We start from the raw sequence: 55,228 nt of genomic DNA, 5'->3' as shown, positions 1-55,228 counted from the left end.
AAGAGAGATGCACTAGGAGCATTGTTATGCAAATAACATAGAAGGGTATTGCCGATTTGACAGGGAGCCTCATTGCATTTACGAACCTTCATGAAGCAAGTCTACCTCAAGTCACGAATTGTTCCTCCTAGTGAGGACGGGCACAACGCTTTTGAGTAAACAGAATTTATCGTAGAAGCTTATACATACATAATTCAACAACGCTGTAGCTCAGACTATCAGACATGAATACCAAGTAATTTCAATCTCAGGCGCTCGGCATAAGACGAGCCATCTCTGTCGTCTTTTCACCGCTGACCAATAACCGGACGTCATCCCCAATCCAAAGCTAGAAGTAGCTTCTCATAGCATCTTCATAACCAGGTCCTCCTTTCAAATCCCGCCCAAATTTGGCATGGACGTCGAGAACCTGTTTGATGTGGCGCATGCTAAGGGCCTCACCCTTGTTAACGGCGAGATCCTGAGCCGAGCCCACCACGTTCTTGATTTCACGTCCATTCAGAGCTTGCTTCGATAGCAAGTCCAGATCATCCTCAGTCAATGGTTCTACCTTGAGCTTGCCCAGCTTATGAACACGGTCGAGGAACATCTTAAAGATGGCCCGCTTTGCAGGAGACTTGAGGTTGTCATATCGCAAGGCGATGTGAATTCGGGACTGGAAGGCTTCGTCGAAGGTCTGAATCACCCCTATGTTAGTAATCATTCGAAGCCAACGGGTTCTAGATACTCACTTCTACTCGGTTCGTCGTGAGAAATAAAATCCCCTGGAAATACTCCAGCTGACGAAGGAAGATGCTCACAAGGGCATTGCGATGGATGTCGTGCATGTTACGCTTTTCCAGGAATACATCTGCCTCATCCAGAAGAAGGATAGCACCCCAAGCATGGCAAATGTCCAGTATCTTTTGCAACTCTGCCTCCAGAAACCTCGAGTCTGTTCCTAACTCGCCAGCCGATACCATATAAAGTGGACATTGGAGCAATTCTCCGATTCCTTCGGCCGTGAGTGTCTTGCCAGTTCCGGGAGGTCCGTGTAGGACGGCTTTCAAATGTTATTTTCTGCACCTCGGATGTTTGTGTATGTTGAACTTACTGACGAGCCCCTTCCCCTTCCCCTGGATAACATCATCGATAGTGTTAGCTGCGTGATACTTGCGTGACTTCACAAGGGCCTTGATCAGGTCCTTGGTGCCATCTTCCAGAACCAGGGAGTCCCACGCCTTCTCATTCCATTTGATTTCATTGACACAGGAAACCGCGAACTCCAACCATTGCTTTTCTGAAAATGAGAAACCAAGAACCACGGGAGAAGCAATTAGATAATCCTCATCTGTGAAGTCGACGATGTCCATGTCCTCGTCATTATCGCCTTCCACATTTTTGGAGGGGAGTTCATCCAGTTCGGCGTTTCCGGGCTCATCCTGAACCAAACTTTTAGGAAAGCTGACCATATGCACGTCGCCATTCTCGTCCTTATAGACTTTCTTGACGAACTTCACCGCCTCTGCGCCCTCCGAATCTGAGCCACACGCACAGTTCCCGCAATCCGATTCCGAAGTCTCATCCTCGATGATATCGGGGTCCTTTGGCTTAACAGTCGACACGCTGTAGTTGGGGTTGGTCCTCCTAAAGATAGTCGGGTCGATCATGGCTCTGCTGGACTGAATGTTGAACTTCATTACCGAGCCGTTCCTACGCTTCATGAAGGCGATGCCCTTATAGCTCTTGTAATGAACACCACTCAATGACGCAAACTTCTTGCCTCTTTCAATCAAATCAAGCCGGAGTTTCTGCTCGTTATGGTGGTATTGAAGCGGATAACAAGGAAGACTCTTGATCTTCTTGGCGCCCTGGAACCCATCTATCTCGACTGATGTATTGCCATAGCCAAAGCGCTTGCCATCGAATTCCATGTATTTCCCTTCAACGTGGTAATAACTGCCTCTCATAACGCTGTGGTGCAAGTGCGCTGATTCGACTTTGAAAACTCGTGGCTCGCTTGGGTTTCCGTACGTTGTGGCATAGACAAGTGTATCCGGTTTCCACAAAGCCCAAAGCAACTCAAATGTGATGAGGCCATTCTTGAGCATGGGATAGAGACTTTCTTTTGTGCTTTCAAAGTCATGGTCAAGATACTTGATAAGTATCTTGAGATGCTGCTTCTTTTCCTTAAGTAGATTCTTATTTTTCTTCTGACTCTTCTTAGACTTGCCAGCAGGTTTGGCTTTGCGCAGTGCCTTCAAATGATCACGGAGAGCTTCCAGGTACCTGACGAAATATCAGCAAAAGATCACGACATCATCACCAACCCGTTCATGTCTATCCAAATCCGACCACAAACCTCCTGGCAGATAGTAATGTCAGACTACTCACAGGAAAAGGACCTCAGGGTTTATTTTTGGTGTTTCGTCTACCAGGCTGATGCCATCCGCGTTACCGATAACGTCCTGTAGACACTCCCGAAGCAATTTGCTCTTGATGTCGACAACAGTCGCTACGTGCTTGCCCTCCCAGTCGAACTTCCGCCTAACATGAAAGATGTATTCGTCGTACTGGGAATCGGTGTCTGTATCGGCTGTGTCTTGAAGTTTGAAATTGTGTATGCTGTTGTCCCACACCTGATCCACGCGCATAAAGGCAGGGCCCTTAGGCTTTTTACCCTTGACCCTCGACTCGCCACGCAAATGATCATTAGTGATGCTATCTCGGTCACTACCTTCGAGAGTTGGCACTGTTGAAAGCCGCATGGGTCGGCGACGTCTGTTGGGATTATGGTAAACAGGGATTGATCGACGACCAGCGAACAGTGGATCGAGATCAGCTGCGTGTGAAGCCAGAGCATTTTGGAGAGAATACTGCGGAGCCGACGAACCAAAAGAAGCAAAGGCGCTTGGGGTTGGATTGGGTGGTTGAGCAAAAGCGCTTAGGTTAGGCGATGGAGCCAGTCCATGAGAGTTACCCAGCTGATGCTGCAGTTGGGCATACCGGAGTTCGAGCGCCCTCAGTTGGCCCTCGAAGCCCGAAGAGGACTTTGTTCGGTCATTTTTCTCAGCAGGGTCCTCGTTATCAGAAGATTCGGGATCGGAGGAATCTGCATCGCTGTCCGAATCGGACGCGGTGTCAGAGCAATTGCCCGTCTTGTTCTTTTTCTTCTTAGGTTTCTTCTGCTTCTTAATGGAAGCCTTGGAAGTCTTCTTTTTAGAACTGTCACCGTTTGCTCGTTCCTTCTTATTCTTGCTTGTGCCATTAACTCCCGAATAATGCTTGGGAGCCAGGGTTGTGGTTTTTGAGACTTGATTATCATCTGAAGCAGATTCGTCTTCACTGGAAATGCTAGAAGTCTCAGCTTCGCCTTTCGCCGAGGCCGGCTTGGTTTCTTGACTCTTTTCCTTCTTCTGCTGCCTGCTCTTCCTCGAACAAGAACCACTCTTAGAAGTTCTTTCCACCGAATCTGGAGGGGCTGCAGCAGGGGCTGATGGGTCAACGTCATTAGCCATTGTGGTATCTGCCTCTTGTTGACCAGACTTTTTGTTGTGTTTTGGGCCACTTTGACGATCAGAGGGAGTGATCGAATCTGTCTGTTCCATATTGACTTTGATACTGGAACTTGACACAAGTACCTTGCTGCAGTCGATTCAATCGAGAGAGCGTTGGCGGAATAGCAAACTTGAGTGCTTCAAAGCGATCTGCTGCGTGAGATGGCGCCTGGTTGCTCGGGATGTGTTTGGAAGATTTCACCATAGGATACAGAAAAGAGTGTTTGGTAAAAGACTGCTGTTTGAAGAAGTTCGTTTGAATGTCAGTCCTAATGCTGTTATCGCATCCGTGTATGGATGAAAAGGTGAAAGACATCAACAAGATGAGAGAGAAAGTACGGAATGCTTTAAAAGCAGAAATAGACGAGAGGAAGAAGGAGGAAGAAGGAGGAAGAAGGGGGGAAATGAGGGATCAAGGTGCGCGCACAAGTCTAGGCTGCAAGTGAAGGCACGAGGCAATGAATAACAGTGCCAGAGCATGGAGGTGCCAGGCAGATGCAGATACAGAGCTCAACGAGCCAACTGCATAAGGTAACCTGGACAAGGCAAGGTACCTTAAGGTACCGCAGTAGGTACCTAGCTAAGCCTCAGGGAGCAAGAAAACCTCAGACCTTATTAAAGGAGGCCAGAATAGACTTAACAAAGGACCTCCTTAAACTTATAATAAGTTGCCCAAGTGTTTTTGTCCCTTGGGGCTGAGATGCTAAGTTTTCCTGCCTCTCCTGGCCAAGGCAGGCATCAAGAGATATATGCAATAGCCACAAATACAACATCCATGCATACTTACTAGGTAGAATCAGTTGGTTCTTTACGAATTGATTGGGTAAATAGGTGTGGTTCGACAAAAAGCATTCCACCGCTTGTTAGTCCACATCGAATCCCTGACTGATGTTGCCGATGACAATGAATATGACTGTCCGTCCACTTGCATACATCCTAGGCAGCCAATGAATTGTTGATCTTTGCTACTCATGTGAGTACGAAAGTACAGTAGGACCTTCAGTCTTACTCAGGTTAACAGCACCTCAGGTATTATCAAACCTCCACTTCGAAGATGGTCAGGGCCAATAGCTTAGTACCTTCGTTGTCGTTTCTCCTCCGGTCGTTTAGACTACAGCCCCAGATGATCTTCCACCTCCGCTACCCTAGTGCTCCCCCTCAGGGAGCAAGAAAACACCAGACCTTGATATAGGGTGTCAAAATAAACTTAGCAAAGAGCCCCCTCAGCATAGCTAAATTTAACTAAAATACTTTTATTGCTTAGGGTCAAGGCCTGTGTTTTCTTTCCTCCCCTAGCTCCCGTCCCCTAAAAGCGCTAAATTCGTTGGTGGGTCTGAGGCCAACAGACTCCCACCCACCTATTTCTTGATCGTCAAACCTCGTCAGCCTCAATTTTGATGTCTGTGAATTCAGGGTCGCACCACAGGCCAACGGCATCCGAACAAACACTCTCAAAGTGTAGAAACTCCTTGGCACGATCTTACCAACTTTTTACACCTCAGACTTCAAGTCTCGCTCCCATTTCTGACCCAATAGCTTCTAATGGTGAATACACGCCTTGCCAACAGGCAAACCGCCTCACCTTTCGTCACCCAATAGGCATCCACAGCCCAACAATCAAGCTGAATTTAGTCGGAAATCTCTGACTGTGTAGTAGCCCAGCAACATTCAAGTGATATCTGCGATGTGGGGGACGACACCGAACTTGCCGGTCAAAAGAGCTTTCTGAGGTTTAGTGTTGAAGTACGTTACAGGGCCTCAATGTCGAGCTGGCAGAGTATCAGATGCCAGCAGCCCGTGATATCAAAATGAAGTGCAACACGAGCGGTAAGACGTTTCATCGATCAACAAGCCTCGTATCGGTGCAATGCAGAGATCATAAATACGATAAATGACAGAATGAAGCCGGCGAGATGGACTTTTTTTACTGCATCAACCCACATGTCGTGCTTGTGTTTGTCGGTATACATCCATTTTCAACCTCTCGCCGCAGCCAATAGACGCTCCGCAGTCTTCTCACCACCAAGGATTCAATGCGTTGGCCATGTCTCGACAGCGACCACAACAGGAAGCAGCCGGTAAACGCCATCCGCAGTGTTACTTCATCGGACTGGCAGGACGAGAATCGGGGGCTGCATAGGTACTATTGAGGCAGCAATTTCGGTTGAAGCGTGTATCAGTGAGTCCAAAGCTGTTGATGCGATGTACAAGATTATGCTATTCGTGTTATTGGCACGACGTACTGGCGCTACATAGGACATGCCAGCAAAGAGGCCAAACTTGAGCACTTGCTCGAGCATATTTAACAGAACAAGTGCGAGGACTGTGAGGTGAAGTCAAGAAACCGTTACGTGGGGAAGAATGGCCACGGCATTTGGAGTTTGCTCGAGTCACGAGATTGGATGCTTGGGATCTATTACATAAACGACATCTTGAACAAAAATAAAAGGCACATCTAGTTAAGTAGGTATTTCTCACAAAACAATGGGGCTTCCATCGGTTCGGATCATCGATTCAGCATTGACCATGCCATGTTTCCTTGAACAAATAGAAAAACCTGCTCGCGAACCACAGCCTCCACCTTTATTATTGTAAGGGACGACAAGCTCATAAACCAGAGTCATAAACATTGCTGAAATGTGTGATTTCTTGTTCCATTGAGTGCATAAAGAGCCTTCCACCTACCCCTATTATTATTCCGAATCCAAGCCTGGGCTTCTCTTGAGCTGAAGGATCATTGCCTGCTTCCACACTGAAGTTTTGATGAACTTGGTTGACTGATGATGGACTGCAAGAAATTAAGCTACGGGGCTACCTGTAGGCCAAGCTCAACTTGGCGATGGATGGAACAAAGCGAGCTGCGAGCATACCCGGGAAGCGGGCACGGACGCGGCCGCAGCGTTAGGTAGTGTGTTAGTGGGCCAATTACCAGCCTTCGCGACGTCATCACCGTCGCAAAGATAGCTCCTCCTTCAGCTATACCAGGTTTGGGTTGAATAAACCTTGAAGGCTTGAGGGAAAGAACTTGGAATGAATTGGGCTAAGGGACCTTGGAGGGGGAACTTGCGATTCTCTCTCCTCCATCTCAATTGAGGGGGCTTGTCTACCTTCCTACATGCTGCAATCAGCCGTCAATTGCTGTACAAAGATCCTCCTGAGACATCATCGCTTCCGGATCCAAATTTAGTCTGATCCATTGCGACACAGCATTTACGTGTTTGTTTTGGAGGCCGGCAGATCCCCAGCCCATAGTCTACACGATATCAATTCTTTGCCGGAACTCTTCGGCGTCAAGGCTCCCAGCTCGCGTCTTCGTTTGCCCTCCAGCGTCGCTTTTCGCATTCAAGACATATTCCGAGCCACACACTCACAGCTTCCATCATGCCCAGCACATGGAACCGCTTCAAGGGCCTCTTTAGCGATGGAACCACCAGCCGACGCGAGTGGCTCCATGAGGAGGAGAGAGCCCGTATGTTATCCCATCGATGCGAAATCTGGCTATCAGCTCACATGCCATAGTTTTGCCTAACCATCGGAACCAGAACATTGCATCTGCTACTCCTCCGGCCGAGGTCATGAAAGTTTGCCTGCGATTGCGACATTTGATCCGCGAATGCGTCCCTTGCGAGCTTGAAGAAAGTGCTATCACGCGATCCCATAGCACTGTCATCACCAGCAAGGTTGTACAAGCGGCTAAGGAAGCTGGCGGCCAGAAATACCGATCATGCGTTGTACGTCAAGCACTCTTCCTTGATGCTCAATGCATTCGTTATGCTGACTTTGCGTTTTGTAGGTGTATGCCCTGCTTGTTAATATGCGATGGTTTAAACGCGAAGCCATTCTCGAGCTGTGGGATGCTGATCTCCACGATTTGCGTGCTGTTGCCTGCACTGTTATCGCTAAGCAGATGTAAGTTTTAAAATGATATCTCCATCACCACTTGCAGTTGGCTTACTCGAACTAGTATTGAGGGAGAGGAGGATCTCGATTACCTCCTGCACCACGTTCTTCTCCGCCGGTACTCTTTTCTCATTGACCAGGTTCCTACAGCCCCAACCAATGTCATTGAGAAGGCTGTCGACCTGCACGCAGTCAGGGTCATTGGCTCCTCTGGCTATCAGAAATGTATTGCCTATCTCTGGCGTGGCTGGCTAGTCCAGGACGAAGATGATCCCTCTGAGTTTGTTGACTACAAGAACAAAGCAAACACCAGCCTACTTGTCCACATGGACCCCGATCGTATGCGTGCACCTCGCTACCAGAATGCCGCCCAGTTGCTATTCTCCATCATATATCTTGGTCTGTACACGGCCGCAGTCAACTCTGCCAATGCATCAGGAGTACTGGATGGTGCTGAGATTGCGCTCTACATCTTCACCTTTGCCTATGTCTGCGACGAGTGCCTCAAACTCTACAAGGCCGGCTACCACATCCTGGGATTCTGGAATGTTTTTAACTTCGTCCTTTACTCCTTCTTGACTGTATCATTGGTTCTACGCATCATAGGACTGGCATACTGGGACAATGATGATGTGCATAAGAAGTACAACGAGCTCAGCTATAATCTGCTTTCTTTTGTTGCGCCCATGTTTTGGTCCCGCCTTTTGCTCTATTTTGACAGCTTCCGTTTCTTCGGCGCCATGCTAGTTGTGCTGAAAGTTATGATGAAGGAATCTCTCATTTTCTTTGCCTTGCTTATCGTTGTCATTATTGGCTTCCTCCAGGCCTTCATCGGTCTCGATATTGCTGATGACAACATCATGGGCGATACCTGGTTCATCATTGAGTCTATGCTCAAAGCCATAATGCAGAGCCCCGAGTTTGATGGCTTTGATGATTTTGGACATCCATTCGGTCTCATTCTCTATTACTGCTTTACTTTTGTTGTTATGGTAAGTTGGTAATAATCCATCCTTGAGAGTCAAGCTAACTCAATATTCTAGATCATTCTCCTCAATATCCTTATTGCACTTTACAACTCGGCCTACGAGGATATCTATGAGAATGCCGATGACGAATATCTCGCACTGTTCGCGCAAAAGACGATGCAATTTGTTCGAGCTCCTGATGAGAATGTTTATATCGCCCCTTTCAACCTCGTCGAAATCGTCATTTCGGGACTACTTGAGTGGTGGGTACCAAAGTCCACATACGAGTTCATCAATGACTGCGTCATGGCTACTCTATACTCCCCTCTTCTTTTTGTTGCAGCCATTTTCGAGAGGCGATCTGCACGAAGGATTCGACACAACCGCTCACGAGGCGAGGAGGATGACGATCAGATCAATGAATGGGAACAATTTTACGAGAACCTTGACATGGAAGGTGAAGGCTGGACCAAGACATGTGAGGCCGTCAAACCTAACGTGGAAGACGAGCCTGCTGTCATTGAAGTCCGCAAGCTGCGAGCTGAGATGGAAGAACTCAAGGCGATGCTTTCTCAACTCACAAACAGCAAAGGAAGTGATGATGAGACCGTAACGGGCTCAAAGAGTGGAAAAGAACCAGCCACTGAAGACGACGACACCCAAGAGACATCCGAGGCTGCCGAGACCCAGGATGCGCCAGACACGTCTGATACCCCAGAGGGAGAAGGGGCTTCTGGTGATCAAAAGCAGGGCAAGAAAAACAAAAAGAAGAACAAGAAGAAGGGCCCAGGTGGACCTAGTAACTAGAGGTTGGGGTCAAGCAGTGGTTAATATGCTTTGCAGTACGTTGATGGGGCATTATTGGCAGAATTTTGTTAGCTTTGACTCTTGTGCGACTTTGAGGACCTTGTCCAGTAGTAAATACGATTGATTCAATAGTGGTTAAAATTGCACTTTTCGTTATCGAAACTATACACAACATATATGACTGTAAGCCTATGACTTTGTAGGCACAAATTCATTCATTACTACCAGAGTGGGGGTTCAGACTCAGGATGTAAGCCTTCGACATATTGTTAGAGGGCTTTTATTAAGTTTTATAAAGCGATGGATCATGAGATTCGTTCCAGGGCAGGTCGGTTCAGGTAGTCTTAGCGTTCACATAATACCACAGAACTTCTAATTCCACGTTTGTCTCATGCCTGCTGTTTGATCTCTCCCGCAGGTAGGTGCAATGCTGGGAGAAGTTCTACTGAATGTGCTATTTAGAAACAACTCCTGTAGAGCTATGTATCATGTTGCAAACGCCACAAAAAAAAAAAAAGCTAGCCTATCATGCTCATTACGTGGAAGGAAGACCACGAGCCAAGCTAAGGATTCTTAGTCGTAAATTTGGACGGCAGGGGGTACCATAAAGTGTAAGCTTCTGTTACTCGGGTTGAGTCTGGGTCGGCATTGAGGAAACATATTGCTCTGTCTTGCCCCTGGATATCAAGAATCACATAGATATGATTCTTATTCCTCGCAGAGCTTAAAATCTGCCCTTTCTATGCAGATCCGTCTTTTGTGGGTGGGAACATTCGTCTAAAAAGAAACCGTCAGCGTGTGGATGAGGCATCAGGGATAAAAACGTACGGAATCGTCTCGTTGTACGCATTCACGTCAGGAGCAACAAACGTAACAAATACCACTCTGGTGAGCTTGCTGCCCTCCTCACTCTCAAGGAATTCTCTCACAGTCCTGCAGGCGATCTTAGCGGCAGGAAGGTTGGGAAACCCGTAAACGCCTGTGCTGATGGCGCTGAAACCGATCGTGGTCACACCGTTCTTGACGGCAAGCTTCAGACTTTCGCGGTAGCAATTGGCGAGACTTTCGTTAGGGTTCGCATCTGCAGCGTACACAGGTCCGACGGTGTGAATGACATGGTTGGAGGGCAGATTGTAGCCCTTTGTGATGACAGCCTCACCAGTGTTGATGGGGCCGAGGGTCTTACACTCCTTGACCAGATCCGTACCAGCAGCCCTATGGATGGCTCCATCAACACCCCCTCCCCCTAGCAGAGATCTGTTTGCGGCGTTGACGATAGCATCGAGGCGAAGCTTGGTGATATCACCGCGAATCAAGCCGATGCGTTTGTTGATGGAATCAGATGCAGGATAGTCAGGATCACTTCTTGAAGAGAGATGAGCCTCGGATAGGGCAGAGTCAGGGTCGCGATAGAGAGAGGCGAGTGTCGGAATATCGCTGAGGCCTCTAGTGGCAGCCATTGTGATGAATCGTTTGGCGAGCATACACGGAGAAGAGCTGTGGTGGGGTTGTCGATGTCAGTCTCGAAGGACTGCAGAAGTGGTCAGAACGAAACTCTAGAGAAACGAAGGGGCACTCATGTACCTGGGAAGGCAGTATTAGAGGCTCGTCTTCTTTTTTGCTGCAAGTGATACAAGGAGCCTTATCGCACTCTGCTTTCGGTGTGCTATGATGCAATCGAGTACGCCCTTGAGTACTCCGAGCCTTGGAGAAAATGGCTTAACAAAGAACAGGGCTCAGTGGTGCCGTGTCGAGAAGATGTGAAGGAGAATAAGTCTAAGTGCACCAGGTCAGACTGGACTGCGTAATGATCCTCGTTATTATCTTTGTCCTTGTAACTCGAGAACGTGACAATGGGAAGCAATGGCCTGGGGATGGGACGGGAGCTCCATGCCAGTGAATGAATGACCACTGAGTTGACTTGAATGCCCTACAGGTGGGGCATGTTCTGGAAGCTTGGATCTTTGGATGGAGGGGCAACATCCACCATCCGCAGTGGGCCCAGGCTAACATCACAGGGGGTAGCAGAAAATCTGGCTTGATGATAAAAATATCAAGTCAATGATTCACTTTTGCGAAGGTCTTGACTTACCGGATTAATTTCATCGTCTGTTTTACGTATCCTAAGCTTTTTGACACCCAAAGGGCGACACCCTGTTCCAGGGCTCCTAAGAAAATCTAAATTACGATCGAACAAGCCTCGATCTCGCCTACCTATTCGCTAGGGGTTAGTCTTCGATTAACGACTAAACTACCTGCAGCGCAGAGAACTCTAAAACCACAACCTGGAATGCTCCAAGTCTTCCAAAGTTGTTGGTTGGTGAAGAGCACGTCCAGGCTGAAAAGTCCTGTGACCGACCAGAGCTGCGACGCATTCCTTCGTCTCGAATGTTGGTCAAGATGTGGTTCCCGAAACTCTGTTTCAGTTGAGGATAAATGAAGACATAATGAGGCAATAAAATACTACCTAGACATGAATTCCGAATACCTAAAAAACAGATCCAACAACATTCGAACCAAACAAACATCAATACAGATCTCCCCCGAGCTGACCCTTGCTAAGGTCTCGACCCAAATCAAGCCCCTTGTTCGTTCGTTGCTTTCCTGGGCTTCTTTGACTTCGACTTGTAAACACGTCTCATGGCCCTAGGCATCTCCAACTTCTTCCTCTTCTTGGAGTGCAGAGGTACCCAGCTTGACCTTGGCTTCCAATCATATCCCTTTTCTCTTGCCTCCGACCTTTCGAATGACGCGATCTTGCTAAACAGCTCCTCCTCAACCTCCGACGATCCAATGAGTGTTGTTCCGCTACTGCTGCTCTCCCTCGTCCGTTGCTCTTCGTCGTCTGATACGTCCGTCTCACTGCCGCTGTGATCAAAATGCGACAAAACCGTGGCTTTTCGTCCTTGGCTTAAGCTCCCGGCCATGTCAATATCCTGGCTGTCTCTGCGAATTGGTGATGTCGAAGATTGAACCCCAGGTGCGCCCCCAGTTGCTACAGGAGGCGGGCTCTGCCCAAACTGATGCTGTTGTTCCCAAGCTTGAGCAATATCTCCGAGAGGACCAGCCATAAAAGAAGAGTCTTGGTCTTGTACCACTTCTCGAGGATACTCGTTGGCGAAGGAGGCGGGATTCCGCATGGGTAGCGAGGCCTGGGCCATGTTTTGAAGATCTACTGTGAGGTCCTCTCGAAGTGCATATGGCTGAGGCGTGATGCCGTGTGCGACTGGTGGACCGTCTGCGAGCCGATGGTTGACCCAAGCAGCCAGATCTCCTGTACTGTTTGCTGCCCATGCAGGGGGTTGATTGGGTTGGTATCGAGGAAAGGGGGAGCTGGTTCCCGAGGAGAAAGCCGAGAATGGAGAATTATTTGCACTGAACTCCTTCACGCTACTCAGCGGCACTGCCTGGTTTTTGAAACCCACCTCCTGGAATTTGGGTGGAATCGGAGGTACAATGCCGGCTTGTTCTGCTGCTGTTTGCTGCAAAGTCGGGGCTTCACTTTTCGAGCGATTCATGATGCGGTTGAGGATATCGGCTTGTGCGTCGTTCTCTTCTTCTCTGAGCTGATGAACCAGAGTCTTCACGGCATCGATATCGAATATGCCTGTGGATGGTCCTTTGATGCTTCTCTCATGGTCATTGCTGCCTCGATCATCGTCTAGTGTTCCGGACAATCGCTGAGCAATGCTTAGTACGTTGGGGTCCTCTCCTGGAATGACCACTTTGTAACTTCCAAGGCTGAGTTCTCTCTGGAACCGGGTTTTGAACTCCTTCATCTTTTCCAGTTGGCTTCCCGTGAGTTTCATCATCTCCTTTTTTGCCAAGAAGTAGAATCTCTGATGTGGCTTGCGTTTGGACTTGCGCAACATAGGCATCGACAACAAGAGGTCGCGCCAATTGCGCTCGTAGTTCTGGGGATCCAAATCTAGGAGTCGTCGAATGTCCTTGACTCTTCGGCCTAGGTTCCATATTCGACTGAACCACTCCACATCAATACATTTGATTCCCCGGTCAGCAATTCCAATTGGAGTCAACAATTCGGTTATGGATTCGATCATCGTATCAACTCGATCCCGCAATTCTTCTTCATGCCCCATGCTCAAAAGGCGGTAGAGCGGCCAACCTGAGATTCCTGCTTGGTATAGTTCACATACCATGCTTTCGATGTGCATGAGCTCCCTTTCTATACGGCGTGTAAAGTCCATGAGTCTGGGCACAAGACGCTTTTCGTGGACCCCAAGACCGCTATATCGAGTATTTTGAGCCCAAGCCTCTGGGTCAGAAGACAAGGTGTCAAGGGATTCTGATTGCGGGTCAGGATATTCCCCTCGTTGGGCGATTGCACCCTTCCACAAGCTGTAGAGAGAATCCAGGACGTCATCTTGGGCCTGGTCTTGAGATGGTTGATGTGTGCATGCCGAGATCTCACATAGTATTATGAGTATTTCCCTGCTGAGACGCTGCCAGATTTGATCTCGATCGGTCCAGGTCATCATGTCAGTGGAGAATTGCTCATTCATCAAATCAAAGTAGCAGGCTTCGTTGATCAGGTTGTTCAAATAACTCCAGAGAACAAGATTTCCCCTACAGCCGAGCTCTCTCATGAAGTCTTGTACCCAGGCCGTATCTTCCTCAGTGCCTAGGGTGTTCTCATCAAAGCCGTACCTGTCATAATCATCATCGGCAGGGTAGTATGTGAGTTTATGAGGCTTTTTGGATGATTCTCTTAAAGCGGCCGTGCCGTATTTCTGCATCGCAACATCCCAGAAAGACTGGGTGAAATATTTCTGAACATCTTCGGTTCGAATATAGTGGTTGAGCCTTATATTTCGAAGCAAAGGATACTCCAGCACAGGGGGGTCATTTTTGTCGCCGCCCTCGGAGTTTTGAGTGAAAGCTACAAGACCAGCCGCCGTTTGGAGGAGTGCAGGTTTCAGCATAGAGATATCTGATGCAAACGACCAATAGCCACCTCCCAGGACCTATCGAATAGTTTCATTAATCAATGCCATCTTGGGGATATAATGACACCATGTTCGCACTTACACATTCTTCGAAAACATGGCCAACTTCTTGAGTGGGGTCTTCATCATAATAAGGCTCACCATGGAGGTCCCTATGTTTGCGATCGTACATTGAATGCAGGAGATCATGACAGGCCTGTACTTGATCCCGTCGAACTAATCCAACTGATGCAGGATCAACTAGCCACATATAGGGAATCCTGACAAATGCATGCTGTCATACTATTAGTTGGAGAATAACAACGAGTATGTATCTGGACTGTCGCTCACCATCATCTCGTGGGCTATGGTAGTTGCGAGTACCAGGCTGGCCTTCAACTTTTCGCTGCTGCTGTATGCATCATTGATCAAGGGCCAAACCAACTCACAATCGATTGCGACCCTCAGGTTATACGCAAACGGTTGTGTGATCCACGAGTCTGTATTGCCTGCGGAGTGATCTCTTCGTTGCCTTCCATCAGATATGAAGCCACTGGCTAGTTCGATTTTGATTGTTTGAAGTAGGGCCTGCCAAGTGGCTGCCCTGGGATATATACCACTGTCGATGACAGCTTTCGCTCCGTTGAGTCTAGACGGATCATCCGGGTCCAGGTCTGGGACGAATCTAATCTTCTTATCTCGGTCTTGTCCAGGTTGGTTCCGGAAAAGTCTGGGGTCGACCCACAGTCTGTTTGTGATGTCTAGAAGACTGGAGATAAAGGGGTCGTCCGTCTCGATAAACCGCGATGCGAGTTGGATAGCCGGCTGCATCGCATCCCAGACTCTGTCGTTGGTCTTCGGCGATTAGCATCATGAGGCCTCGGTGCTTGGGTTCTGATACATACCCTTGCGTTCCATTCTTCACGCCTCCCATTGAGATTGTATATCAAACGAGGCTTGTCAGCCGTTCTGCCATTGCAACTGGTGTCGACCCATCTTTCACGCTCAAAGAGTCTTCAACGACATGTTAGCGCCAGCTCAAACAGTCCATGTATCCAACTTACTCTGAGATCCGACCTCCGAGGCCGTCAAACTTGGTATCGCAAATCGAAAAATATCCTTCAGCTTGTAACTGAGACTTGTTAGACATAGCTATAGGAACGAAAAGAGCAAGAGGAGATGCGAGTCTGGGTACTCACTTCATCCATAGTCATGCTCCCGAAAAGGATGGTTTGCCAGTTTTCATCTATGACTAAATCTTCATACTGTTGCATGAATCGTTGTTCGGTTTCATCCAACTTTTGCATATCTGGCCTTGTCCTCTCCATATAATCGTCGACGTGCTCGTTTGCTGCTTTGGCCAGATCTTCGAAACGTCCAAATAGCTCCTTTCCGTTTCGAATATCAGAGCTGGCAGGAAAGATCTGTCGACTCTCAGCTCGTGTGGGTGAAGTTCTCGAACGGCCATCGGTTCGACCAGGAAAGATTCCGAATCGTTGAGCATAAACAGTTGGTTTCTTGAAGTGGTCTCGAGGCAGAAGAGCTGGGCGTAGGCGATCAAAAACGCTGTCTTTGATGTCAAAGATACTCGCATCTCGTTCAGGGCCTTCATCCTGCCAGGCCGGATCTGTCCAAGCAGGGCAGTAATGGACAAAATCGAAACTCCCACCCTGGGTTGGGGCTGCGTTTCTTGGGCCAGAGGCCATGGTGAATGAAAGGAAAGGGGTGCTCAGATGAAAGGCACAATGGGACGGTCACCAGAAGGAACATAAAGGATAAGTAAGTATAGTACAGTAAGAAACGCGGGAGGTCAGAATCGGTATGCCACCACATTCGAAAGACACACCATCTACGGATTTACGGACGCGGGTCATGAGGGTTCATAAGGGTTCATCTATGACAAAGAGGTTGGCTTCGAGACACTTTCTCACAAGCTCGATTCAAACTAGGACCCGAGGCGCCAAGACTGGGATAACAAAGCGATATCAGCCATTAGGCCATACGATCTCGATCATTGAGCCATAAAAGGGCACTTTCCCATGTACTATTGACAACAAAGAACAATATATTCTAGAGCCATATCTGGCTAATACTGCGAAGAGCCCTGGGTGATCAATACATACACTGACCTGACACAAGGCAAAGGAGTGTGTGTAGAATGGCACAAATTACGCTTTATGTTCTGAACCGAAGAAATGGAACCGGCTTGACGTTTTTACATGAATCTGATAGGCCTTGGAGACCTTGCATTTGTTTGAATGTATGGCCTACTTTGACACGCCAAAACTTCCCGGAGTGAGTGAGTGAGTGAGATAACATTACAGAAACTGCGGTGAGTTGTGGGGGGCATAATCTGGGGTCCTGGGGCCCCACGATATCGATCCTGAGCACTTGATGCAGCTTGGATGTGAAACCCTCATGGTTCCTATCATCTGAGGCACTGCCCATATTTCTTTGTTCCACGATCCTTTGAGCATACTTCGTCCCCGTGTGCACCTTTTCTTTGTGTCTCTGGCTGAAAGGGTAACAACCACTAGAATAAGTGCTGTAGCAACGTGGCGGAGAGAAAGGCTGGGAAAGGCAGCATCTTGTGTCTAAAGCCGGTCCCACCAACCATGATCAACTACCTACCCAGGGTCGAGGGGCAGAAACCCGAAGGGGACTAGGGTGCACATATGGACTTGGACCCGGCGTGGCCGTCGTTTGTTGGGTGAAAGCTTTGGTGAAACGATCTAAGGTCACACGGAGCGGTGCAACTAGGTGTTGGTATTTTCGTCGCAAAGAGGACCTCGGTCTCTGAAGCTCAATCAAGCTTCGAGGTATCGGTTGGCTATATGTAATGTAAAAGGCTATGAGATAAGACGTATCGTAGGCTTGGATGGAGCTATCCATGGATATACATACAAACTGACAGGTGCCTTTCTTCATAGGTACTTACCAAGAATATGTGACAAACCACATGCATGCTGTGCTCTTCTCACTTTCGTTACATAAACCATTTCGCTATTAACATTTACGAGTAGCCCAAGCTCAATCTGGTGGCACTCTATTGCTATTGCGATCGGACTATCTAAGATAGGAATACAGGTTTGTGAGTTCCGAAACTGACTCGATAACGGATCACAGCCCAACGGTTAGACGGGTGCACTGAATAGAGGAGCGAGTCAAGGTTTCAAGGCTGAAGTATGGAGTACAAATACGGGAATAAAAACACGGGACACGGTACGGATAGAATCTCTTTCGTCACTTGCCATGGAACTTATTGAGAAGGTACATGAGGACTTGTGATGAGGGCGAAATAAAATTGGGTATTGATGCTGCTTTGGAGGCCAAGCTAACATACGTGGCTACCTACCTTAGGTACTAAGGTAATCACCACTGTTCGCAAGAGCTGTTCCACAACTGGCAGGCTAATTGTCTTATTACTCGTGAAGAAACTTTGAAACCTCAATTTAAATTAATTCTTTCAACTTCTACAAGCAAATGCTCGTTTTCTTCTAGGTCGTCAGGGAGACGGCGGGAAGTGGATAGCTCAAGTGGGCAACAATATTGGAGCATTGTAGGTACCTAGTGAAGCCTTGATAACAACGATGATCCGACAAAATCCGCCACGTACTGGAACCAGAAATAAGCCCAAATATTACGATATGACCTCGATACCAGAAAAAGACGTCAAGGTTCGAGCTTTCTGAATATGTCACTGTAGGCAATAGCTATGGCCATCGCATCAAGATAATACATAAACTGGATCTCGTGCATCTTGACACATTTGCCTCCTCCGTTCATACTGGGTAGTAGGTAGAATGCAGTAGAGAACCCACTAGAGGTAGCGTCGGAGATGCCTCCCAGCGCTTTTTTCGAGACAAAAACTCTACACCGCCCTCATCCACTTACCGTATCAGGCTTAGCCCCCACGCTGATAAAACCGATAAGCTGAGTCGCCGCCGCAGACGAGTTAGAAAAATGGAGGGGCAGGAGGGGTAACCCAGTGGTTTTTCTGAAAATTTTGGTGCCCAGAGGCAAACTATGTTGGAAAAAATTTGTGAGCGCATAAAAAATTGGCCCCTCTCTTCTTTTTAACACTCCATCTCCCTCCCTCCATCCTCTCACTCCCATTCTCTTTCTTCCTCCTCCATCGATCTCCGGTCGTCCTCCTCCAGACGAACCTCTCTTACTTTCTTTACTCGCGTTCTAGTTTGTTCTCCGGACTTACCTCCATTGAACGAACACCGCTCCCTCATTTAAGAGGAATTTCCTATCATCGCCGAATAATTCAGAGTCGACTCCTCCATCGATCTCTGTAACCTCGACGACCTCTTTTCTTATACCCCATCAAAAAAAGAAAAACCCCCTCCACATCGACATCATGCCTACCGAGAACCAGCAGTCGATCAAGGTCCTGGACGAGCTTTTCCAGAAGCTCACCGTGTCCAAGGAGTCCGCTGATATCAAGGAGTCCTCCAACGAGTTGGCCTCTTTCATCAACGGCCGCATCGGCGACCAGGTCGTCCCTGATAAGTGAGTATTAGCCTTTTTTGCGATGCCATGATTCGGCTTTTCCCATGGGATATTATTGGGCGCCTCAAGGCTAGTGTTTAGTCTACACTAGACACTTGACATTCCTGCTGCCCTCGGTTTTCGCCTCATTTTTGGTACGGTCAGCATTCGAGCTGATGTGTCCCATGCATGTGAGACGAGGAACTGGGAGGCGGCTTGAGTGGACGGTATCTTGCGTCGGACAAAACGAGTGGCAGAACTTTTTCTTCCTCTCGTTTGCCCCTCCACCGATTGGGCGCCCAATCCTACCCCGCCAGATTTGGGCCAAGGGCGATTCTGCGCTAGGCCCATTTTTTGGTTAACCCCTCCAGCGAACAGCATCCACAAAAAAATTCTTGGTCGATCTTTCATGTGCTAACCATTTTTGTCTACAGTGTCATCGAGGGCCTGAAGAAGCAGCTCGCCAACAAGAAGGATGCCGGCGCCCGTGAGAAGGCTTGCGTCGCCATTGAGGCCATTGCTTCTCACGCCGAGGTCTCCGCTTCCGTCGAGCCCTACCTCGTCGTCCTCCTCCCCAGTGTTCTTGCCGCCGTCGGCGACAAGATTACCGCTGTCAAGAATGCTGCCCAGAGCGCCGTTCTCGCCATCGCTGGCGGCATCAACGCCAACGCTGTCAAGGCTGCTCTTCCTTACGTCATGGAGTCTATCCGAACCGCCCAGAAGTGGCCCGAGAAGATGGCTGCTCTCGACTTCGTCGAGGCTCTTGTCAAGAGCTCTCCTGCCCAGCTCGCCTACCGTGTCCCTGAGCTCATTCCCGTCATCTCCGAGTCCATGTGGGACACCAAGAAGGAGGTCAAGGAGCGTGCCTACAAGACCATGGAGCAGCTTTGCCAGCTGATTGTCAACAAGGATATTGAGCGCTTCATTCCCGAGCTTATCAAGTGTATCGCCAAGCCTGAGAACGTCCCCGAGACCGTTCACTTGCTCGGTGCCACCACTTTCGTCACTGAGGTCCAGGAGCCTACTCTTGCCCTCATGGTTCCCCTTTTGGATCGTGGTCTGGCTGAGCGTGATACCGCTATCAAGCGAAAGTCCGCTGTCATTGTTGACAACATGTGCAAGCTTGTCGACGACCCCAACATCGTTGCTCCTTTCTTGCCCAAGATGATGCCAGGTCTCCAGAAGAACTACGAGAACTTGGCTGACCCCGAGGCTCGTGACAAGACCAAGCAGGCTCTTGACACCCTCACCCGTGTCGGTAACATCAAGGACGGTGTCATCCCCGAGGCTCGCCACGATGGTGCCATCAATGTCATCCTCCCCAAGGTCAAGGCCGCTCTCTCCCCCAAGTTCGCCAACTACGTTGAGAAGATGGGTCCCGTTGCTGAGTACATCGCTGCTATCGCTGGTCAGCTTGTTGACGAGAAGGAGACCGAGTCCATGATCTGGGTCGACAACCTCAAGGCCTACGTTTCTGTCATTGCTGGCATTGACAACTCTGAGTCTCTCGTTGAGACCCTCCGCAAGACTGCTCTCCCCGGTGCCGTCGCCGAGGCTGAGGCCGAGGAGGATGAGGAGGAGGGTGAGGATCTTTGCAACTGTACCTTCTCTCTTGCCTACGGTGCCAAGATTCTTCTCAACCAGACCCATCTCCGTCTCAAGCGTGGTCAGCGTTATGGTCTTTGCGGTCCCAACGGTTCCGGAAAGTCCACTCTCATGCGCGCCATCAACAACGAGCAGGTTGAGGGTTTCCCTAAGCAGAGCGAGGTCAAGACTGTCTTCGTCGAGCACGACCTTGACTCCGCTGATACTGAGATGACCACCATTGACTGGACCATGAAGAAGCTCGATGAGGCTGGTGTCACCACCACCCAGGCTGATGTCGAGAAGCAGCTCAACGAGTTTGGCTTCACTGAGCAGATGGTCAAGGGTGAGATCAGCGCCCTTTCTGGTGGTTGGAAGATGAAGCTCGCTCTGTGCCGTGCCGTCTTCGAGGCTCCCGATATTCTGCTTCTTGACGAGCCTACCAACCATTTGGATGTGAAGAACGTTAAGTGGCTCGAGGAGTACCTCATCAACTCTCCTTGCACTTCCATCATCGTGTCTCACGACTCTGGTTTCCTCGACAACGTCTGCCAGCACATTGTCCACTACGAGCGCTTCAAGCTCAAGCGCTACAAGGGTAACCTGGCTGCCTTCGTCGCCCGCAACCCCTCTGCCAAGTCTTACTATGAGCTTGGTGAATCCGAGATGGAGTTCACTTTCCCTGAGCCTGGTTTCCTCGAGGGTGTCAAGACCAAGGCCAAGGCCATTCTCCGTGCCACCAACATGTCCTTCCAGTACCCTGGTACCTCCAAGCCTCAAATCCAGGACATCTCCTTCCAGTGCTCTCTGGGCTCCCGTATTGCCGTCATCGGTCCCAACGGTGCTGGCAAGTCTACTCTGATCAACGTGCTCACTGGTGAGCTCATCCCCACTCAGGGTGAGATCTACCAGCACGAGAACATCCGTATCGCCTACATTAAGCAGCATGCTTTCGCTCACATCGATAACCATCTCGACAAGACTCCTTCCGAGTACATCCAATGGCGATTCCAAACTGGTGAGGATCGTGAGACCATGGACCGTGCCAACAAGGTCATCACCGAGGCCGATGAGAAGGCCATGGACAAGATCTTCCGCATTGAGGGCTCTCAGCGTCGTGTCATCGGCATCAACAGCCGAAGAAAGTTCAAGAACTCTTACGAGTACGAGTGTTCGTTCGCTCTTGGCGAGAACGTTGGCATGAAGAACGAGCGATGGACTCCCATGATGTCTGCTGACAACGCCTGGTTGCCCCGAAACGAGCTTCTGGCTTCTCACCAGAAGATGGTTGCTGATGTTGATATGAAGGAGGCTCTTGCCTCTGGTCAGTTCCGACCTCTGGTCCGAAAGGAAATTGAGTCTCACTGCGCCAACTTCGGTCTCGATGCTGAACTTGTTTCTCACTCTCGCATGCGTGGTCTGTCTGGTGGTCAGCGTGTCAAGACTGTCCTTGCCGCTTGCTCTTGGCAGCGACCTCATCTTATCGTTCTTGACGAGCCTACCAACTATCTCGATCGTGACTCTCTCGGTGCCCTGTCCAAGGCCCTGAAGAAGTTTGAGGGTGGTGTCATCATCATTACTCACTCTGCCGAGTTCACCAAGGACTTGACTGAGGAAGTCTGGGCTGTCATGGACGGCAAGATGACACCTTCCGGTCACAACTGGGTCCAGGGCCAGGGTTCTGGTCCTCGTCTCAAGGCTGACGATGGTGATGAGGAGGATAAGTTCGATGCCATGGGTAACAAGATTGTCACCACCAAGAAGAAGGTCAAGCTGAGCTCTTCTGAGGCACGAAAGAAGAAGAAGGAGCGTATGGCCCGCCGAAAGCGTGGTGAGGAGGTGTTCAGTGACGAGGATGATCTGTAAACGCATATATCCCGCGACGCCTTTACTCTACCATGTCTTGTGACGACTTCTCTTGATGACTACATACCATTTTCCTTTGTCATGCGTTGATCAAAAAAAGTTACGGGTGCGTCTTTGGTAATGGATGACTGCACTTTTTGGCTTCCCGATAGATGGAAAGCTTTGTTAGACTACCGCCATGGAGGAACGAGGAAATGACACGGGGGATTGGAGGATCCCAACTGTGTTGAGCCCTCGACTTGGTGGGTTGGTGATTGGCAACTAGTTAGAGCCAAATAGACTTGATTACGATCAATCTGTGTTTTGTTTTGACCAAATGTGAATGCTGTTGCGAACTGTGATGAGTGACGAAACTTGTGCCTGGTCTTGGTTGAATGTTATGCAAGGTAGACACAATTCAAACATGTCGATGAGTGTGTATATTACAAGTTGGCATTAATATAAACACCATTATCCATCTCGAAAAGCATTCCACGCACTGAGTTGTATGTATATAAAATGGTGCGCTGTGTTGGCAATCTATTCCTCTGGAGGAAAATCAGCAATTGTCGTTACGACAGGGTAGGCAATTCCTCCCAGGTAGTGAAGTAAGATGAACAAAAATAAGCACATTTGCAGAAGCTAATCAGAAATTCAAAAAGAAATATCTGATGAGACTGGGACTCGAACCCAGGAGGATTGAGGATTGCTCCACCAGGACCAGGAAATTGGTGTTAAGGTTAACCTTAACCTGGCGCCATAACCAACTCGGCCATCTCACCGAATCTGCTTGATATAGGAGACTGCAGTAAATCCGATTAGCTTACCTAGCAGTTGGTGCTAGTGATGCTGTACACCGGTCTGTCATATCTTGATAGTACGAAGCACTCGACCACGGACCTCAGAGGCCTTGGTTCAGTATGGAGCGTGGTTTGGGTTCAAAGATAGCTTCTCTTGACCCTAATATGTCTTTGCTGAACCAGGAGTATTTTCTCGTAGTTATCATATTACATTAGTACCTATTTTCAAGAAACAGCAGCAATGCGCCATAACGCGCTATCACGTGTGATTGTCCGAACCGTACTCTGTGCTCAGTGTATGTAAGTTAAACGCAATTCGATACCTGGTATACATTACAGGAATCAGATAGACACAAGGCGTAGTTACTGGGCAGTAGTACTGTGGACCATAGAGACAAAAGCTCGACAAGCTTAGTACTAGAACGTATTCCTTGTGTCTTAAACCTCACCGTACCCCTTCAAGTGTATGATCAAAGCACAGGCTATATCGCTACCCTTGTGGCCAATACTCCGTCTTCAGACTTCTCTACGCCCAGTCTCTTAGCATCATGCATTTCGTCCTCCATGCCAAACTCCAGGTTCACCATGTGGTCCCAACGTCAAAGACTCCTCCACTCCATTAGCATTAGCATCAGCATTTGCATATGAGGTCACTCCCTTGGAGGTACATAGCATCGTATGAGTACAACCATTATCTCCTGCTCTTCTTGGCCATTTCTAAACATACGATTAAACTTTCAGCTCCCGGTCAAAGCCATCCCGAACCCCCGGCGCCGAAAGACCCACTACTGCCGTGCCTCCCGGCCCGTCCATCTCCAACTAACGTTCAGCTACTTCAACTTGATACCCCAACAGTCAAAGGCTCGAGTGTGAATGTATTCGACCCTGGTCCTATACTTGCAGACGGTGTTTCCGCAAACAAATGGGGATAACTTAAAGAAACCGATCCCTACATGCCAAGAGCGTAATGACCCTACCAAACACCAAAACAGATATCCAACTCCGTCTACATTATTTCGAACACCATAATAGAAAGACGGTTTCACGGTTTCATACTCCGTGCCTGGTCCGCTACTCAAGAATCTATGCCACTGACAGCTGCTTAACTTATCAACCCCAAAAACCTTATCATGCCCATCCCTGCTTATCAACACCCATACCAAACTACCTTACATCCAGTACTGAGTACTTCAACCTGTCCTGGGCTTCTCTCACGCCCCCTTCTAGAAACTCTCCGATTTTGGCCAAACCTCACTCCCACTCCCCCTCCCTCTCCCCCATTCCCTGTCACCTTTGCCCCCTTTGTGCATCGGCCTCCTGCGCGATCTACATGGGCGGCTCCCCCGCCTTCTGAGCCACGAGCTAATGATTCCTTAACAAGACCTAGCAAGTTTACGAAACTCTCAATGAGCAGGCAGGGGAGACGCATTTGAGATGCTTTGTATTGCCGATCTCGTGATCGGCAGCTGAGATCCATTGGCCGTTCCCTGTAGAGACTGCCAACCTTGATGCGCGAGATCGAACATATCACAGCAGCGCGCCATTATTAAACTCTTTGGACTCTACGTCACCAGTGTTGAGACAACATCATTCAGAAACTCTGTCGTAGACTAGAGATAGGCGAGATACTCAGGCTAGTACGCCCTATCAATATACGGAGTACTGCTCGACCACATAGATCTAGCACCGATAGCAATGGATTTTGGAGTAAGGTAACTCTAGGCTAGACCTGCTCTCGGGATTCGGAGCAAATATAGTTACTGGCTCCTATTTTCCGTAGCTAAACTTACCAAGATGGGGATGGCGCTCTCAACGACAAGTCTCGTCGTAGGCTGGGATTCTTCATGTTTTTGAGTCACTCTGGCAAGAGACTGGGACAATGAATGAATCCAGAAGAAAACATAGCTATGCCTTGGGTATATTTTCAGCAAACTACATAATATGTACAGAAAAATCTCATGTTCTATGAACTCGTAGATTGCACCAGCAGTCGTCTCTTATTCATTTCGCGTAAAGTAAACAGTAAAATCCTCTACTCATCCGAGTACACCTTGCCCTTGAGGCCAACGAGCATTCCCATCTCCTGCCAGAAGCCAGTAGGGGGCGTTGTGATGGAGTTCTCGTAAGCGTCAATGATAGGGCGCTCCCAGGTAAGGTCAACCTCGTGAGGACGGAGCCAGCGAGTCTTCTTGTAGAGCTTCCAGAAGATGAAAAGACAAGGGGCGACGATTTGCATGGTATAGTTCTTGAAGAAGCTCTCAACATCCCAGGGCTTGAATGACTTGTAGCCGTAGCACATGACGACAAGGAACTGGAAGACCAGACCAATGATGGCGCACCAGGGCTGGAAGCGGCCGTAGTACGGCATCTTGCTTCGGTCAACTCCCTGAGCTTTGCAGGCGCGGTAGTAGTTGAGAAAGGTGACTCCCATGACAAGGTAGTTGATAAGACCACCGGCTGTCATCAGGGCAATGAGCCAGTTGAGAACCTCAGCTGAGCCACTGCTGCACTGGAGGAACGAGAGCATGGGGAATAGCATGACGACGCAGAAGCACCAGATGGGAACACCCGAAGCGGTTGTCTTTCGCAGGAATCGGGGAGCGCGACCCTCAAGAGCAAGACCATACAGCGATCGAGTGGCACAGTAGGTATAGGTGTTGCCGGCCGAGAAGATGGATGTAAGGAGGAGCGCGTTGACAATGTGAGGAAGCACGTCGACCTTCAGGATGTCCATAGCCATGACATAGGGCGAAGCAGCAGCGGTGCCACTTCCCTCCTCGCCAGTAACGAAGATCTTGACGAGCTGAGGATAGTTGTAGGGGACAACGATACCAACAGCGAGGGAGCCCATAATAAAGAAGAAGCAGAATCGGTAGTAAACCGTCTTGAAGGCAGCCTTGATGTAGACACTGGGTCGCTTGGCCTCGGCAGCGACCATCGAGATGTATTCGGGACCGACAACAGTAAAGCTGGCGCTCCAAAGGGCACCGAGGAAGCCTTCGAACCGACCAAGAGGAGTGTTACCATTGACATCTGAGAAAGCACCTGGGTTATTCCAGTAGCGGAATCCATAGGCGTCACCTTGAGGGTTGCCGCCAACCATTGTGACGAAAGTGAAACTGAAGAGCATAAGAATCAGGATAACCTTGCCGCCCGAAAGCCAAAATTCGGCTTCACCGTAGGCCTTGACAGCCAAGATGTTCAAAAGACTAAAATACGCAAACGCCGTTAGCATGTGAACTTTGATCAGGGGGCAGAGACAAGTAAATATTTTTCATGTTCGCGCCCAGCTAAGCCAAAGGAATCAAGCAGACAAGTATGGCATCAACATGCGAAACAGTGGAGGAAAAACACAATCATCTTAAGGACCTTGTACTCACGCGTATAATATGATGACACCAATACAGATGCCAGCTGTAGGGCCAGGGTTCGTGATTTCATCGCTCCAGTATGAGAGGACAAGGTTGATGGCGGTGATTTCGAAGGGAATCAGAAGACCTTCGTAGAGGAAGAAGTTCCAGCCAGCCATAAAACCAAGAGCATCATCGCCCCAATGACCGGCGAGACGGATAAAGCCACCAGAAACGGGCATGTATGTGCTCATCTCGGCGACACCGTTGTTCACACATGCGAGGATACCAGAGTAGATTGTATAGGCGAGGAACAAGCCGAGGGGACCGCCCTGAGCGAGACCACCGCCGATACTCACGAAGAGAGCAGTACCAATGGAGCCACCAATGGCAACGAGCTGGATCTGTCTGTTGTTGAGGAGACGATGCAGACCATCAGCGTTGTCCATAGTGTGGCCGGCCGCAACGTCGCCGTTGTCGGCCAGGTACTTGTCGGTAGAGCTAGCATTGCCGATGTAGTTGTTGGAGTTCTTCTCCTCGTCGGACGCCATCTTGAGAGATGTCACCTTTGCAGGCTTGCTTGGTTGGTTGGTTTCGGTCTATCGATATATTCTTGCGAACAAGGTCGAAGGAAGGAAAGCTCAATCGAGCAAGAGTCTGCGAAGCAATGAAGCAAGCAGACAAAGATGAAATGAATATACCGTGTGAAACACAGGTATAGAAAAGCGTTGAAAGTGTAAAAACACAAGGTGAGAGGGGAGAAGAGTTGTATCTTGGAGGAGCGGACGTTGACGTTAATAAGTAAAATCTGACATGGGGGGGGGAGCTTCGGTTGACCCCAACCCATCAGCCCTTGTCCTCTTCTTACTGCGTTCAATGCAGGTAAATCCTGGGGCTTTCCGCTGAACTCGAGTCGAGTCGAACTGTTGGAGGCCAAGCAAGGCCAAGCAAACCAACATGTACAGTATTGACTGCACTGCAGCGGGATGATGGCGGCCAGTCCGAACCAGGATTAGCTGAAGGAGGAGTGGAGAAACAAAGCCAAGCCCATTTCTCGAGGCCAACTGCTTCTGGCTACCTCAGTTCCAAGTATTTGCACCCCTGGATGAGGCATATTAAGTACCTCGGTTGGATGTAACTAACAAAACTTGATGACAAGGGTTATTCCTACTTTATGTACGCCCGGTCGAGTCAACCAACCAATCCCGGCTCAATGCCAGAGTGTAGTTTCGATTTTTGTTGCTTTTACCTTAGAGAAACTGTGCTGAATTTGTTTGTACTGCGCAGTTTTGCATGCACACATAATACTGATTTTCGTTGCGGCCACAGACTCGACATGGTATGTATGGATCAGGCTGCGCGATGTGTCGTATTCGGTGTCCCCTCTGCTGGCCATTATGTATGTATGTACGTGCGTGCGTTTGTAGGACCCAAAGGAATGGTTCATCTACACGTCTTTTGCCCATTTAGCGAGCCACGGGGCTCTGGCGCTCCGTACATCTCTCTCTCTCTCTCTTCCAGTCTCTCATCTTTCCGCAGAGACAACTCATTCGACGACGTTTCAGCTCTCTCCACTTGGTGTTACCATGGCATAGAAGCACTGCCCTCCCTTCATTCGTACATAGTTATCCTACTGGACGTGCTCCTTGGTTCATCCTAGTACAGTTCCACTTGAGAACATGCAATCCAGGGCAAAGGGCGATATATTTCATGACGATGTTGGTCAGAGCCTGGTCTGACGGCCCAAACTTTGTGCGGTTAGACTTGACTCGGCTCGAGAAGAGCTTGTCGGGTCATTTTGCGTCTTTGGATATTTCCATGGCTTGTATGTACTGCTTAAGGCCGTGGTACTTGGCGCATCTCCACCCCCAGGCATGGAGAGGAGAGGGGGTGGGATCTTCCCCATCAGAGATATCTCTCTCCACTCGCATGTACCAGGTCCTTGTCAGGATGCTTCCCCGACTGTGGACCACTGCTGATAAGGGTGCGGTGCTCTTTTGCCGATTGACGTTGGACCCTAGGACTTGGGATATGCTGATCACCACAAGTAAGCCGTCCTCTGTAATTGCTGGTGCCTGTGCCTACTTGGCAGCTTTAGTGTTGCTCTTGGAGAGGGGTCTTTTCCTGGGCAATCCGAGAATCGCCCGGTTTTTTAATCATATCAAATGTCTTGAACCTGTTCGGAGACTCCACGGAGGTCGAGGATCTGGAGGCTCTGGCTGGAGCCAATTCCGCCAGAGGGGTAGCATCCACTGAAAAAGCAGTGTGGAGCTTCTCCAACAACTCGCCTCAGTGGGTGACCTCCACTGTAGTGGATTGATGGAGCTATCTTACAGTGGCCAGTGCCCTATAAAGTCTCTCCTGAAGATAAGCTCCCCGTTAGTTCATGGCCAACCAGACCAAGCAGAGACATGTTGATGCGTGGAAATTGGTAGCCAAGTCAACACGGACCGAAAGGACATGTAGAGTTTCGGAAGAGAGAGTTCAGATATGATTGTCTCGCATAAATCCGCAAGTCCTGATATGGTTTTGGGATAATTCTTGTTGTAAAGGGACGGTGGTCTTGCTCACGTGCTACTTCAGCAGTACCCAATGTTAGAAGTGAAGAAATAATGTCCGTAGCGTCTCTGACGTCATCATGGTCAGGCTGAATAAAGGCCGATTGCACCTGCCGAATTGGGCCACAGCTGTTACTTCACTGACTTCGCTATACTTCAGCAACTTCAGGGAATGAGTGGTTGAAGGTCACCACTGTAACTTAGGCATAGTAGCTTACAGACAGAACAGCCAGACAGGCAAGGGGGTGTAATAGAACTTAGGACCTCTAACTTAGGTGACAAAAGTCTTTAGATCAGCTTAGATAAATTTAGTATAGCTTTAGTATAGCTTTAGTAAATCTTAGACTAAGTAATTTTGGCACCTCAATTTAACATCAGAAGTCTTCTTGCACCCCGAGGACAGGCTACGGTATTTTAACTACCTAAGGTACCTGGTCGGCACCTAGTACTGGGATCCCCTTGCTTTCCTCATGTCATCAATCGTTCAGACATAGAATTTGATCGACAGAAGAGGCCATCAACACCTATTGGACCCCAGATCAATGACGGAGTCGCTCGTGCATCCACGATCAGCAAACTACCCTGAAACGAGCCCCAGTTGCGTGGAATCTGGGGTTTTAGCATCCCCTCATGACCCTCAGCTCAAACTCGGCAATTCTTTCTGACACTTCACTTCATCACTTCAATACGGCAGTAGTCACGATGGGTGGTCTTGAAGAAACTGGAGTCACGGGCCATCATTACATAAAAACCCACTTGCAACGACGTCTCGATTCGCCGCTCTCACACCAACTCTCTTCCCACCATCAGCTTGACCCCAACGCACGCCACAATCTTGGCGGTTGTAGCACACGTCAACGTTGGATGTCTCATATTGATATCGGATACTTGAGAGAGGTTAACCGGTCACGTGTCGATCATTAAACTTGGACTGAGGGACGGAATGAGCGACGCAGCTAAGAGCGCCTGGACATGGAGATGTAACCCCAAGTATCTCAAAGCAGTTGTCTCGCCATCTTTCTTTGTTGTCGAAGCAAATAACCCAGTCACAGGAGTCTTTGACAAGTGATACTCAAGGATATGCACATCGACTTGAAGGGCTGCGAAAGCTTGTCTGGACGGGAGCGCACTTGGCTATGCTCCAGCGAATATCATGTCCAGTCTGGTTTGAACCCAGCCAATTCTTTGATGTTTTTACCGGCAGACCATATACAAAATCCTATCTGGATCCAGGGGAAACATGCGTAGCTGCGCTGCAACATCATGATGATAGAATCTGCAGCATCCTGAACGATATCGCCCCTGTCGCGTGGGGAAGAGGTCATAGTGCAGTTGAAGGACGTGTTGCCCTGGGTGTTCCGTACCCTCAACCGAGCTGGAGGTGGGATGGCTTGGACCCTTGTTCCTCACGACTCGGGCCTGACAGTAAAGGCTGGTTTTACGGGCCGAGACATATAACATACATGCCTTTCCGTGAACTGCGTCTGGCGCGCCTCGCGCCAATTTCTCACCCGCTGAGACTATGCTATGAAGTTTGTCGCACAGCTCTCGCCCTGCACCGCAGTATTTGTGCGCCCGGTTTACGTTGACCAGGTTCATCTCGATCGCTGCCATCGTTTACGGAATAAGTCCAGTGCGTTTGTCTTACACGTATCCAATGAACCGTCTCAGACGACGTTCAATAGCTCAATGTACCGGCTAGGATTTACGCCAGTCTCCACTGCTTGATTCCATCGCCTGGCTGCATCTCAGAGTTGGTGGAAGGCTGTGTCCGTAAATTCTTGGCATCGAATTACGACTGGCGGCGATTTCTGGCTGCCTTGGCATACACGGACTTGGCCGCTTGTTGCCCGCCGTACAAAGTGCGTTGTTTGAATGCCCTGGCTGCCTGACAGAATATCACGGTCAGACTCAGGTTGGAACACCAATCACGAGTTGGTGATGCATTTGCGGCTTCTTCAATCATGGCCGAACCGTTGGTACGTCAGGCGCTTAACCACAGTGGCACTGGTAGCAGCGCAAATCTCTCCAATTTGAGGAAGCAATAAGCTTTTTCTCCAAATCTTGAGAGATGCAAGACAAAACAAAAGGCCTCTCATAGGGTTCGGTATTACGCCGAACCTCGCGCTATGCGACGCAGAGACAAGTCTGCACCCACTTTGACCGTACTGGTAGTGGAGACGCTGGACGTTTTCCGTACACAGTTGCGTCGTTTATTAACTAGTTTCGATTTGTACGGTTTTTTACTAACAGAGCCCCGTTCTGAACGTCTTGGGAGGCAGGCGCATGGCTTTCCCCAACTCTGTCTAGTTGCGGTCTAATTGCATCGATAGGGTCTAGATCAGAGACTGAAAAGTGGGATGGCTCATGGAAACGGACAAGGAGCCCTGACGGCTGCAACGGACCCTGACGTTCCTTATTAAACGTTGTTAGCAAAACGAGAAGACGCTTGGCTGTATAAGACGTGGTTCGACCGTAAACCTGGTAAGCCTGTTGAAGCTACTGAGTATGTCGGACGACGGTCGATGAGGGTATCCACAAGATTCAGAAAATATCGTATCGGTTCTTGACGCTCTCCATCGGTTCGATTTCGATTGAGCCGTTGAGTGAAATCTTTTCATTTATTGAACAAGATGATGCCAGATGAGACAGGCCAGGGAAAGAGTCATTTCTAGAACTCGGAGGCCATGGCATGTTTGAGCCAAGCTGCCAATCTTTCGATAGCCGTGCCACATCCATCCTTAAAGACCAGGGCTATATGTGCCACTACCACACGAGACGCAAGCTTTTCACGAAGAGATTTAGCTTAGGCCAAGAGAAGCCTTTTTCTCCAAATTCTTGAAATGCCTAAGACAGACGAATCTTGTTGTACCGAGCCTCCCCAAGGCTCAGTTCAGTCTTGGGAGCAAACTGGTATATCTACACGGAGTATGTCTTTGCTTGTTTTCGACATAAAGCTACATGTCGATCACTATACAATGTAGGACTACTATTAAATACGGCATACCGTTAATCAGACCCATACTGCTATAATATTTTATGCTGTAACTGTCGAAGATGCAGCTATAGAAGATCATTCGATTTGGGGCCGTCGACACTTCGGCCGGGACGGAGACTTTTTGGTGGGGGGAAACTCCGTCGTTCTCGGTGGCCGGCCGATGAGGGGCAGCGAGCGGTGCGGAGAAGTGAGAAAAAAAAACAAAATAAAAAAAAACCAAACGGCGAAGTCCATAGAAGCCTACGACTGGCTGTATTAGTAAACACCAGGCACAACTCCATCACCATTCACCAAAAATTATACCAACCGAGGAATAAGTCGAGAACACCTCCTACGGTCTTAATACACTCTCAGAGTTGCTGCACTTCTATCCTCGCCTATTTCACATATCAGAATAGCAGAGAGAGATCTTCAGTTCAGTTCAGTTCAGTTCAGTGCAGTGCAGTGCAAGGCCGGGGCCAAGACCTAACCCTGCCTTCTCAACGCCATAACGTTGACGCCCAACTGGCGCCAAATCTTGGTCAACTAAGGCGAAATAAAATATTGTCTTGAGGACAACTACCTACACCTATAGCTATGGTCAGTTTGAGCGAATGCGGTAGCGCTTTGCGCAACGGGCGTTATGCCTCTATCATTCTCTCAAAGAACCTCGGTGCCGAGTCACAACCCGCCCCGAACTCTACCTCCGGCTCCGTATCGGACCCAGCTCCGGTGGCCGGGGCTTTGATACAAGCTCTAATTACTCAGTTGATATCCGGACCTGATTCCAAGACTCAACCTGCTACAGACACAGATATTCCCCAAGCTCTGGCTGTTGGTCTTGCTGCCTTGAACGCCTTTCTTCAAGTCAACGTCACTGGTCCTGTCCTTCCGGAGTCAGCGCCTCTAAGCACACTTTTTACCAAGGCATGGGCTAGCCAGCAGTCGAATGATGCGAAAAAGGGCCACGCTCATCTCCATAAGGCTTGTCTCAGCTACCTTGAGGTTGACGGCGTCTCACCATATGCCTACATCCCTCACCTGGAACTCTTCGCCCTAGCAAAATACATCATCACGCAAGAGCTATCTCAAGTCGCCAATGATGTAGTGGAGATATCTTCTGAGGAAAAGCCAATCAAGAGCAGTGTTGCTTGGACACAGCTTCGAGTTAATATTTGGCACTACAAGCTCCTGACACAGCCCACTCTTGGACATGGATCCAACTTTGCTCGAAGCTCCCAATGGAGTGACGTGCCAACGTTGGCTTCCCAGATTATGGACGGAATCGACAATGTGAGGTCCAAGATTCTCGGAGAGGAGGTCTGGGCATCTGGTGATGATGGCTGGAATCGCGATGATAAAGTGCAGTTCCTCATCGAAGCGGCCAACAACTACATTCTACTCGGTCGCGACGACAAGGCCAAGGAAGCTATCAAGGAGGCCTCACAAACAAGCGGCCTAGAGTATGCACTTTCGGGTGCCCTTGGAAAGAGAACCAAGTTCCAAGAGAACAGCATCAGCCAGCTTGTCATTTTGGCCAAGAGCGGTTCTGAGCAGCGAGTGGACGATGCTGAAGAGGAAGCAAAGCCAGATGCTCTTCAGCTGAACGACGACACTCTACACGAGGAGATTCAGTTCACCAAGGAAACGAACGGAAACGACAAGAAGGCCTCCCTTCCCGCTGCATTGGCTGATCTCTCACCTGACGATCAGCCTCAGCTTTCTCCTCTCGACCAGATCATTCTCCTTACTGAGGCTACCCTGAAGGATGCTTTCTCGCCCATTGATACCCTCACTTCAGCAGAGGTGCTGCCCTACGCAGTAAGAGTCATCGGAGATAAGTCCACGAACTGGCAAATATACACTCAGGCTTTGCTAGTCCGGTCCAGAATCGAGGTCCACCGCAGTCGAACGGTTGAGAGAGGTGTCCTTCAGCTTCAGGCTGTGGCAGACCAAGTACTCACTGATACCACGGCCGAAGCCCAACAAAAAGCGGAGGAAAAGGAGCAAAGCTCGGAAAAAGATGCCCCTGCTATCCAAATCACCAGCCCTGACGAAGTTTCTGCGCCTGTTCAGCCCAAACCAACATCCTTCCTGCCTGCGCCTAAGGCCTCTGAGTCCGCACCAGCTCACGTACGTCTTGAGTACATCCACGCTATCTGTTCACCTCCACGATGGCATCTCGAGTCTGAACTGGCCTACGCCTGGGCTGGCATCGGCTCTCTCGCTTCTGCTCTCGAGATCTTCAAGCGCCTTCGATTGTGGGCTGAAGTTGCACTCTGCCTTGCCAGCGCCGCTGCGTCTGAGGATGAAGATGGCCGTGGCAGTGGTGGTGAGGCGAAGGCCAAGGGAATTCTTCGATGGAGGCTGTTCCATCGTACTGGCGATCAAGCGTCAATCTCCGACCCTGATGATGAGGATATAGGTCAAGATGTCACACTTCTCAAGGCTGTAGACTTCTCTGGCCCTGAGCGCGATCCTCCTCCACCCAATGCTCCCCGACTCTTCTGTATCTTAGGTGACATTGAAAACGAACCGTCCTACTATGAGCGTGCGTGGGAAATCTCAAAACACCGATATGCCAGAGCTCAAAAGTCACTCGGCGAGTACTACCTGCAGAACAAGGAATGGGAGAAGGCCCGTGAGGCCTATAAGAAGGCGACAGCTGTCAACCGTTTGAGTCCCGAGATGTGGAGTCGTCTTGGAGATATCAGCTTGCGACTTGCGCAGTTCAGCGATGCCGCTGAGGCATTCAATCGTTCTATTGGATCCGCAAGCGACACAGCTGGAGGCGAAGATGCCCGAACCTGGAGTAACTTGGGAAGTGCTCTCTGGAGTCTTTACTGTGAGGTTGTTGCTGAGGCCAAAAACAACCCTGCTCCCGTATCAGAAGTCCCTGGACCTGTCCCTGCAGAGGACGAAGAGGACGATGTTGCTCTCTCCGCTGCGTCTAAGCCTTCAGATCGCGATCCAGCTACTCTTCTGGCACAATCCCTGGCGGCCTACAAGAGAGGCGCTTCTATTGCACACGATAACTGGCGAATCTGGGATAACGTGCTCACATTGGCTTCGCGTGTGCAGCCACCTGCTATTCCCGACATGATCCTCGCCCTCAAGCACATTATCCAGATCCGCAAGTCGGAAGACGCTCTCGATGCGGATGTTCTCGGGGCGCTGCTTCAAGACGCCGTGCTCTCTGTGGAAAAGTCTTCGGATTCTGGTGTCTATGAGCCTCCCCGTGGCACACCAGAACGATTGGTGATGCGACTCTTTGAAGAGGAAGTTATTCCCCTCATCACACAGCGCTCGGAACTCTGGACCCTGGTGTCACGTCTGCGCGCTTGGAGAAGGGACTACGCAGGCGCTATTGATGCAGCAGAGCGAGCTTGGCGAGCAGCCGTAGGATCCTCAGGTAGCGGTCTTCTGCCGGGAGCAGCAGCCACGACATCCGATGAAGCGCGAGACTGGACTGTTGACGAGGGTGCATGGACTACAGTTGTGCAGAGAACTGACGAGCTGGTGTCTGTCTTTGAAAACTGGGGCCCTTCAGTTGAGTCCATCGGCAGTAAATGGAAGGGTAAGGCAAGAAGTGCTGTAAGGAGCGTAATGGGCCGAGGAAAGGAGAGATGGGAGGGAAGCGAGGGTTGGAAGACCCTGGAGACTTTGATGGAAGGACTAAGAATCTCCTCCTGAAGAGAGAATTTAGCTACGAAACAGACCTGGCTACCTAGGTCAAATGTCAATCATGATAGAAAAGAGTAAAATGAAGTATAGAAAAGGCCGGGAATGAAATGGCTTCAAACTGGTCCTTCGATACTGGGTTTCCCGGAGCAAATTGTTCAAACATAGCAAAAGACTTGGTTGGAATCACTGTAGCTTCACAAGGTGACAGGCATGGGAGATTTGGATAACCAACAACGCTTCATGAGGCTTGAGCTAATCTCCTACACACTAAGCAATAACTTGTAGTCGAATGAAAGTCGAAGAACTGAAACAACGAGATATTTCTCCAGCCCAGCTCCAACATCCATGTCATCAACAGTTTCTTGTTTTCTTCCCCATCATACATTATCTCAATGCCCTTTAGACTCAAAGTTCTGAGGTACATCTTGACTTAGCTTGCAGAATATCCTATCCCGATGCCAGACAGAACAATCTATCTCAACCAGGGAAAGTATTGCCATCTTCAGCAGACAGTAATCAGCGAAGTCTCTGACAGGACCCAGTGCACACAGATTCAGTCGTCTATTTCTTGCCCTTCTTGCGGCCTGGCACCACCTTGAACCCCGCGGCCTGCATGCTGGCATCATCGCGAGGACTAGTGGCGACAGCAGCAGCACTGCTCGAGCTTCCTTTCTTGGCAACTTCGCTCCAACCGCCTCCATTTCCTCCCTTGTTGTCGGGCTGCTTTTCGACTACTCCGCGCTCAGCGAGCTTCTTGCGGCGGACAAACTCCTCGGCAAAATGACGGCCATCCATGGTGGTTGAGTTGGAGTAAACAGCATCAGCAATCAAACCAGTGTCGAGGGGCAACACATCGAGGGCAGCCTGGAAGGTGGGAACTGGAGGACTTGGTTAGTTCAAGTCAAATAGAATCATTCTGCACTTGTCCATGGGACTTACTATCAATAGCACCAGTGATGCCCCGGGAGAGCTCCCGGTTCACCCACTTGTTGAATTCCTCCATAGCAGTGTTGCCGCCCTCGGCTTTGCCGTTAGTAGGTGCAGCTGGCTTAGAAACAGACCTCACAGGAGAGGTCATGGGCTTGATGGTTGTTCCGCTAACGGATCGGCTTTGAGACGAGGGGCCAACGGGTGCCTTGATCTTGCCACCAGCACCAACGGTTGCCCAGCCGCTTCCGGGGGGTGGCGCGGCCGCAGCCGCCGCCGCAGATGCAGCATTCGTGAGTGTAGACTGGCCGGGTTTCCCAGCGAGGTTGGCATAGCTCTTTGATACGCTTGTCGGCGTTCCGGCTTGTGAGCTCACCTGCTGGCTTGCCTTCTGCTTTCGAAGCTCCTCCTCACGTTGGATCTCAGCGAGGGTCTTCTTGCTGGAGGCTGAAGCTGAAGGGGTAGAAGTAGAAGTGGTTTTGGAGGGTCCGGGCTTGGACCAGGGGCTGGCAGAAGGAGCGGGCGAACCGTGACCCCAAGTACTGGTAGCAGGCAGGCCAGCATTGGCAACGGCAGCAGTCTTCTCTCTGAGTGCCGCAGCCTCTTGCTCAAGAATAGCCTTCCTCTGGGCTGCAGCAGCCTCCTCAGCCTTTGCAGCCTTTCGTGCCTCAGCTTCCTGAATCTCCTTCAAACTAGGTCCCTTGTGTCCTTCCGCGCCATGGTCTTTGGCCCAAGGAGCCAGAGGTGGTGGCTGAGCATTGACTGATACGCTATCAGGAGTTCCGGTCTGAGAGCGGTTGTACTGCTCAGGTAGATTTGAACGAGCACGCTGAGCTGTCGGGGCCGGAAGTGGAGTACCAGTGGATGCAGGAGGAGGGAAGGGCATGGGCATATCGGGCTCCACTGGCTGAGCGGCGGCGGCGGCAGCGGCAGCCTGAGTCTTCTGGACCTGTTGAGTCAGAGACAAGGCATCCTCAGCAGCCTTCTTCCTGGCAGCTCGAGCAGCCTTACCAGTTAGAGCCGGGGCCTCTATGGGCCGTTGGGTTTCTTCAGAGGCTACCTCAGAGGCAGGGGAGGGCTCCTCAATTGGTTCCTCGCCGTTGCCCTCAATATCCTTGGCCGCCTTTTCAGCTTCGAACTGCGCTCGGTAGGCCTCGAACTCTTGAAGGCGCTCCTTGAATCCCTCGGGATCTTGCTCCAGGTTATCGGTGTCCGGAAGACCAGCGCGTGCGGCATCAACGGCAGGAGCGCCAATAGGTTGTGGAGCACCAGAGCCTTGCAGGCCAGCAAGTACCTGGCGTTCGTTATTTGTGAGATTGTTTAGGTCATCATCTCTGAAAGGGTCTCCGTTTCCCGAACCCGATGGCATGGTTGCTTGACCACCAACCAGTCCAGTTCCATCAAAAAAAGCCCCGGAAGGTGGCATAGCACCAATGGGCTGCTGGTGAGGCATTCCGATGGGGTTTGGGGACGAAATGCTACCAAAGCTTGGCTGGCTCTGCAAGCTGTGCGCACTGGAGTGATGCTGGAGCATTGGGCCAGGGAACTTAGACATAGCCTGAGCTCGCATGACAAACTCGCGCTGCTGTACCATGAGATACTGCTCTTCTTGCTTACGTCTTTCCAAATTGTTCTGTTCCTCAGCCGTAAGAGTGCGTCCAAAGCTAGGGAACACACCACTTAGGGGAGGGACCACTCCGCTGTTTCCCTGGGGAGAGAAAGGTCCAGCTTGGGTAGGGGGACCATGAGGAATACCAATCTGAGGAACCAAGAATGGCTCTCTCGAGTTTCCTATACGTCGGATAAGCTGACCCAGGGGTTCAAATTCCTGATCCTCGACTTTCTTTACACGGAGGTCAGGGGTGAAAAAGTTGGCCTTGTACCAATCGTTCATCTCAAGTCCTGTGAAGGGCCCCTGGACATGTCCAGAGGGATCGAGGTACACCCATCTCATACGATCTGGCATGACCATTGTGCGTTGGGCCTGAGTTGTAGGAGGCTCAGTGCTGGCTTGTCCACCACCAAATGGCAGACCTCCACCAACGGGAGTAAGGGATTGAGGAGCAGTTGCAGTGGTGGTGGAATGACTGGGTTCCCCAGTGCTAAAGATACCCAGTGCTGGGGAGGCTTCAGGACCCGGGAAAAGTGCCCCGAACACACCGCGATTAGTTCGCATGGGACTGTCGCCCTCGCGAAGAGGTACGCCAAAGTTTGTTCGGCCAATAGCGCCGAGAGGGTTGCTCTGACGTAGGTCGGGCAAAGAATCGGAGAGGCTATCATGCTCATGGCTCTGCATCTGTGCCTGCATTGCAGGAGGGAAAAGTGAGCCCATCTTGCTACCGCGGCCTATGCTTCCTGTCCCAAGACCACCAGTGCCGGCGGGGCCAAAGACATTGTTTAGGTTGGACAGTCCGGGCGACTGGAGGTCACCCATAGGACTAAAAAGAGAAGCACCGAATGCAGCACCTAGATTGGGTCGTTCACGATCCGGAGTGCCAATGGGAGGATTACCAGAAGCGGGCCAACCTGATAAAGTGTTCAAAGAAGGGTAGGCCTTCGCGCCAACGCTCGAGGTCTGACTACGATCACCTCCATCATAGCCACCAAAACCACGACCAATCGAGCCGAAGTTCGCAGGGCCATCGTGAAGGCTTGCGCCGTGAGTCTTGTCGTCATTGGCATCGATCTCATCATGGCCTTGTCGGTCCGCAGGAGGGCTGCGGTAGGGATTGGTCTCGGAGGGGCTGACAGGGCCTTCATCCCCATGGGATCTGAGATTTAGGCCTGCCATGCCGAAGTCGCCAGCGGACCCCTTGACCGGGGTTCCTAGGGTTCCTGCTCGGTTTGCTTGATGAGACATCCCACCAGCGTCAGTATCCTGAGCTCCGCCAAGAACCGCGCTTCCAGATAGGGTATCATCACCAAATGGATCGGTGTCAGTTCGAGGACGAGACCGCCAAGACTGCTGATTGAGAGGGTTTTGACCCTCAGCTGCCTTGCCACTGAGGTTATCCGAGCTGTCCTTGGGAATGAGATGAGCCAATCTGCTCCCACTAGCAGCACCGCCAACACGTTTGTCACCAACGGCGGGCGAAGTTGGCAGAGCGAAATTACCAAAGGCTCCTACACCAGGTGTCGTCTGGTTGGAGGGTGGCCAGATGGGATTGGTACCCCCGATACCGCCCGTATTGGAACGCATCAGATTACCGAAAGGAGGGAGTTTTCCAGGAGCGTCACGGAGAACGACCTCACTATCGGACTCGTCGGCTTCAGCCTCTCTGAGATCGGTTTTGCTGCGCTGAAACCAATAAGAGGGATCGTCACGAGAGAAGCGATTAGCGGTGGGAGATGCTAAAGCACTTCCACCAAAGGGATTGGATTCGATAGTCTCACGTCGGCGAGTCCCGGGTCGCGTAGCTGACGAAGGTGAACTGACGCCGAAAGTGTTGGAAGTGCCCTGGGATAAGGATGCTTTACGTCCATTTGCGCCACCCTGGTGGGCGTCTTTGTTTTGGGTCGGAGGTTTAAGCGGCGAGTTTATCTCATGGAAGGCCTACTAGTGGTTAGCATAAACTTTGAACACCTCCGATAGTGCGGGGGCGGCGCACCTCTTTCTCCTCCAACGACATATCCTGCAGTCCCATTGGAATTGAATCTCCAGAATCATCCCAGCACGCGCCAGGTTCCTGTGGGATATGATTGTCGTTGCTTTTACCCCAGCCTCTAGGAGTATGTCCATTCATTTGGCCAGGATTCCACCCCGTGGCAAATAGACGAGATGGGTCGTCGGCTAACCTTTGTGGACGGTACATCTCTAACAAGTCCTCTTTAGTGTACCGCGCTGGTGGCAGCTCATATGTCGATGGAGACGCAGACACAGGGCTTTCGGCAGTGGGGTGCTGAACTGCGTGATCCGTCGAGGGCGGCGGCTGCGAAGAAGGCTGGCCCAAAGGAGTTGTAGATGATCGTCGGAAGGTAAGAGTTCCATTGGTAGAGCGGCCATCTCTCCTTGCCCTGAGACGTAATTAGTGATAGTTCATGAAAACCAATATGCAGTTTGTGGAGAATGCATGACAAGTTGTGGTGGGCCGTGCAACAGTAGCAGGCAATTTTGTGATATTCACAAGTGGCATACGGTTCACTAAAACCAAGACAAGCACACTTGCTATTCTTGAAACCAGGGCAGAAGGTGCCCGAAGATTCTCAAGCGCCCATCGCGACAAACAAGCCAAGCGCTGTGCAGCACACAGGGTATTGCACACCACAACCACGGGCTACACGCGGGGCATTTGGGGGACACGGTATGCAGCACAACATCCAGCATGATACCAGGTCCAGCTACCCAAGGCCAAAGAAGGGTTTCGAGAAAGCCACTGTCTCCGCTGAAAAACCACCCGGGAAACAAAGCAGTTCAGTAGGAACTAAAGTGAGTACTAACCAGTCTCCAGAAGTAGCTCCTCTTCCATCAGCTCTTCCTCCTCTGGAATTAGCATTTTGGCCAGCGGCAGCCGAGGCAAAGCTCGAGGGAAGATTAGTCGGCATATTGATTAACAGTTCGGAAGACGGTAGTGAGTGTGAAACGTCTTGGTCGTTCCAGGTTGAGGGCGCGAATGTCGAGTTTAGGTCGATTCGGGACGGATGATGCAAGTGACAGCTGAGCGATGGTGACCAGAAGCTGTACTGTGACTAAAAATGCTTGTTGGCAAAATTGCTGGAGCGAACGCGCAACAGTAATGCAAAAAGCTTTAGTTCAAGGTAAGGATACCGGAGCACAAAAGGCTGCTTGAAGCGATGGTCCAGAGACAAAGGCGGAGGGCGATGCGGTATGCGATATCGTAAACGATAGTGTTAATTGTTATGATCGGCGGGGGAGCGCGACGTGAAGGCTTGGTAGATTGATGTTTCTTTTTTCGAGGATCCGACTAGAAGAGGGTTTCGTGTGATGTTGCGGTGGTGATGTAAACGCTGTGGTTTGAGTGACCTTTATTAAACGGGGCAACGAAAAAAATCGAGTGGAAGGGTTTTGGGGAACCATTTATCAGATAGTGAGGTACCAAAGTTTACAAGTGGCCATACACCATCCCTCAGGTTACAGCTTACTGGTGGGTTCATCAAATAGCACTGTCCTTGTCATCTAGCCACCTAACTGGCAGCTTCTGATTAGTGGGGTTAAGTAGTAGTTGTTAGTTGTGTCACAGCCCGCTCTAAGAACTCAAAGTGGCAGCTACACAGGACTACGGCCGAGAATTTACCGGCCTATACTGCTAGCAAACTGAACTGAATTTCAGGGCTGGATCCTAAAATGGGGACAAACTGCAGAATGCCATTGAAGACTGTCCACTTCGAGTTTGGACATTCTGTCATCAGGGCTTGAGCTCGGAAAACTGGTCGAACTAGACACCAGACTATTGGCTACCAGCCGAATGGGTCAGGAGATTCTATTCGATACATCGATCAGTATCCAATCTCCGAGTGGACACCGGTTTGAAAGTTGGGCTAGCTATCCGTTTATTCAATGTGGCAAAGACGTAGCACTTCACCATCAAAAAATGGTACCCCAAGGTATCTCGTGGAACCATAGGAAACACGAAGGGTCACGTGTCGTCACACATTAAGGGACTGTACGGAGTATGACATTCTTAGAAGCGGCACGTCGCACGCAACACGTTAAAAAGCGCGACGCGTTCTGCCTCCCCACGAATCAGAACTTGAAACCCCAATTTGGGCTACAGCCTTTGCCAAGTATGCACGCCACAAGACACAATTCTCAGCTACATGTAGACATGTTTTAGGGCTGAAGCCTATGGATCAGCATAGTTGTCAAGATTCGTAGTACTTTATATCAGGATGTGTAGCATGTTCAAATTGCGTAACTATAGGAGTTCATGCGGTTAGCAAGAAGCAAACCGAAACTATCACGTTGTGCAATTTTGTATGAGACGTCCCTGGGGGGGCAAGAAAACATCGGTCCTCGATATATCCGTAGGGTGTCGACTCAGCAAAAGGTATCCTAAGCTTATGCTAACTTACCTTTTCTCCCTTGGGACGTGGAAAGAACTGGAGGGCTAAAGACAAGATGGATGATCATATCGCGTACAAGGTACCAGGATACTACTCTTCATATTTGAAATCTAATAAGATCAATATGAGCCAATTGAAACTTGTAAATAGTTCGGAGGCTCTGGCCATTGTATTCCAACGTTCTCGTGAATCGCAATGGCATTTGCCTAGATGGTCACAGCGTCGGGTATGAGCTCATTTCTTGGCCCCCCCTTGAGGCGTGGCGACAGGCTGAACTCTCTGAGTCTGCCTCGTCTGCTCTGCTACTCAAAGACTGTGTCTACGGCGAGACGACGATTCCACGTCATGGCTATATTAAATGTCGTTGAGTGAATTGCTAGATTCTATTTACAGACATGTCGCATTTTGCCATGCCTTCAAGTCCACCCAACACTATTCATGTCAGCGTAACTATACTCTCCAATCATTCTTCATGCACTCACCCTCCAATGGAAACTATTGATGAGTGTTGGTCGCTCAATACTACTCGAGCGTACTCTCTCGTGGAGTTGTATCTGACTGTCGCTGTACAACTGCGGCTAACGCTGGCGTCAGATATGTGAGTTCCAACTGGTGTGGGTTGCGATAAACACTATAAAAACTTGCGGTACCGAGGCGTAAATATCACAACCCAGTTGATACAAAATTGTGTATCTTGAACCTTGACAACCTTTGTCCCCTCAAAAGCGTGGTATCATGACGCCTGCAAAGCGAGACACATGCGTTTTGGAAGAGCCCTATGTGTAGGGATGGGCACACAGTCTTTCGCCCAGAGTAGGTGGTAACACCACGCCCAATTGGATACGGCAGTACCCAATTAATGATACTTTGGCCATCATCCGATTGATTTGTCTTGCTTCAAATACTCAATCAGCATAGGAGGCGCCGACGTCATCCATAACGCCCCGGATAGCCTTGTCGATAATCTATGATCCCGGTCCTGAAGACGCTTAAATATTTGACAGAAAGTGTGCTTTGAACTTTCTATTGGCGCGATCTGCTGCCCTTAGCATCATCTGATCTCCGAGAACCTCGCAAGCAAACTTTTTGTTCGGCCCGCTCTCACCAGAGGCTCCGTTATCGATCGTTATTTCGACTCGAAAAATAGTGCCTTCCTTGGGAACAACCTTCACTCCTCTTTTCTTGGTGATAATCTCGAAGACAAACTTGCGATCGCGGACGACAACACCTGAAATGCCAACTCGACTCGGGCAATGGCTTCGAACAACCTGGATGGGAGCACCATGGAACTCAGCGCTGGCTAGTTTCGCTGCTGCGCTGGGCCCTCCAGTCGAAAGATCGTTCCCAAGTAGCTCTCGAGCATATCCAAGCCACATTTGACTCAAAGGCTCATAGATGTGGTATTTTTGGCCATCCTTAGGTATGTCATGAAGGCCTAAGCTTCGCTTCTCTCGAGACGATAGTGGCTTGGGTTTCTGCTTTTGCTTTTCCTTTTTATCTTGACGAGCCTTCCGACGTGCGGCGCGCGCGTTGATTGTTGAAGGTGGAGGAGAGGTTGGTCGCAGGATGAGCGAGCGGTGCTGGATCTTTTCCGAGTATATACGATTCACGCTGTCGGGGGAATGCGCTCTGGCCAGCAGATTCTGCGTAGCCTGTTGTGGTGCGCTGGCCATGGTTAATGAGTGACGCAGATAGCTAAGGCACCTTGTGTATGGTAAGTCGAGAATTAACAGCCTAGAAAAAATTGTTGGGCGGAAATATACCGCGATTCCGAGCTTTGTGCAGGCAATTTTCTGGGGAAATGAACGGTCCAAGCTCCTTCCCTCAGGCTTCACATGCCGCTCGGCAGAGTCAAATGATGCCTGCCCCACTCGGCCAATCCCGTCCTGTCGCAACTTGGATCTTCCATCCAGGATACCTTACCTTATTACTTGTCATAGTAATGAGCTGCAGTGCAATCAATGCTCTTGGAATCTGTATCATAATAGCCGAAACTGCCTCGGATAGTGACGTGACTCTGTCATTGTCTTGCGATGAGAGAGAGCGGTTGAACATCAATTACACGCGCTCGACTCAAGAAGCTTGGAGAAGCCAGCATCCGCCATGTCGCATAACGAAGACGCGGTCGATGCGTCGACCAATTCGGCGCCAGACCTTCAGATCTTGGGTGATGAAGTCACCCTCCAGCCCAGTGGCTATGTTGAGTCGCCATCCAAGAATATTCCCGAGGGAAAGGAAGAGGCCTTGATGGACAAGTTTGCCTCATTCCGCTCTGAACCTTTCCAGTAACGTGCCCTACTTCATCATCGCCGTGTCCATTCTCGCACATATTGGCTCTTCTTAAACATTTCGGCGCAAACTGACGAGACCTACTTCCAGATTTCTTCGCGAAGTGTCATTATATGTATCTGGTCAAGGATGGCGAGCCTACGACCGTGTCATTGGCCAGCCTGTTTTCTACTCCGGGTTCTCAGAAAACATGAAGAACATGGTTCTATCAGCTCCTCTTCTTCAGCAAAGGATCAGCCGGCTTGCTGAACACCGCGTGGCTGTTGAAGAGCGCGAGGGTATGCTGCCGAGGGACAGCAAAGACTATGGCGCCAAACGGGCCCATCGACTCACAGAGATTGAGTCGGGTCTTCAAGAACTTGCGGAGAAGTGGACTGACGATATGATATGCAAGATGGAAAGCAAAGCGTTTATTCGTGGGGCCTACTATCTGACCACACAGCTACTGACGCGCGCATATCACCAAGGTATCCATGTTTCCAGTGAAGAGGTTTTGCGTCTGCGGAAGGTCGCTGAGGTCGCAGCAAAGAAGAAACAGAGCATCATCTTTTTGCCGAGTCATCGATCGCACGTCGATTACGTCTCGCTGCAGCTCATCTGCTACCGCTTAGGCCTTACATTGCCTGTCGTGGTCGCAGGGGACAACTTGAACATCCCAGTGTTGGGCGAATTCCTTCAGCATGCAGGAGCCATGTGGATTCGAAGAGCGTTCGGTGATGATGTCCTCTACACCACATTAGTCCAGTCATATATCGACACACTACTTCAAGAAGGGTACAACTTCGAGTGCTTCATTGAGGGTGGACGCTCTCGTACAGGGAAGTTGTTACCTCCAAAGTTTGGAATTCTTAGTTTTGTACTCGATAGTATTTTATCTGGGCGTGTTAAGGATGCTATCATATGCCCTGTCAGCACGCAGTACGATAAAGTTATTGAGACGGAGGGTTATGTTACCGAGCTACTTGGAATGCCCAAGAAGAAGGAGAACCTTGCTGACTTTCTGAGCGGCGGATCTTCCGTCCTTTCTTTACGCTTGGGTCGCGTGGATGTTAGGTTTCATGAGCCTTGGAGCTTACGAAAGTTTTTGGATGACCAGCTATCAAAACTGCCCAGTGTACCGCGCGGTCTCGATACTGATCATCAACGTCCAGAGGTCCGAGCAGTACGAGAGAAACTTTTGCGCACGATGGGCTATCAGGTTCTGAGCGATATCAACGAAGTGTCTGTCGTGATGCCTACAGCACTGATAGGGACTGTTCTTCTGACACTCCGCGGTCGCGGAGTGGGCAAGGAAGAATTGAAACGGCGAGTTACATGGCTCACAGAACGTGTACGTGCGAAAGGCGGGCGCGTGGCCCATTTCGGCAATGCACCTCTCACCGAAATCATCGAACGCGGTCTCGAGGTTCTCGGCAAAGATCTTGTTGGTGTGGTCGAGGGTCTTGCTGAGCCTACATACTATGCTGTCGACCGCTTTCAGCTGTCATTTTATCGCAACATGACGATCCATCTCTTCATCTATGAGGCACTTGTCAGTGCAGCAATGTATTCGAGAGTTAAGAGGGGAGGCGGGCCCCAAATGCAAGACATGGCGTTTGATGAGCTGAAAGAACAAGTATACTTTCTTTCGTCACTGTTTCGAGGCGAGTTCATCTTTTCGAGTGAGGGTCTTGACACCAATCTGGATCGGACCCTGCGAGGCTTGGAGGCAGACGAAGTTATCAGGATTGACCGCGATGGAGAGGGCAACGTCACAATGGTTGGTCTTGCGGACCAGGAGAGAAGGGCTGGAAGAGAGAACTACGATTTTTACTGCTTCCTGATATGGCCTTTCATCGAGGCCACTTGGTTGGCAGCAGTCTCTCTTATGGGTCTTACTCCCCCCTTGGGCCAAAATGGAGAGATCTGGATTGAACAAGGCAAAACACACAACAGCGCACAGTTGGTAAGTCTTCATACACATGTTTCACTGGGTCATACCGTTGTGTTTCCCATCATTTCATTGTGCTCACAAAATATCTAGCTTGGCAAGACACTTTATCATCAGGGTGATCTCTCGTATTTTGAAGCTGTCAATAAGGAGACTCTGAAGAATTCGTACACACGCTTCGAACAAGACCAACTCCTCCACGTTGTTAAATCAAAAGACTCCAAGATTCCTCCGCGTGTACAGCTCGACGCCTCCTGGCGAACGCCTCGCGATCCCAAGACTGGAGCGCTGCTAGCGGAAGGCAAACTTTGGGACTTTACCGAAAAGATTGCCAAATCACGACGTGAAGGCAAAAACCGCCGTGATGGCGCCACGGTTAGCAGCCGTGTGCTCCGACTTACCGATGAGCTCGGCCGTAAGCTTTGGGAGGAAACAGTGGAAGGTGAGCGCAGCGGAAAAACCAAGGTCCCTAGCAGATTAAACAAGGAAGAGAAGGAGGCCTTCGGCAAGAGTATAAGGCAAGTTAAGAAGAAAAGAGAGGAGAGAGCTCGAGCCCATCTTTAAGCCATTGGGGAGTTCTGTCCAAGATATGTGCGAAGGGCTATCCACGACCAGTCTTTTGATTAAGTGGCCTTTTGGAGCTACAGCAACCTATGTAGCAACTGATACGAATTTATACATATATATCCAGTCAATACAATAGCATATTTCCTATCTAGCTCCGGGAGCAGGAAGACTTTAGGCCCTGAGATACGATGTCAAGATAAACTCACTAAAGTGCTACCTTGAACGTATACTGACTGACTTAGATCTTTATATCGCAAGGGTCGAGGTTCTACGTTTTTCTTTACCTCACCTAGCTAGCCCGATATCATAGGCTCGTTTTTTGAACAGTTGAGGTCTGTTTGGGTATACCTTCTGGGTTTCATTTCTCATATTACCAGCGTCTATGGTTCCTTAGGCTCTCGGGGCTTGAGGATGATATTGTCTATCAAACGTACCGCTGGACCTCCACTGAAGCCCAGGTCCTCGCCTTTCTGAGTCTGCTCCACTGGTAACATCTTAATCGCTGCGCTCATGACTGCTCCGCGCGACGGATCAACCTCGTCGATTTCCACTAATGTTTCTGGATCTGCCAGAGATACGTAGTCAACCTCGAAGATCACACGTTCCGTGGGAGGAAGTGTGGATTGGCGGGATGCTGTAGCATCGATAAAATTGTGTGCGGCGCCGAGAATTTCTTCTCTCTTACGCGAAGCCTTTGTGTTGTATACTTCGGCAGCGGAAAATAGTGCATGGGGAAGCACTGTAGCAACAGCTCTTCGTCTTGGACCAAGATACACATTCCGAGAACTCAAAGCAAGGCCATCGAGTTCACGTTGTGTGGGTTCAACGACAACCTTCATGGGCAGGATGAAATCTTTAACCATTCGACGTATGACAACTGTTTGTTGGACGTCCTTCTGGCCAAAGTACACACGCTCGGGCTGGACAATATTGAATAGCTTTAAGCACACTGTCGCAACACCTCGGAAGAATGTTGGTCTGCTAGCACCCTCCAATACTTCTCCAACCGGCGTAATTGTAACGAAGCTTCCTTTGCTATTAACTTCCTGGCCTGGAAAGCCGCTGGGGTACATCTCTGGTGTCGTCGGCGCAAACACAGCAGAGATGCGACCCAGGTTTCCTCCATCATCTGCAAGTTCTCTATCCAATGCAGCCAGTTTCTTTGCGTCTTCGTCCCAGGTGACAGGATATGACGACAGATCTTCCTTTATGCCAAATTGCGCCGGATTAACATATATGCTCACGACAACATGATGATTCTCCTTGGCAGCGGCGCGTATCAATGCCAGATGACCCTCGTGAAGAGCGCCCATAGTGGGCACGAGGCCGACTGATCGGTGATTCACGACATGAGGGTTACGCCAGCGACGGACAGCTTCGACGGATCGGAGGACACGGATCGGAGACCTGGCCAGGGTCTCGAGGCGGGAGGAAGTCGAGCAAGAGGAAGCTGTACGGATAGAGGTCGCAAAGGGTGAGCGATGTCGGAGGAAGCGTAGAGGAAGCATTGTGTTGACAATTCGCAAAGTCAAGAGGTAAGAAAAAAAAAAAGAAAAAAAAGTTCAGTTACTGCGGAAATATACCATCGTTAGTGGGCGCAGTAAACTCTCGTGATGGTTTCTGCCGCGCAGTTTTGGGGACGGTTTGAGTCGGAATTCTTGGCGGAGTTGAAGATGGCAGGGGTATCTTTTTTGGAGTTGAAGCCCGGTGCATGTGAAAGGCGGTTACCCTATATCCTTCCACTTTCTTCAATGCAAAGCGACATCGACTATGTTGGTGATACTAAATAGAGTTCTTGGATGAAGTCCGATAAACTCGTTTAAGTCTAAGTCATATACCAAAGACTCTCCAAGTAATGATGACTGGATGAACAGTAGATATTACCTTGAGTTCGGAGTGATGCACTCTAAGTTTTATAAATATCTTCTCTCGATTAGAATATACTATAGAAATATTAAGAAGTAGTCTTTAAATATATAAAAAGAATATAATAAACTTAGCCTAGGGAACTAATATTATATTTATTAAAATATTTAAAAGCTACTAATTAGAGGTAAGTAAAATATTTTTTCTTTATTTATTAAGATATCTAAAATAGGAGATTATCTTTGCTCTAATTATAACTTGGCCACTATTCTATAAGTTGAAACCCAAGGCTACACTTAGGCATTCGTTATCCATCACGACCTATAAGGCAGTCTTATCAAGCCTGTATTCTCTGTACCCACGATTCTACAGTACCAATGACACTTGAAAAGGAAAAGGAAGAGAGCTCTAAGCGGCACCGCCAGTAAGGTTCTCGAGCTTAAGCTTGTTCCAGCGAGTGAGCAAGCTGATTAAGAACGAGAAGCCAGTAAAGGCAATAGCCATGGCGAAGACGATATGTAAACCTTTCATGTAACCGTCAATGACGATAGGAAGTTCCTGAGAGTTGAAGGATTCACGAAGAGCGGTAGCTCCAGTGAGAATCAAACGTCCCTTGCTAATTTGAGGAGCATTCTCGCCAATGTTGAGGAGCATCTGGTTGACAAAGGCAGCCTGCCCTGCAGAGACGACATAGGCACCTCCAAGTCCCTGGAAAACTACATAGAGTTAGCTATCTGTTCTTGACAAACACCAGAAGAGAGAACTTACATAGAAGAATACCGGTAGCAGAAGCAAGATCCTTGGGGTCGACAGTACCCTGGACAGCAATCATGGGAATCTGGAAGGCAACACCCCAGCCAACACCAGCAATGATTTGGTAGCCAATCCACTTTCCAGTAGAAGTGTCAACGTCTAGGAGGTACAGCAGACCAGCACCAACAGTCGCAAGGGCAGCGCCGCCGATGAGGAGAGGCTGGTAGAAGCCAGTCGCGGTAACGAGACCTCCACTGATAATAGTGGCGAAAGTGACGGCGAGAATAAGAGGCAAGTTGCGAACACCACTGCTAGTAGGAGAAGCGTTGTGAACAGACTGGAAGTAGATGGGGATGTAGTAGATGGCGAGGAAGAAAGAGCCGGCAAAGATGAAAGCAAAGGCGCTCATAACCCAGACGGTGCGGTTCTTGAGGATACGGACAGGAATCATGGATCGCTCACCCTGAACATAACAGGAGATGGCCCAGACGATAGAGATGGCGACCCATCCAACGAGCAGACCGATGACAACAGATGAGTCCCAAGCGTGAGCCTGTCCACCGTACTGAACAGCGAGAATATACGAGATGGTGAGGCCCATCATCAGAACAATTCCAAGGGGGTCCATCTGGAGGAACTTCTCAAGAAGAGGGGCCTTGACGGGAATAGCAGCACGGGGAGTCTTGAAGAACAAGAAGATGATGCCGGCAGAGAGTCCTCCGATGGGGAGGTTGATGTAGAAACACCATCGCCAAGAGACGTGATCAGTGAAGGCACCACCGAGGAGAGGTCCGATGACACTGGCGATGCCGTAGGCGGCACCAATGATACCAGTGAAAGCAGGTCGCTTCTTAGGAGGAGCAGAGAAACCAATGATGGTGTAAGCGCCAGCACCAAGACCAGCACCGCCAACGCCGGCGATGGCTCGGCCAGTGATGAGGGCTTCGGCATTTGGAGCGGCACCGCAGATGACAGAGCCAAGCTCGAAGATGAGAATGGCGATGATGAAGGATGTCTTAAGGGGGAAGTACTTGTAGATTTTACCCCCTTTGATAGTGTTAGCGACAAGTTTGGGGGAAAAGGGGCCCAAAGCTTTGTGACTTACAAGTTGACTGGAAAGCACCGACAGTCATGAAGAAAGCAGCACCATACCATCCGACCTTGTCAAGACCCTTGAACTCATCAGTGATCTTTGGAATAGCAGTTGCCACAATAGTCTATTGCACCGTCTATATTAGTTCTCTGATTGTTGGCTTGTGATGGAGGCGTGAGTTACCAAGTCGAGGGAGAAGAGAAAGACTGCCATGACAAGAGCAAGAACAATGAAGAACATGTTAATGCCCGTAGGATATTCGTCTTCGTCAACTTCATCGCTGTCGTTGTTACCTGAGACTGTGCCGGCCTCAACATCTTCATCCTGTTTCTCCTCCTTCTTCTCCTGAACATCCTCTCCTCGAAGCGTTGAGGTTGTAGACTCGGGGCGATCCGTGGTCACAGGGACCTCGAGACTTTTTGGTTCGGCAGACATGGTGTCTGATTTTCGTTTACCTATAAGCTTAAGTGTATAGATCGTGTTGGATTAAGCTTATATCGAAGTTTCTGACCCTGAAGAAAGGGGGTAGATATTGTATAAGTGCTCGAGAGCTGGTCTCAGTACTCTGAAAGACTGACACATTTTGGTTGACAGCGACATACGACTATCTTTATAACCCACGAGAACAATGAGATAATCTCATCTCACTAACTGTCTGACTTTTCTGGTCCCAGGAGTTAAGGTCAAGGCCCTGCACAAAATCCGCCCCAAGCATAACGATATGGCATCACTGCGCTGCGCAGCGTATAGTTAGTATGGGCTGTCAGCATAACCGCCGGGCATAAGACAAAGCAGCCAGCCAGTAAAGAGGCTGCGGAGTGGCGGACTCCACCACATGTCCGCGCCTACATCCTCCATGATGATATCTCGTAAGCCCAATTGGGCTTGAACCAGCCAAGGCTCCGACGCTAACAGTGAAACGCTCGCCAATACCTGCGGACATCTGAATGAGCCTTAATGACGGGGCCTTGCTCATACTCATTCTGAAGTGCACGATGTTTTAGCTCATGGAGTGTTATTGTGCCGAGAATGAGCTGCATGTTTGTGGCGTTGGTGGAATTTGAAACCATCTGTGACAATATTGGTCCGAGCAGGCGGATAAAAGAGGCTGTTTCCAAATAAGCAGTCTCAAAAGAGGGTAGGTTGTGATAATAGAGCCATCCCATCCCATGCCACGTGTTGTTGTTGTTGTTGTTGTTGTTGTTGTTCTTTCACTAGTTATGAGAAGATTCGGTGTAAGTCGATATCTTGTCAAGGATCTATCTAGGTCTTCCGTCCTGCTGGAATCGCTTACACGGAGACTTGGCCCGAAGTCAGATAACCTCGTAGTGGTCCCGCATAACGCTTGGCATAATACAATAGTCCTCATACTAAAACAACACCAGCTCAGCACTTGAGATGGAGAACTTTGCACGCACGATAGGGTCGGATAATGGCAATCTAATGACTCACTTGACCGAAAAAGGAACGAAGAAGTGCCTAATTAGCCAAATAAGACGTAATAAACCAACGTCAACTCAACTTTACCAGCTAAGAAGCACAGCCAAGCTTGGATACGCGGAGTAGACAGTAAGATCAAGTCTGACGACCCTTCGGTAGCCCCGGAGTTAAGTCTCATAGGGAAACGATGCTGCAAGACACCAAGAGTCTCGGATTTAGCCCTCGTTTGTTGGCATCATCTTATCTCACCTGTCAGCATTCTGCTGGGAGAATCTGGCGATACCAGGCCTATCAAAGCGCCTAAACACATAACGATGTAGAGGCTAGAGGTGATTATGATCCTCTGGGAATTGGTCGCAGACCCTGGGCATACCAAGAACAAAGTCGAGCATGATCACCCGCCAGTCACATCATTTGCGTGTCTCGTTCCTTATCCGCGGGTAAGTCCTCAGTGGTTCTTTGTTGTTGTAAGAAAGGGATGAATTATCATTCCGCAATCGTGTTCACGGACGAACGACGGACCACGGCGGACCAAAGCTGGCGGAGTTTGCAAAAACGGACGCACTGATATGAGGCCATATCCAACTGCCTCTGTTGGTATTGGAGGGCCAAGCTTTTCTGCTGACGAAGCGATAGAGGGGTTGATTGGAGATCATCTTGAAATTGACCTTAAGAGGGGTAGGTTCTGATAAATAAGCTCATGAATGATCAGGATCTGATCTCACATGTCGGAGACTTTGATCGGAGACATTGGATTCGATAATGATGGCGGCTAAAGTCGACACTGGTAAGATGGTGTTGGAATCAACAAGATGAGGGGATGTGCTGACAGGTCTTGTCGGAAGGTAATATATCCTTTCAAAACAAACAGTCTTTTTGATATATCTTCGAGATTAACGTGAAGATCCTCTCGATTAACATACATGCCAGCTTCAACTTCAACTTAACAGGCAGCCTTGTAGGGCATGATCCTCGGTAATAAAGAAGAGTAGAGCTATTTATACCAATACATACCTCTATTTGTACTAATAAGGCCACGTAACTGCAATTTCCTCTCTAACTTTTAAGGAAGATTTAACTTTTTCTTTTCTATATATATAGATTAGTATATAAATTAAAGAGTTATAATAATTAAAAAATAAGGCTATTAAGTTAAAAAGTTAGTCTATTTAATTAATTTAAAAAATAAGCTACTAGCTAAGCTAGTAGCTTATATAGTATAAATTGCATTTCCTTTAGTATTAAGGCTATTATAGCTATACTTTCTTTTTAGCTTAATATTATAAGCATTTCTTATAATATTATATTACTACTAAAAGCTAAACCTTATAATAATTATTATAAAGATTATAATATAACCTTATTATATAAAAAGATTTATTAAATACTTAGCTTTATAGTTAGCTATAATGTATTAAGTAAAGCCTTTATAATAAGTACCTTTAGGCATAAGGATATAAGTTACTTAATATTAATGCCCTTTTTTAATTACCTATATAGCTTTATAATAAGGTTAGGATCTTATATAAGAAAAAGTAGCTTAAAAAGGTCTTAAAGTTTAATTAGTTATTATTTTATAGCTAAAATTAAAGCTATTTTACTAATAGTTTCTATAACTACTACTATAAATAAAAAAGCTTTATTATAAAAAGTAGCTTTTACTATAGCTAGAGAAGGATATTATAATTATAAGGCAGGGTATACTAATACTAAAAGCGGCCTATATAGTAATAAAGGTAAAGATAAGGCTTTTTAGTATTTTTCTTAATAGTAGCTACTATAGGCTAATAATATAATAAAATTATCTTAATAGCTATAAAGAATATTTATAGAGGGATTTAGCCTAGCTAATCCTAGCTAATATACTTATAAGCCTGCCTTATAGCTTTATTAGTAGTATTATTATTATAATTATATTTCTTTTTCCTTAATATAGCTATAATTATATTATAAAGGTAAAGAAGGTTATTTATACTAATTATAAGGAAGCTTTTTATATTCTTATAAGTAGTCTTTATAGAGCTATTAATATACTAACTAAAATTATAATACCTATTAATATAGTAGCCTGCTTACTAAAGCCTTTAAGGTATATACTTTAAAGTAATATACTTTAAAATACAATTTTAATATAAGCTATAGGCATTAAAAAACTACTTTTATATCTTAAAGAAAGTAGCCTTTTTATTAGTATAGATAATAAGCTTCTAAGCCTTATATATCCTTTAGGCTATATAAATTATAAGCTATAGCTATAAAGATAATCCTAGCTATATAGAAAAAGGTACTATAAAGGTAGCCTTATTAAGGTTTTCTTTTTTAATTATAATTAGATTTTTAAAGCTTTTATTACTTTAATTCTTATAAATCTAAGCCTTAATGTTTACATTAATATAATAAATATAAAGCTGCTATTATATATTAGAAAAGGTCTATAAAAGCGCGTTTTTTAAGGCCTTTTTTTTATTTATAATAATAATAAAAAGTAGCTTAATATTAAGCTTCTTTTATATTACCTTAAGCTACTTTATAAGCTATAAAAAAGCCTTTTCTTTTTTATTATTAAGTAATTTAAAGCTAAAATTAGTAACTAACTACTAGTTAGTTATGCTTATAACTTAAAAAAGATATATCTTAAACCTATTAGTTTTATATATATTATTAAGGCCTAAGACCTTAGGGAATCTTTTCTATTAGTACTTATACTAAGAATAAGTTTGAAAGATAGCTTTAATCTTATAAAGGTTATTAGTAGTAAAGCTAATTTTATATATAATATTATTAATATAAAGAATCTTAATCTAAGCCTATATAGGTATTAAGTAGCCTAAAGCCTTATATTTAATTAATTAATAGTTATTATATATATCTTAAGGCTAAAAATAATACT

General features: G+C 48.7%; 12 protein-coding genes across 12 annotated transcripts; 4 read left to right on the top strand and 8 right to left on the bottom strand.

Moving 5' to 3' along the window:
• Positions 1-328: 328 nt before the first annotated feature.
• On the bottom strand, positions 329-3,587 carry FSUBG_844 (TOB3 (member of AAA-ATPase family); the record flags this gene model as incomplete). The annotated part of the gene is made up of 4 exons (XM_036686849.1): positions 329-676; positions 732-1,042; positions 1,094-2,268; positions 2,374-3,587. 4 exons carry the CDS (start codon positions 3,585-3,587, stop codon positions 329-331), a joined length of 3,048 nt encoding a protein of 1,015 aa, XP_036543430.1.
• Positions 3,588-6,917: 3,330 nt separating this feature from the next.
• Positions 6,918-9,211, top strand: FSUBG_843 (calcium channel YVC1; the record flags this gene model as incomplete). Its single annotated transcript, XM_036686838.1, has 5 exons — positions 6,918-7,005; positions 7,056-7,267; positions 7,330-7,445; positions 7,501-8,428; positions 8,480-9,211. The coding sequence occupies 5 exons, from the start codon at positions 6,918-6,920 to the stop codon at positions 9,209-9,211; spliced, it is 2,076 nt and encodes a 691-aa protein (XP_036543429.1).
• Positions 9,212-10,002: 791 nt separating this feature from the next.
• FSUBG_842 (RNA-directed RNA polymerase) lies at positions 10,003-10,671 on the bottom strand (the record flags this gene model as incomplete). The annotated part of the gene is made up of 1 exon (XM_036686827.1): positions 10,003-10,671. One exon carries the CDS (start codon positions 10,669-10,671, stop codon positions 10,003-10,005), a length of 669 nt encoding a protein of 222 aa, XP_036543428.1.
• A 1,116-nt stretch (positions 10,672-11,787) lies between these two features.
• FSUBG_841 (uncharacterized protein) lies at positions 11,788-15,863 on the bottom strand (the record flags this gene model as incomplete). Its single annotated transcript, XM_036686816.1, has 6 exons — positions 11,788-14,196; positions 14,261-14,452; positions 14,509-15,012; positions 15,063-15,171; positions 15,222-15,289; positions 15,357-15,863. The coding sequence occupies 6 exons, from the start codon at positions 15,861-15,863 to the stop codon at positions 11,788-11,790; spliced, it is 3,789 nt and encodes a 1,262-aa protein (XP_036543427.1).
• Positions 15,864-18,523: 2,660 nt separating this feature from the next.
• Positions 18,524-22,104, top strand: FSUBG_840 (elongation factor 3; the record flags this gene model as incomplete). Its single annotated transcript, XM_036686805.1, has 2 exons — positions 18,524-18,675; positions 19,089-22,104. 2 exons carry the CDS (start codon positions 18,524-18,526, stop codon positions 22,102-22,104), a joined length of 3,168 nt encoding a protein of 1,055 aa, XP_036543426.1.
• Positions 22,105-24,915: 2,811 nt separating this feature from the next.
• On the bottom strand, positions 24,916-26,784 carry FSUBG_839 (carnitine transporter; the record flags this gene model as incomplete). Its single annotated transcript, XM_036686793.1, has 2 exons — positions 24,916-26,092; positions 26,264-26,784. 2 exons carry the CDS (start codon positions 26,782-26,784, stop codon positions 24,916-24,918), a joined length of 1,698 nt encoding a protein of 565 aa, XP_036543425.1.
• A 5,581-nt stretch (positions 26,785-32,365) lies between these two features.
• FSUBG_838 (TPR repeat-containing protein) lies at positions 32,366-35,461 on the top strand (the record flags this gene model as incomplete). Its single annotated transcript, XM_036686782.1, has 1 exon — positions 32,366-35,461. One exon carries the CDS (start codon positions 32,366-32,368, stop codon positions 35,459-35,461), a length of 3,096 nt encoding a protein of 1,031 aa, XP_036543424.1.
• Positions 35,462-36,013: 552 nt separating this feature from the next.
• FSUBG_837 (GYF domain protein) lies at positions 36,014-40,921 on the bottom strand (the record flags this gene model as incomplete). The annotated part of the gene is made up of 4 exons (XM_036686771.1): positions 36,014-36,330; positions 36,392-39,932; positions 39,988-40,393; positions 40,818-40,921. 4 exons carry the CDS (start codon positions 40,919-40,921, stop codon positions 36,014-36,016), a joined length of 4,368 nt encoding a protein of 1,455 aa, XP_036543423.1.
• Positions 40,922-43,389: 2,468 nt separating this feature from the next.
• Positions 43,390-44,073, bottom strand: FSUBG_836 (ribonuclease P subunit POP4; the record flags this gene model as incomplete). The annotated part of the gene is made up of 1 exon (XM_036686760.1): positions 43,390-44,073. One exon carries the CDS (start codon positions 44,071-44,073, stop codon positions 43,390-43,392), a length of 684 nt encoding a protein of 227 aa, XP_036543422.1.
• A 430-nt stretch (positions 44,074-44,503) lies between these two features.
• On the top strand, positions 44,504-47,183 carry FSUBG_835 (acetyltransferase; the record flags this gene model as incomplete). Its single annotated transcript, XM_036686749.1, has 3 exons — positions 44,504-44,685; positions 44,780-46,634; positions 46,713-47,183. 3 exons carry the CDS (start codon positions 44,504-44,506, stop codon positions 47,181-47,183), a joined length of 2,508 nt encoding a protein of 835 aa, XP_036543421.1.
• A 383-nt stretch (positions 47,184-47,566) lies between these two features.
• FSUBG_834 (pantoate-beta-alanine ligase) lies at positions 47,567-48,694 on the bottom strand (the record flags this gene model as incomplete). The annotated part of the gene is made up of 1 exon (XM_036686738.1): positions 47,567-48,694. The coding sequence occupies one exon, from the start codon at positions 48,692-48,694 to the stop codon at positions 47,567-47,569; it is 1,128 nt and encodes a 375-aa protein (XP_036543420.1).
• A 766-nt stretch (positions 48,695-49,460) lies between these two features.
• FSUBG_833 (HC-toxin efflux carrier TOXA) lies at positions 49,461-51,333 on the bottom strand (the record flags this gene model as incomplete). The annotated part of the gene is made up of 4 exons (XM_036686727.1): positions 49,461-49,768; positions 49,821-50,852; positions 50,911-51,022; positions 51,082-51,333. The coding sequence occupies 4 exons, from the start codon at positions 51,331-51,333 to the stop codon at positions 49,461-49,463; spliced, it is 1,704 nt and encodes a 567-aa protein (XP_036543419.1).
• Between the last annotated feature and the right edge of the window lie 3,895 nt (positions 51,334-55,228).

Source organism: Fusarium subglutinans (genome assembly GCF_013396075.1).
Source record: "Fusarium subglutinans strain NRRL 66333 chromosome Unknown NRRL66333_c0000004, whole genome shotgun sequence".
NCBI classification, from domain to species: Eukaryota; Fungi; Ascomycota; class Sordariomycetes; order Hypocreales; family Nectriaceae; genus Fusarium; species Fusarium subglutinans.
Note: the sequence above shows the minus strand (reverse complement) of the source record. Positions and strands in the feature narration are given on the sequence as shown.